We start from the raw sequence: 72,089 nt of genomic DNA on the forward strand, positions 1-72,089 counted from the left end.
CACACACACACACACACACACACACACACACACACACACACACACACACACACACACACACACACACACACACACACACACACACACACACACACACACACACACACACACACACACACACACACACACACACACACACACACACACACACACACACACACACACACACACACACACACACACACACACACACACACACACACACACACACACACACACACACACACACACACACACACACACACACACACACACACACACACACACACACACACACACATACACACACACACACACACACACACACACACACGCACACACACACACACACCCACCAACACACACACACGCGCACACGAGCACACACACTAGCGCACACACACTCACACATTTTTTACACACAAATACTTCCACGTTGTGTGTTCTGTAAAAATGAATGATAAAAGGTGTCCGTGTGTGCAATATTGTTCCCTGAGAATACTACCTGTGTTTTGCCGGAGAGACTGAACCAGTTTTGCCTTGTCACTCGGTCGCGTATTACAAAAGGATAAGACGCTAGTGAAAGACAGTCCAGGACTGTCAACAACACCACCAGGGGGCAACTAACCACGTGTTTTTACAGTGCACCACGTGGACCGTGTAGAATGTACTTCATTGCTGGTAAGAATACTAAGATGTGTTCTCAAGACTGATTCGTCTTGTGATCTGACCAAGATTTGATCTGTCATAAGAGCTGTTGATGATGATTTGATCTGTCATGATATCTGTTGAAGATTTGACGTGTCATGCCAGCTGTTGATGATTATTTTGATCTGTCATGAGAGCTGTTGATAATTTGAAGTATTCCAGCGGCAGGCAGTATGAGAATGCGCATCATCACTGATCAGCCACAGTCATGCAGTGAGGACAGTAGCACTGTCTCCCATACTGACATGTATGCACTAGACTAGCAGAATGACAGAGAAATTCTCTATCATTACACAGCTCACCGGCATTGCTAAACTATTCACTTGCATCTGTGTACAGTAGAGTAGTGCGTGTAGTCGTCTACTGATCTGCTAAACTGTCAATCCTACAACTGACAGTGGAAACATCTTGACAGGACACGCTCATCCTCGCCTACGTCACTATGCAAAGTTCACCACACACAGTAGGTTAATGCTGGCAATACATACTGTCATACTAACGTATGGAATGTCATTCATTGAACAGTGCTTCTAATGTCTTTTGTCTCAGCACTTGCAATGATCTGCTAAAGTGTATGAATATATTCTCAAGACCTGTCTGCCTCAGTACCAAGTATACATATTGCCATGATGTGCACACACTTGAAAGGAATGAGCAGCGTTCCCGGTGCTTCTGCTGCTTTTGAAGTTGTGATTGCTTTTGATTTCTTTCAAGTGTGTGTACTGCTCTGGACCTTGGTGTATTGAACCCTGTCACGAACAACCGCATGCGCAACTCTCTTCGAGTATGCATCTGTACGTGAAAGCTGAGACTACCATTGGTAACGGGTCATTTGCGTGTTGAAGACGATACTGTTCACCCAGTACTTTTCCTGCCACCTCGTTGAGACTGACATTCATACATAGCTGATTGCTACATCACATAGTGCTAGATGATATACCAACTAGTAATATCAGTAATAATAATAATAATCTTTATTTCAGGATTACCCAAAGGCTAACGCCTATCTGGGGAGTTATCCCTAGCTATGCATTGACCTGTGTGTGTGTGTGTGTGTGTGTGTGTGTGTGTGTGTTAAAAAAGAAGAAAAATGAAAAAGACCAAAAAGTAGGGATTCTCTAGCCAGAAAAAGCCACTTCAGAGCTGTGTGGTGTAGACCAGGCTGAATAGTGGCGGTCAATTCTTCAGCCTTGCAAGCTGTTGAATGGTGCAATCCCAGCACAAGCTGCTATGGCTTCTGCTGTAGCATCGATATCATCGCCTCCGTCGATGGGCGTCCAATGGTCCAATGGTCCAATGGGTGTGTGTGTGTGTGTGTGTGTGTGTGTGTGTGTGTGTGTGTGTGTGTGTGTGTGTGTGTGTGTGTGTGTGTGTGTGTGTGTGTGTGTGTGGTGTGTGTGTGTGTGTGTGTGTGTGTGTGTGTGTGTGTGACGCTAAACGGATCCACGTCTGTGCCACTCACGCGCAATACTGCAGACATCTCATGGTGGAAAGATCGGATGTTTGCAAGCATGGGGGAGGGACACCAGCCCCGGAGAGAACCTGCCAGAGGCACTCACGGGGCACGGAGTCGTAGGTCTTCTTCAGGTCAGTGAAGACGAAGAAACCCTTGGCTGTATGCTGCACTATGGCTCCTGTCCTCTTCAACATCTTCTTGTGGGCAGTAGTCACCAAGTGGCAACAAAGGGTCAGAGGTATTCCTGGCGTGGGTTTCGAGTTCAGCTACCACTATGGTGAGGGTCAACTATATCGCAAGGCACGCCGGGCTGACACCGCTGCCACTGCCCTAGAGGCACAGTTCGCGGACGATTCCTCCCTGTTTGCAACATCGCGTGCTGGTGCTGAGATTGCCTTGGACCTGTTCAACTCGACCGCTTCGGAATTCGGCCTCACCATGAGCGCGACCAAAACAAGTTCTTGGTTGCGGGAGCTGGCGTCACGGCTGCGGACCAGGCGCCCATACAGCTTGCCGGTGTGGACATTGAGTGTGTGCCGTAGTTTAAATACCTGGGGTGTATCATCCACTCTGGCGGCCGATCTACGCAGGATATCAGCGCTCGGGTGGCAAGTGCGTCCCGGGCTTGTGGTGCTCTGCAGCAATCTGTTTTCAGGAACAAGAACTTAGATCTTCATATTAAACGCTGTGTGTTTAATGCTTGTGTCCTGTCTCTGCTCTTGTATGGGTCCGAGTGCTGGACGCCGCTGAAGCAGGACCTTCGTCGCATGTCTGTTTTCCACATGCGATGCGTGCGGTCGATATTGGGTATCACACGCCATCGTTGCTGGGATGACCGCATATCAAACAACCAGCTGCTTGAGTGTTGGGGTGACTCTGAAACCATCGTCACCAAGGTTCAGCATCGTCGCCTCGAGTGGCTAGGCCATGTCGCCCGCATGGACGACGTGCGATTGCCCAAACAGTTGCTGTTCGGCACCCTGCCATCTCGTCGCCCGGCACATGGCCCACGTCGCCGTGGAAAGACTCCGCTGTAAAGGACCTCCGCTCACGAGACCTTGAAGCGGACTGGTACAGAGTGGCCTGTGACTCTCGCCCAGACTGGAGGTTGGCTTACACCTCGGATGCTCCGGATCCCCTCGTACCGGCACCGGTGACTTGTTTCACATGTGCCCTGCACTTGGCACGTCAGGGCGACCTTGCTAGGCACAAGTGCACGGCTGAACGGCGGAATCCGGTTTCGGAGCAGAGAGGTGCATGTCAGTGCCCTCGGTGTCATCGTTGGTTCCGGAGCCGCGGAGGCTTGGCTGTGGATCGTTGCTCCGCTTCTACCTCGTGCCCAGTACCGCCCGAACCAGCTGCTGTTGTCACCGGTGACACTACCGCTCGGGGTTGCTGCAATGCTCACTGTGGCACCTGCAATCGTTGTTTCCGCTCAACCCAGGGACGCCACCGCCATCGCTGTTCAACGCACTGCCACCGTCCAACGGCCAGAGAACGGGACAAGTTCCCGCATATGTGTATCTGCCGGTTCCGGCTAGTCTCGCATCTGGAGCGCCATTGGGTGGCGTGCTCTTTCTCTCTCTCTGCTGCCCCTCCGGCGCCCACGTGACCCTAGTGGTAGTGGCTCTACAGGACAGGACAGGACAGGTGTGTGTGTGTGTGTGTTTGTGTGCACTGATTGGTGGTCCACTCACATGGCTTCGCCAGTCGCGTGGTTTAGACAGTTATCTGGCGCAAGTCTTAACCTGTCTCATTCCGATCTTGTTCGCTATCGTTGCTATAAGAGAAAATCTGTGGATGCATATCCAGTGCATTTGCAGATTTGCGTGCTTCTCTTGCGACGGGCGTATATATGGTACATGGTACATGGTGTGTGTGTGTGCGTGTGTGTGTGCGTGTGTGTGCGCGCGCGTGTAGATTGTAGCATAAACTGTAGGGAGAAAGTTATGAGTCTTGCAGCAGAAGTGCAGGGTGTGATTTCCAACCCACTCAGTTTCAGAAAGAAGAACGTTGTTCGTTTCCTCTATCTTTGTACTCATGATCTGTTTGTTGTGGATGTCAAGTGTACATCACATTTAGTGTTCACTACTCTCCAGTGTATATAGTGGAGAGTTGTACTGGGAAGACATCTGTTACATTTCCAGTATCTACAGTACATGTATGATCATTAGTCACGGCAAGAGCAGCAGTGCCACCATCAAGTCATCTCCACTACCCTCCTACCTGCCAACACACACCACATATGCTACAAAGTAGCAGGCATCATCAGGGAGAATGGATTACGAGGCTAGCTTGGACACATAGCACGGATGTATGACAAGCGTATGTCAAAGTCTGGTATGTTTGGACAGCTCTGTGCAATGCATTCTAAGCATGGTCCCCGCAGGCGATGGTGTGATGTGGATGGTGAATGATATGCAATCCCTTAGTCAGTCCCTGTTCTCCGTTGACTGCTGCTATACTGGTGTCCAGGTTGGTTTTGTTTACACACACGTTGCTCATGGTCGTAGTCACACTGGACCTACTCCAGGTCGAGATCGATCAAGGTTTACACTGTACAACACACAAGGTCTGTAGTCAACACGGACATCTCAACCATCACACACCATACTGAAAAGTACGTAAATGATTGATTGATTGATTGATTTTATTTGGATTCGCGAGACCAAACGAGCGGGAGTGCTCAATAACAGGGTAGCGAATGGTTGAGTTGTGCTATGTGACAATGTAGTGTGTGCGTGGAGGGGGGAGCTGCGGAGGCCCAATACAATGTAAGGGGATGGGAGGAGAGAAGGCCAGCGGAGAGTCAAATTCAGAAGAGGGAGGAGAGAATAGCTGAAGTACACGGTTACTGAGCGAATTCAAATAAACCAAACAAACAGCAAAACAAGTACACAGGTCACGAGAATAAAGAGGACTGGAGCACAGAATTGAACTGCTGATGTACACAGCTGACGAGAATAAAGACAGGAGCACAGAAATGAACGGGAGGCAGTCTACGAAGTGGTGGTACCATCGTTGCATGCACCACGGTACATTATCATATTATCGGCGCGGCTTTGCAAAGTACGTGGGTACTGAATACCATGGTGTGACCAATTGTGTAGCCGTCTACAACGTGTAGGGAATGGCAGCTCGGCGGAATGCTGGGATGTTGCCCATGGCTCGCACCGTGTCAAGTATATGGTTCCATAACAGGCAACCGCGAGATGCCGGTCGGCATTGGCCTGCTCGGCTTCTGGCTATTGGTTGTTGCAGGCCCAGACTGCGCTGAAGGCGAGTTGCTCCGCAGTTGCTGACAAACAGTGCCTGCAGAGCAGGACTGGCACGGTTATGAACGCACCGCCATACCAGCACGAGCAGTTTCTGGCGATATACCTCGTCCACGCGATAAACAGAGAGCCTCTCCAAGAGGTCACTGGCCCTGGTAAATCGTGGTCGTCCGAACACCGCCCTTGCTGCGCGATTTTGGGCCACCTGCAAGCGGTTTAGCTGGTTGTGGGTCAAGCCAGAGCCATAGGCGGACGATCCATATATCAAATCCGGCATGATGACAGATAGGAAGTACTTTCTTCGACTAGCCAGAGTGAGGCAACGTCGCGCCCGCCACAGACTACCAATCTTCCTAGCAGTGCGTGAGATGCACCGGTCAACTTGCGGTTGCCAGGCCATTCGTTCATCGATCAAGATGCCGAGGTATTTCGCGCTGGTGGTGTGCGGAAGGACATCATTTCGACAGCGTACAACCACGTCCGGCTGCTGCCCACTGCTGCTGGTAAAAACCAATACATTGCTCTTCTTTGCATTTAGTACAAGACCACGAGCGTCCAACCAACTTGAGAGGGAGGTAACCGCCAAGCTGAGCGCATCAGACACCTCTTGCGCTGTCCGTCTTGCACATGTCAGGGCGATGTCATCCGCAAACTGCAGTGATGATGCCGGCGCAGATTCAGAGGGGACATCTCTAGTGTATATGGAGAACAGCATGGGTCCTAGTACAGAGCCCTGCGGCACACCACAAGTGCACGGTACAGTTCTGCCCAGTCGGGAGCCCATACGAACGCGTTGATGGCGCCCAGACAAATAGTCGCGAAACCATTTCAGGGCTGTGCCGAAATACATCATGTATTGTAGTCCCGTCTCTAACATTCACTGGGTTGATGTACACAGCTTGGATCTGAACAACGGACTGTGATAACATGTAGTTCTGATCAATACTACTATCGCCCAACACTACTTCATTTATTCACCGATTCTTGTTCTCTCATAATCTCTAACCCTTGCTCTTGACCTTGCTCGTTTTCTTCAATTTTGACGTCATCGCTGATGTGTGCTGCTTTTACGTTTTCCACATTATGCTGGAGGAGACAGACTATATTAAAGTCAACAGAGCCTGTTACGTAACATTCTATCTTCACGGCTGAAACAACACCAGCTCTGCCACCTCGTCGCTGAGTCATTGACCGATGTTTTTATGAGAGCTACTCATAAGGCACCGCACGTTTTCCAGCGAGCCCGAGATCTGGTCTTCAGGACGGCACAATGACTTTGCTGAACTGTCTACAGGGAGATTTGATCGACTGGCGTGATGGCTGATGGACGACAGCTTGGATACTCCATAAAGTACAATAGTCTTATAATTATAGTGAATGACATGCATACATGACATTATACATGTATGCATGTCTGTAACCAAAAAAAAACGACTGACCGACACTGCTACGACACTGATGAGTAAAGGGACCCGAAACAACGAATAAATTCCGGGGCAACTAATTTAAGTGTTTTTTTCGGACTGCCACCAGGGCCCTCATACAGTACAATGCAGAAGAGAAAATTGAACAATCTACATTGCAGCTCAACGGATGATGAAGTGAGCTAGCTATAAAGAAATATCAGCAACAATAACCACTGATATTTGTATGTAACTGCTACATCAACTGACAATGGCTACGACAATCATCAGTGTTCACATCAAAACCAATGTTGGTGTGTGTTAGTCCTCAAGAACACAACACACATACACATACAGTACATGAATCAGATTAAAACAATTATCACGTCCTCCATTAATGAATGCTTATCTCATTTTGCGGCTGTCGGCGTACTAGTTTGTGTGTGCACAGTGCGTGCGTGCATTGAGGTCTACTGCGCACCACCAGACTGTGTGTGCACAGTGCGTGCGTGCATTGAGGTCAACTGCACAGCACCAGACTGTGTGTGGTTTCATAGGACTAATAATTGTGAGTATCCAAGTCTGAAGAATAATGTTGAACAGTGTTTGCCTGGATGACGACTACACAATAGCTAATCAGTGGTTAGAGCATGGCTGACTTAGAGACAAGGTACCTGCTTCCATTTATAGTGATGATCATCAATTCTTTTCTTTACACATGTTTCTCTCTTTTTTACCCATCAAACTAATAAACTTCTTTCCACCAATCTTCACCGATCTGAGAACAACCACCGGTGACGTCATCATGCACATACAGCATGAACGTGGACGGTGACAGTAGCAGTGCTCACTATCAACTCTCACAAGGCATACAAGTAAGAGAAATATGAATGTGAGTTACAGGGTGTACGGATTTGAAGCCTTCCACTGACTTGAGCTGAAAAGACCACGGTGACATATACATATACATATACATAGTGTAGATTGAAGGAACGCAGGGACTCTCGATTACTGGTCGAGTGCTCTACTGATAAGCTGTAGGCGATACACAACCTTCAAAGTTCTATCAGACAAATGTTTGACTACCGCACAGATAGATTTTCTGTACCCTACCCAGAGCGAAGTTTCCTGTCCAGAATGACACCCAAATAACATTCTGCAACATACACTGCTGTAATGTACGTGTCAGAAATCCTGACAGAGTTACAGTTGCGTATAGAACAACGAGTTACGTGCATTGACAAACCATAAAGATCCAATGGCATTACACTCACTGTCTTTGCCAGCATCGTTCAACCTCTTCTGGATTTGTACCGGTAGTATAGGGGATTTCCCCTATCCGCACGCTTGACCTAAACTGTATGTCTAGTACAGTCTAGTGTAGAGCAGTGTGTGTCTACAGTTAGCTGGTACCACCTTGTTAGGTCTGATACGCGCAACACAGCTACATGTACATGTAACTGACAATGACGTCATGGTACAAATATCACACTATGAAGTCTGGACAAGAATTATAGCAATATCGACTGGAATTATGAAACATCTCAATGGTCTATATACATGTGTAGTGTATGCAACACAATCATGGTAAGTAGAGAGCTAGGATTGTTGGGTATACAGGTAGTGTATGCAACACAATCATGGCAAGTAGAGAGCTAGGATTGTTGGGTATACAGGTAGTGTATGCAACACAATCATGGCAAGTAGAGAGCTAGGATTGTTGGGTATACAGGTAGTGTATGCAACACAATCATGGCAAGTAGAGAGCTAGGATTGTTGGGTATACAGGTAGTGTATGCAACACAATCATGGCAAGTAGAGAGCTAGGATTGTTGGGTATACAGGTAGTGTATGCAACACAATCATGGCAAGTAGAGAGCTAGGATTTTTTGGGTATACAGGTAGTGTATGCAACACAATCATGGTAAGTAGAGAGCTAGGATTGTTGGGTATACAGGTAGTGTATGCAACACAATCATGGCAAGTAGAGAGCTAGGATTGTTGGGTATACAGGTAGTGTATGCAACACAATCATGGCAAGTAGAGAGCTAGGGTTGTTGGGTATACAGGTAGTGTATGCAACACAATCATGGCAAGTAGAGAGCTAGGATTGTTGGGTATACAGGTAGTGTATGCAACACAATCATGGCAAGTAGAGAGCTAGGATTGTTGGGTATACAGGTAGTGTATGCAACACAATTATGGCAAGTAGAGAGCTAGGATTGTTGGGTATACAGGTAGTGTATGCAACACAATCATGGCAAGTAGAGAGCTAGGATTGTTGGGTATACAGGTAGTGTATGCAACACAATCATGGCAAGTAGAGAGCTAGGATTGTTGGGTATACAGGTAATGTATGCCAATACAGTGTGTGTACAATGTACGTGATAGAGGAAAAAGTCAGTTCATTCAATGTCAGAATCATGCGTCAGTATTGTGACAAATGTCACATGTTCTGACAATATACTGGCAATGAATTGTTGGACAACAACGCAGCGCTACGTGTTGTACACTTGAATGCCCCAGAGACCTCTCTCCTGGCTTCCTGCAGTGCTGTCAGCTGTACATGTGTATTCAGTATGCTGTTGTTGTTGTAGAAGTTTATTAACGTCGCACCACAAACAGGCAATTTCGCCTCCTTTGATACATGTGGACGACAGAAGGAATGAGAGAGAGGGGGGGGGGAAGAAGTATGGAGAGAGGAAGGGTAGAAATAAATAAGCAATCAACCTCAGGGCTACCCCAAAGCAAAAACGGAATATGTTACATGTATTTCAGAATTCTAGAATCTGTTGCTCCTTCAGCATCATATGTACATGTTTATATACAATGTTTGTCGTCAGTACAGCTATGGCGAGTAGCAGTGTAATCTTCCACCTCTTATCCATGTGTTAGCACTTAGCACGTCTGTCACCTAAAACCGAGGAATCGTATTCGCAGTTATTCCCTGTAAAAAATCCTAAAATTAAGGACGATATCTTCGTGATGGGTTTGAATTTTTTAGTCCGGTTTTTAGAGGTGAAGCATAAAAGCCTATAGATTTTGCCTGAGTCCTTATCTCAATTTGAGCAAATATATGCTATAAGCACCCTTTTCGCATCTGACGGCTCAAATAATTCTAGCCATTCATTCAGTCCTTCCCTGATGAAACCTTAATTGTGGAAACAGCGCTGCGTGGAGGAAATTCTATTTATCAGTATCTACCACTTGTAGTCGTGTTGCTGGTGTGATGAGGTCAGCCAGAAAGCGCATGAGGTGCAGGTGGAATTACGTCATTGATAAACATGTAGAATTACGTCATTGATAAACAGGTAGAATTACGTCATTGATAAACAGGCCGCAGGCTGCTGAATTCCTTTTTAGTGTAGCTTTTTATTGCCGGTAGGAACGAAAGGTTAGGCGAAGATGAAGCAAGTTAGTAACAAAGAATGAGGTGAGAAACGTATTACTATTAGACAGCCATCATGTCACCAGGAATACTGCTATTGAACATAGTAATCTGGTTTGGTATGTCAAACACATGCAGTGTGATACTAGAGTATAGTCACGTGATACCTGTGTACTGTATGTAATGTATGATGCGTGTTTTGAACAGGTAGAGCTGAGCAATGACACGGATCATACTGGCTACAGTTCTGTCTGGTGTTGAAGAACTGCGGGTTCAGGGTCCGTGTAGCTTACACCCTTCTTATTTTTACTCGTGCAGAACTGTCTACGCAGTTGAGCCACCGTGTACTATACTCTGTAGACTATCGTACACCTGGTAAAATTCTACTCTATTCAATCTTCGACGGCCGACAGTAGATCTACTGTCAATCTGTAGTGTGTTCCATACGGACCATAACTGAGGGGAGGGGGGGGGGGAGGCTTCTGTACTACTTCGAAGTAAACTATACAGCAAAGTGTTTAACATAATAAATGCGGTGTGTGTTTCTAAGAACTCTCCAACTGTACTGCAACGTTTTCCTTCCACTTGTAATCACTTCCTTGCCCGAACCTTCGACTCTGCTAACCTGCAAGAAAGCACCACTCCCTGCTCAGCTAGGCAGTAGGAAGTGATGATTTCTTGCAGGTTTGCAGAGACGAAGGTTCGATGGATGGACTTCTCGCGTGTGCTTTGGATGGCAGTCGTGAGTCAGTCAAGTGTCAAGTCAAGTCGGCGGAATAGCGCAAGCTCCAGCCAACCCTTTCCTAAAAATCATCGCCGGAGTCGCAACCACTATACCGTACTGTTGTGCCAAGCGCAGGCTTGCGACTAGCTGGTTTAGAGGTGACAGGGTTGTGGTCCTGGACGTCTGCTCTCGCCGTCCAGGAGCGACACTGACTCACGCTGCTATCTGGTGGTCACGAGATGTTTGTGGAGCTGTAAGTTTGTATCCCTGGTGATGTTTGGGCTGGAGAGCACTATGTAAGTGATCCTCTCCAGGCACAATATTCCCCAGCCTGCTTAAGCCAGTGTGGGAGCAAAGCCTTTCCTAACAACCATGTGCCGAAGTCGCACCACTGTTTCGTATTACATTGCCCGAGCGTCCAATATTTAGCGATCATTTAGTGCTCTGTGTTCCACCTTTTCGAAAACCGTCATTTAGTGCTCGTTTTTGTGTGTGCAGTAAGTCCCCAGGACTAGTCGTAACCTAAGCCGTTCAGATCTGTATAATTATACTGTTGAGCCACAGTGTAAAACAGGGATTCCTGCACCTGGTAAAATTCTAGCCTATTCATTCTTCGACGGTCGACAGTACGAGTACTGTCTGCAGTGTAGGGTGTTGTTCCAAAGCTGAGCACCCTGGAATGCAAAGCAACCCTTGCCGTAGTTGATGTGAGCTGGAGGCACGTGCGTTCCATTGTGGATAGCAGCCTGGTTGGACAGCCGCTGGACCAGGCGGCTAGAAGTGCTAGAAGCCCAGGGTTTGCGCCGCGGCCATGGCTGACAGCACCAAACAAGCGAAATTAAATTTTGCCTGAACGGATCCCAACCACGATCCCAACCACGCAGACAGGATAAAAAGAAAGAAAACAAAAGACTGCAGGTTTGGAAGAAAGTTACGTAGTCGTTGGAAGGTGTGGTGCGTGGGCAGTGTCTACTGATGTTGCTCAGTGCAGATCATCTGCTAGTCAGTCCCGGAGTGAGCTGTACTACCGGCGCTGAGAGCCGGACTCACACCACTGCATGTCTACTGATGTTGCTCAGTGCAGATAACCTGCTAGTCAGTCCCGGGATGAGCTGTACTCCCGGTACTGAGAGGCGGGCCCACACCACTGCATGTCTACAGATGTTGCTCAGTGCAGATAACCTGCTAGTCAGTCCCGGGATGAGCTGTACTCCCGGTACTGAGAGCCTGGCTCACACCACTGCATGTCTACAGATGTTGCTCAGTGCAGATCATCTGCTAGTCAGTCCCGGAGTGAGCTGTACTACCGGCGCTGAGAGCCGGACTCACACCACTGCATGTCTACTGATGTTGCTCAGTGCAGATAACCTGCTAGTCAGTCCCGGGATGAGCTGTACTCCCGGTACTGAGAGGCGGGCCCACACCCCTGCATGTCTACAGATGTTGCTCAGTGCAGATCACCTGCTAGTCAGTCCCGGGGTGAGCTGTACTACCGGTGCTGAGAGCCTGGCTCACACCACTGCATGTCTACTGATGTTGCTCAGTGCAGATCACCTGCTACTGTAGTAAGTGACACATACGTTCACGGATGGGAGTCTGTTATTCCTATAGTCTAGCTAGTAATAGAAGAGAGTCTGATGCTCCTGTCATGCAAGCTCACGGACAGGACACTGATTTCTGTATAATAATCCTGTTCTCCAGCTCATGCCAGTCATTAACAGGACGGTGGAGTCCCAGTTCTCTTGCAAGTAATAGTTTAGAAAATAGATAAAATTAATGCAAGCGTGACACGTGACAGTAGTTGCAGGACTGGCAGCACACTTGGCAACAGACAGCGGGTCAAGTGACAGTCAATCATTGTCTTTCAAGCGACCACGCACACACTGTACATGGATAGAGTGTAGGAAAGTTAGTTGCTACTACTACTACTAGTACTACTACCACTACTACTAGTATACTGATTACTGTACTGTGCCTGGCAGTGCAATGCATGTGACGACACTGCTGCCACAGGTACTGATGTTAGCAGCACTGTGACTGGTTGTGCTACTGCTGTTCATGATACTGTTTATACGTGAACCAGTGTGTAAGGTGTAGTCTGAGTTTGAGTTGGCTGTCTAATGTCTGCTGGTCAATCATGACAGGTGCATTCTGTAAAATGACAAGAGAGACGCCTTTGTGACGTCAGAGACTGTCAACATGCATGTCTATGACTCAAGACCGATCAGCTCTGAAAACGGGACACACACACACACACACACACACACACACACACAATGCACTACAGTAGACAGTGCTGTAGAGTGTTGCAGTATAGAACAGGACAGTTACAGTAGCAAGGGAGAAACCGTTGAACCTACTCGCACACACTCATACAGTAGAATAGTAGCTACTGGCTGTAGCATTGCCAGCAGCTGTAGTACTAGTAGTAGTAGTACAGTCACGGGTAGTGGTGTTGTAGTAGCAAGAGCAAGACTGCTGTGTGTTTGTCAGAGTTTGAATGAAATTATCAACTGACCGTCTACAGTATCACACCTAGCAGAATACTGAAGAAGAGTATGATACAATTGGCACACCAGCCATAGCTATAGATTAGACGTGTATGTGTGCTGGTTACTCGCCTGGTTCTAGCACACCTGTTACACTCACCCCCATCACTGCTAGTTTAGAGTAAGTCACCGTCAACTGTAGCTGCGGCTGCTCAAGCAGCTGTGGGCTACCATGAAGAGATCTTGCCCATCACCAAACCAGGGCAGACTTCAGACAACAGAACAGCCAACATGTTGGGTGGATGAGCTGCCAAAGGCTGTCAGAGAGCTACGTGATTCGTTATGTGCAATTTACACCAATGTCCGTACTCTTGTCGAGGACAGCAGCACAGAGGAGGTGAGAAGTTTGGGCATGGATGAGATCTACGCAAACTTGCATGTTGTCTCACTTGAAGAGCTTAGTGCAAGAGTGCAGCAGCTGAATGCTGACAAGCTAGGCAGCAGTGCTGGTATTGAGCAGCTCACACACTCCCTTGCTTCAGCTGCAAAGAAACTGCGCAAAATAAAGCTGGCCAACATCCTCAAAGCAAAGAAGTCCATGAGACTAGCCCCGGGGAGGGAAACGTTCCGCACCATTGCCCTCTCTTGCGCTGGTGGGGGGAAGACGTTGCTGTTTACCAAGAAAGGTCCTTACGACTGGGCACTGGGTCGCATTTGGCAAGAGATGGCTCTGGTGTTCGCCCTTGAACTCCGCTTGCCTTCTGTGCGCCAAGCTACGTGTGCTGCTGAGCTTCTGGCATTGAGGAGTCACGACATCATCTCGGATACTGATCAATCTGAGATCTGTGCGTACGTGAAAGCCCATCCAGAGAGAGTCTGCATCATACTTGATGGTTTGGACGAAACGAAACTAGACGAGTGCAGCCCGTACGTCCAGGATGTCATCGCCGGAAAACGCTTGCCAGGTGTGCGCCTCATCATAACGTCACGCCATTCCACGGAGGCAATGAATCTCATCCACAACCCAGAGGTTGTATTCCACCGACGCGTCGAGCTTTTGGGTTTCGAGCAGAAGGAGTTAGAGAAGTACGTCCACAAGGTCCTCTCAGCTGAGAAAGCGTGCAGTCTCCTGGACAAGCTGAAGAGGAATCCTCAACTGGCTGCAATCATGCGCACTCCACTGTACGCTACCAGCATATGCCAGCTCTATTCCAACCAGCGAGACATACCCGATACGCTAGGCAAGATCTTCAACTCCATGATACTCAACGCTATCCAACCAAAGACGGAGAAAGGCCTGAAGAAGACTGAACCATACGAGAAGTTGAATGATGTCCCTGACAGAATCCAGAACAGCCTCCTTGATCTCGCCAAGTTCGCTTTCCACATGCTCATCCGGCGGAAGGTCGTCTTCACGGAGGCTGATTTCAGCATGTTTTCACTATCATCAGCAGCTCGTTCACTTGGTCTTCTCATTGCCTGTGATAAGCCACTGTCACAGGCCCATCCTCAATGGCGTTTCAGCCATCTGGCACTACAGGAAGCTCTAGCATCTCGCTACTTCGCTAGCTGCAGTCCAAGTGCAGCTGATGTCGCCTGGCTTGTGCAGCGCCTGGGAGCATTCACGGGCAGCCTCAACATGTTTTGGCGCTTACTGGCCACTGAGCTGGACACCGACTCTGTCAATGCGCTGATTGAAGCCATTGTCAATCCGCAGTCCACACCCTCCACTCAGCCACACCACGACAGCAAGGACGTCACAGGAGCAGAAGGGCACAGCGTCACGTATTTTCTCTTCACAACGCACGACCACATCATGGATTGGGCCGACCACGTGTCCTCCTGTCTTTTGTTGGAAGATGCGGAGCGTCTTGCAGAAGAATTGATAGGCGACAGGATCGGCCTGGCATTGTCTGCTCCTGAAGTGGTCCGTCAAGAAATTGACCCGACCGTCGCCAAAATCACCTGCAAGGATTTCGTCCGTTCACTGCTACCCATGTGGACGGATTGCGTGCCCAGTGCCAGTACACAGATGCTGCACGACTGCCTAACCAACGTCGGAGTTGGATCGGCCATTCGATGCTTCACCGTCACTCCCACGTCTAATCTGCCTACAGTTCATCCACACGACGAACCAGCTCAGCCAAACGCAGCCGAGGACAACGTCAGTGCCGCGGAACGAAGACAACGAATCCTCTACGCCTTCCGGATCTTCGCCGAGCACGTCAACACAAAGCACAGCAGCATCGAAGACATCCCCAGCATGCAAGCCATCATCAAGCAGTACGGAGTAGATTTTCACGGCGTTCCTCTCACTCCAACCGATTGCCAGGCCATCAACGCAGTCATGATTCACCACCACCAGCTCATCACCCGCATCAGCCTGTACAACTGTGGTATAGGTGATACCGGGTATGCATGCATGGCTGATGGCATGGCTCTACTACGCAATCTTACGTACATCAACCTGACAGCGAACAACCTAACAGATCGTCACACGGCCCATATCGCAGCGTGTATCGCATCCAACACGTCAACACTGCGACTACTCCACACAGACATGAACCTGTTCAGCAGCAATGCTATGGCCACCGTCCACAGCAACACACACCGCTGTACAGGACTGCTGGGAGTGAACTTTGGAGGTCAAAAGTGCACCGATCCATCAGTCAACCTTGACGTCATCACCACAGTCTGCAGCAGCTGCCCAGATCTCCAGTACGTCAGTCTCGATGACTACGTACTGGATATGGAAGGTCTAACCCAGCTAGCAGCATTGTTAAGAGCACTGAGGCTGAGAGAGCTGTGGCTGCACAAGGTTGGGATGAAGCAGAACTCGGCTACGATCGTCAGTAGAATCATTCAACAGCAACACGAGAGTTTGGAGCTCCTCTCACTCCAGCGCAATGAGCTAACTGGAGATTTCCTGGAAACCATTCGTGGTGAGCTGAGTCAGTGCCGACGCCTAGAGCAGCTGTACCTGGAGGACGACTGCCTCTCGTCGGGAGCTCTGCCGGTGCTTGCGTCTCTGCTGCCCAGTCTGCCCAAGCTCTCCGCGCTCAGAGTTGCGAGGAATGATTTCCGAGATGCTGACGACGAAGCAAAGCTGTTCGCCACCGCTGTCGAGAGCTGCTCATCTCTGAAGGAGCTGGTGATGCCTGAAAGAGCTCTAGTTTCTCCACGGCTGCGCGATGCTCTAAGTGCCATGGCCAGAGATGATCTGAATGTGCAGTATAAGCAGTTTCGCTGGAACGACGAAGTGGAGAATGACGAAGAAGACGACGAGTATGGCGATGAAGGAGAAAGTGAGAGTGAGGAATGAGGAGGTGAGAGGATTGACATGGACGGATTTCTGTCCTTATGCAGAAAGCTTCGTTTTCGTCTATCACTTCTTCCTGGCATACAGTCCGTCTGTGTATGTGATTAGGATTACACGTGTGTATGTGTGCATGCGTGGTAGTATTGCCGTGTGTGCGTACTTGTAAGTGCGTGTATGAATATACTTGAGCTTGTGTGTGTGTATGTGTGTATGTGTGTGTATTTGTATGCATGTGTGTCTGTACGTTTGTGTTACCGATGGACATTCCTTTCTTCATTTTCAGTCAGTTTGAGGGATCACTATGTTGACCTTTGACCTTTAGACTTTGGACCCTGTAAATAGATGTTTTCGCTCCGTGATTTTTTTCGATAATTCTGGACTGTCGCTGATAGAATTATTGTCATTGAATTGTTGGTTTTTGTTGATGTGGTTTTAGTTGATATGTGTGATCATTTCTTTGCATATACATGTACATATACATTGTATGTCTGTTTGTATGTTTGTAGATTGTTTAGTGAATTTTGTTTAAATGTTTCTTGTATAGAGTGAGTAGAAATGAGAGAATAGAAAACACAGATGAAAATGTTTATTGAGAACTAATATTCATAGCATCATCACCTTGCCACTCACATAGTTCTTACTTGTGCATAGTGCAATGTCTTTACTGGTGGCAGGTTTCTTGGCAAATATTTTCATCTGGTAATAGTGTAGTAATGTTTAGATGTTGTTTTGCAATTCACTAGTTTCCTCTCTAGTGGGATCTCATGATGATATTAGAATTATATGACGAGTATTCTTCAAGGACGTGTGTGTATAATACACACATACAAATTATTATAGTTATTGTGTTCGTACATGTATATGCGTGCGTATAATGCACGTGTGCATGCATGTGGATGTGTGTGTGTGTGTGTGTGTGTGTGTGTGTGTGTGTGTGTGTGTGTGTGTGTGTGTGTCGTGTAGACCAGGCTGAATAGTGGCGGTCAATTCTTCAGCCTTGCAAGCTGTTCAATGATGCAATCCCAGCACAAATTGCTATGGCTTCTGCTGTAGCATCGCTATCATTGACTCGGATGATGGGTGTCAGAACGTCAAAATAGGTGTGTGTGTATATGTGTGTGTGTGTGTGTGTGGACAGATACACATACACATGTACACACACCCACACGCGCGCACACACGCATGCGTACACTACACACACATGCTCAACACCGCAAGGATGGAGCAATACCACGTACATGTAGAAAGAGTGTTTAAAAAATACTTAGCTGTGTTGTTATGTACACGAACAAAAAGAACAACTTACTTGAAGCATTCCGTTTGCAATCCAGAAAATTTCTTGTGACCATTATCAGTGGAAAATCGTCACTGAACCTCGATAACAAGAAATGCCACAAGGAGAGTGCATTCCATCCATTTTACAAATTACACAACCACGATGATAGTGGGAGGTATTTGTAAGAAATAATTTTGGGTTTTCATCAGATTTAGTCATAACTGCTCATCATGGTAAACACACACACACCAAACACACATACACACACACACGCACACACCAAACACACATACACACAAACACACGCACCCTCACCTTGACTTTGACCCTGCCCATTGCGTAGCAATGATAGCGCATTGATATTTTTCCAGTCCACGCCAGGATGACTGATGGCGTTTCAGGTCGCCGCTTCGACAGAACATGCGGCCGCAGGCCGAACCGTAGCCAGCAGCAGAGGGTGCCTTGGGTGGTCGACGGGGAAAAGTACGCCACTCCGGACTGTTCTGTGCTGCACCGTACCATCAACATGTTGGTACCCGTGGCTCAACCGACGCAACGTCATCCATAATGACGTCCCTCCACCTCTTGCGTGGACCAAGTGCGGGGCACGGGGCAGGCAGTTCACTGAAGAGAACACACTTTGGCAACCCGGGATTTTCCATCCGTGCCACGTGTCCAAGCCAGCGCAAACACCGTTCCCGCACGATGTGACCAATGTCCTCGGGCACACCAAGGGTGTTCGCAAGGGCACACACACACACACACACACACACACACACACACACACACACACACACACACACACACACACACACACACACACACACACACATGTTCAGCCATGATCACAGGAATGCATATGTATGTGAATATCTGTTAAAGTGAATGATGATTTCTAGAGTAATACATGATACAGTGTGCTAGTAGCTGTGAGAATACGTAACTTAGTTACTAGTCTAGATTAGACTGTGTGACCATGCAGTACTGCAAGAAATTTGAACATCTCTCTGTCTACCTGGTCAGTGTATGTTCTGCAGTGATATGTTACTACACAACCTATGTTCTATATAGCAATACAGGAGACCGGCAACACAGACTGCCTTTGCAACAGAGACTTTTAACGGTTCATGCACTCCTAGATCATCTATGAATGAAACCAACACAAAGACACAAACACGAACGTGCACACATAAACATACAAACATGAACACACGAGCACACAAGACCATACACGAGCACACGCACACACACACACACACACACACACGCACACACAGACAAGCACACACACACACACACACACACACACACACACAAGCACACAAACACGAGCACACACACACGAACACACACACACAAGCGCGCGCGCGCACACACACACACACACACACACACATGATCGCACACACACGAGCACACACACACGCACACACAAGCGCATACATACACGAGCACACACACGCGCGCATCCACGAACACACACACGCATATACACACACGAGCACACACACACACAAACACACACACCCACGAGCACACACACACACACACACACACACGCGAGCACACACACACTAGCGCACACACACTCAGACATTTTTACACACAAAATTACTTCCACGTTGTGTGTTCTGTAAAAATGAATGATAAAAGGATAAGACGCTAGTGAAAGACAGTCCAGGACTGTCAACAACACCACCAGGGGGCAACTAACCACGTGTTTTTACAGTGCACCACGTGGACCGTGTAGAATGTACTTCATTGCTGGTAAGATGTGTTCTCATGACTGATACGTCTTGTGATCTGTCCATGATTGCATCTGTCATAAGAGCTGTTGATGATGACTTGATCTGTCATGAGATCTATTGAAGATTTGACCTGTCATGTCAGCTGTTGATGATTATTTTGATCTGTCATGAGAGCTGTTGATGATTTGAAGTATTCCAGCGGCAGGCAGTATGAGAATACGCATCATCACTGATCAGCTACAGTCATGCAGTGAGGACAGTAGCACTGTCTCCCATACTGACATGTATGCACTAGACCAGCAGAATGACAGAGAAATTCTCTATCCTTACACAGGTCACCGGCATTGCTAAACTATTCACTTGCATCTGTGTACAGTAGGTTAGTGTGTGTAGTCATCTACTGATCTGCTAAACTCTCAATCCTACAACTGACAGTGGAAACATCTTGACAGGACACGCTCATCCTCGCCTACGTCACTATGCATAGTTCACCACACACAGTGGGTTAATGCTGGCAATACATACTGTCATACTAACGTATGAAATGTCATTCATTGAACAGTGCTTCTAATTTTAGTCTCAGCAGCACTTGCAATGATCTGCTACAGTGTATGAATATATTCTCAAGACCTGTCTGCCTCAGTACCAAGTATACATATTGCCATGATGTGCACACACTTGAAAGGAATGAGCAGCGTTTCCGCTGTTTCTGCTGCTTTTGAAGTTGTGATTGCTTTTGATTTCTTTCAAGTGTGTGTACTAAGCTCTGGACATTGGTGTATTGAACCCTGTCATGAACAACCGCATGCGCAACTCTCTTCGAGTATGCATCTGTATGTGAAAGCTGAGACTACCGTTGGTAACGAGTCATTTGCGTGTTGAAGACGATACTGTTCACCCAGTACTTTTCCTGTCACCTCGTTGAGACTGACATTCATACAATCATGATAGTTGGTTGCTACATCAGAAAGCGCTAGCTGATATACCAACTACCTATGTCCGTTATCCCTAGCGATGCATTGACCTGTGTGTGTGTGTGTGTGTGTGTGTATGTGAAAAAAAGACCAAAAAAATACCAAAAAGTAGGGATTCGCTGGCCAGAAAAAGCCACTTCATAGCTGTGTGGTGTAGACCAGGCTGAATAGTGGCGGTCAATTCTTCAGCCTTGCAAGCTGTTGAATGGTGCAATCCCAGCACAAGCTGCTATGGCTTCTGCTGTAGCATCGCTATCATCGCCTCCGGCGATGGGCGTCCAATGGTCCAATGGTCAATGGTGTGTATGTGTGTGTGTGTGTGTGTGTGTGTGTGTGTGTGTGTGTGTGTGTGTGTGTGTGTGTGTGTGTGTGTGTGTGTGTGTGTGTGTGTGTGTGTGTGTGTGTGTGTGTGTGTGTGTGTGTGTGTGTGTGTGTGTGTGTGTGTGTGTGTGTGTGTGTGTGTGTGTGTGTGTGTGTGTGTGTGAAAAAAACCCAAAAAGACCAAAAAGTAGGGATTCAATGGCCAGAAAATAGCCACTTCATAGCTGTGTGGTGTAGACCAGGCTGAATAGTGGCGGTCAATTCTTCAGCCTTGCAAGCTGTTGAATGGTACAATCCCAGCACAAGCTGCTATGGCTTCTGCTGTAGCATCGATATCATCGCCTCCGGCGATGGGCGTCCAATGGTCCAATGGGTGTGTGTGTGTGTGTGTGTGTGTGTGCGTGCGTGTGTGTGTGTGTGTGTGTGTGTGTGTGTGTGTGCACTGATTGGTGGTCCATTCAAATGGCTTCGCCAGTTGTGTGGTTTAGACAGTTATCTGGCGCAAGTCTTAATCTGTCTCATTCAGATCTTGTTCGCTATCGTTGCTATAAGAGAACTGTGGGTGAACATCAGTGTATTTGCAGATTTGCGTGTTTCTCTTGCGCCGGGCGTATATATGGTACATGGTACATGGTACATGGTGTGTGTGTGTGTGTGTGTGTGTGCGCGCGCGTGTGTGTGTGTGTGTGCGCGCGCGCGCGTGTAGATTGTAGCATAAACTGTATGGAGAAAGTTGTGAGTCTTGCAGCAGAAGTGCAGGGTGTGATTTCCAACCCACTCAGTTTCAGAGAGAAGAACGTTGTTTGTTTCCTCTATCTTTGTACTCATGATCTGTTTGTTGTGGATGTCAAGTGTACATCACATTTAGTGTTCACTACTCTCCAGTGTATATAGTGGAGAGTTGTACTGGGAAGACATCTGTTACATTTCCAGTATCTACAGTACATGTATGATCATTAGTCACGGCAAGAGCAGCAGTGCCACCATCAAGTCATCTCCACTACCCTGATACCTGCCAACACACACCACATAGATTGCTACAAAGTAGCAGGCATCATCAGGGAGAATGGATTAGGCTAGTTTGGACACATAGCACGGATGTATGACAAGCGTATGTCAAAGTCTGGTACAGTGAGTATCGTTTATAAAGTGACCGGGTGTAACGATATACCGGCTATAATGATAGAACTCGCCAAAATCAAAATCAAATCAGAAAAAATACAGCGAAAATATCACTATACACACTATTATCGGCTATACCGATATATCGCTTATTGTGATGGGCTTCAGGAAGCAAACCATATCAAATGCACAGGAAAATATCGTATATACTGATCAAGAGTGATGATCACAAAACAATTGTTCTTCAAATTTAGTTCATTTCTTCCAAAACTGATCCAGTGTTGCCTGGATGCATCTGGCAGCAGGCGTGATTGAGGGAAAATTCTTCCCTGTATGCTGTAAGCAGCCACATGTACACGTGGCTGCTTTTCATGCTTTTTCCAGCATGGACGCATCAATTCATGCACAGTCATGTGCCATGTGTCAGTCATACATGCAAATCGGCTATAGTGATGCACCGGATATAGTGATAAATTATCGAAAATCAAAGGGGCACGTTATATCCACTATTTACTGTATGTTTGGACAGCTCCGTGCAATGCGTTCTCAGCATGGTCCCCGCAGGCGATGGTGTGATGTGGATGGTGAATGATATGCAATCCCTTAGTCAGTCCCTGTTCTCCGTTGACTGCTGCTATACTGGTGTACAAGTTGGTTTTGTTAACACACACGTTGCTCATGGTCGTAGTCACACTGGACCTACTCCAGGTCGAGATCGATCAAGGTTTACACTGTACAACACACAAAGTCTGTAGTCAATACGGACATCTCAACCATTAGTGCCATCACACACCATACTGAAAAGTAGGTCAATAGTGTGAACATGTATAGTAGTGCTGATCAGTACTACTCTCGCCCAACACTACTTCATTCATTCACTGCTGATTTCTCTGCTCTTTCGATTTGTTCGCTCCTTCGTGCTCATTTGACTACATGCCGTGTATCTGATGCATGTTGGTGGTGTTGAGGTGTCCGGGACCATTCATAATAATAGGGCTTGAAAGTGCTACGTCACAGCATAGCAACAATTTCAAAAATTCAAAAATTGGATCCATTTGGATCCAGTTTTTGTATGGATCCAAGCACATTTCAAGCCGTCTTACTCACAGCAAGGTGATGTAACCAGTGAAACTGACTGATTTGGCTACTGGGGGCGGGGTTACAACTGGTGGCGAAGTAAAAGTCACCCCTGCATACGACATGAGTGGGTTGCTATGCACCCACATACTGAGGCAATAGCAAAGTCACACCTTAGTGGATCCAAAATAGAAATCTGATGTCAACTTACTTCTCCCTGGCCGTTTTTGACGTCATCACTTTCAAGCCATACAATGACTGTTGGGACATAATTCTTCCAAAACATGACGTCACAGAATTCGTAAAAAAAGACAACAGTTGTCTTTTTTTACGAATTCTGTGACGTCATGTTTTGGAAGAATTATGTCGTAAAGCCAATGAATGGCACTGATTTTTGGAATTGTCGAGTAGAACGAAAAATAATCGAAGGCGATCATGACGGTCAGATTCGACACACACGTGACACAGTTTGGGTCGCGCTCGCGCGTGTGTCGCGCTTCGCATTTGCTGCAGCTCGAGCGCGCCCATGATGAGTCTCGCGCTTGCGACAGGCTAGCCAAAAGTAACACGTTTACTAGTTACTAGTAAACGTGTTACTTTTGGCTAGCCTGTCGCAAGCGCGAGACTCATCATGGGCGCGCTGCAGCAAATGCGAAGCGCGACACACGCGCGAGCGCGACCCAAACTGTGTCACGTGTGTGTCGAATCTGACCGTCATGATACGCGCCTTCGATTATTTATCGTTCTACTCGACAATTCCAAAAATCAGTGCCATTCATTGGCTTTACGCCTTTAGCCTTTAGCTTTGCCCTTGAACTTGAAATCTCGTGCCTTATTCTTTCTTGGGGACTGGTGTTGGATAATGAACGGGCGGAGTGACCGCCGGGATGATGGATGAAGGAGATGATGGCCTAATCTTGGCTGCGCGCATTCTCATTTTCGCGTGGCCTGCCACTAGTGTTTGATTCACAAAGGGTGTCACGGGCATAGCTGGAGGAAGAAAGGTGATGTGAACTTCAGAAGTTCTGCCATCGCAGCACTGTATAGAGGGCCATCAGAGGCTGTGTAGGCTGTATGTAGCATTGTTTGATTTAGCTCAGTGCTGAGCTTGCACCACACCACAGGTAGCATATTGAGTATTATTTACATTATCCATATTACTTGAACCGCTCTGTGAACGTGAGCGGTTCAGAAAAACCTGTACTGGCGCTGCCCCGTCGTAAAAGTAAGAAATTAAAACCGTGGCTCATTGTACCCCCAAATGTGAACTGATCCACGTAAATCGCGAATGACGTGACCCGAACGCAGCAGTAGCACGAGGATGCACTTGTGGTGTGCCGCAGGGCTCTGTACTAGGACCCATGCTGTTCTCCATACACCAGAGGTATCCCCTCGGAATCTGCGCCGGCATCATCACTGCAGTTTGCGGATGACATCGCCCTGACATGTGCAAGACGGACAGCGCAAGAGGTGTCTGATGTGCTCAGCTTGGCGGTTACCTCCCTCTCAAGTCAGCTGGACGCTCGTGGTCTTGTATTAAATGCAAAGAAGAGAAGAATGTATTGGTTTTTACCAGCAGCAGTGGGCAGCAGCCGGACGTGGTTGTACGCTGTCGAAATGATGTCCTTCCGCACACCACCAGCGCGAAATACCTCAGCGTCTTAATCAATGAACAAATGGCCTGGCAACCGGAAGTTGACCGGTGCATCTCACGCACTGCTAGGAAGATCGGTAGTCTGTGGCGGGCGCGACGCTGCCTCACTCTAGCTAGTCGAAGCAAGTACTTCCTATCTGTTATCATGCCGGATTTGATATATGGATCGTCAGCATATGGCTCCGGCTTGACCCACAACCAGCTCAGCCTAGACTGCCTCCCGTTCATTTCTGTGCTCCTGTCTTTATTCTCGTCAGCTGTGTACTTCAGCAGTTCAATTCTGTGCTCCAGTCCTCTTTATTCTCGTGAGCTGTGTACTCGTTTTGCTGTTTGTCTGGTTTATTTGAATTCGCACAGTAAATGTGTACTTCAGTTATTCTCTTCTCCCTCTTCTGAGTTTGACTCTCCGCTGGCCTTCTCTCCTCCCATCCCCTTACATCGTATTGGGCCTCCGCACACACTACATTGTCACATAGCACAACTCAACCATTCGCCACCCTGTTATTGAGCACTCCTGCTCGTTTGGTCTTGCGAATCCAAATAAAATCAATCAATCAATCAGGTTCCTACCTGTGGATGCAGCTGGGGACGCTGGTCCACAGGCCATGGTCGTCGATGAACTCCCATGTTGGATATCCGATGGAAGTAACTATGTGACTAGCAAAGTTACACTGCCACTGATACCATGTACTAGTGATGGTGTTACCCTATGATGTGCTGTGATCCTGTGCCCTCCCAACCTCGTGCTACTGGCGAGTCCGGGTCCCGTCATTCGCGATTTAGGTGGATCAGTTCACATTTGGGGGGACAATAGAGAGGTTAAGATGCACGTTATTTTGGACGTGACGCGAAAGTTCAGCTCGCGTTATTTGCTCGCACGTCGAAAAATCATTGCGAGTGACCTGCTGCCCACGTCGAAATTTGGAGTTTTACGCCAAATTTGACGTGAAATTGCGTGTGACGTCGGAAATAACGTGCATCTTAACGTCTCTAATGGGCCAGTTTTAATTTCTTACTTTTAAGACGGGGCAGCGCCAGTAAAGGTTTTTCAGAAGAGCTCACAGAGCGATTTTTATATGGATAATTTCAGTTCTTTTTCCGTTCCCTCCCCACCCCAACCCCGAAGGTAAACATGATGAACACGCGCGCGATGTACTGTATGTAGGCATGAGAGTACGATAACACACTGATACATACCAGCCCTCCCCACTTCGCTTACCCCGCACACAGATACACAAACACGCGCATGCACACGGCACACATACGCACATGCACACGACACAAACAGGAAATTCTTCATGTAAAATGCCATGCAAAGCAGTGGCCACCGTACTTCAGGAAGTTGTGGAACAAAATAATTCAACTACAACGTGTAGACAAGCTGACGGCCAAAGCACAACATAGCAAACATGACATTTGCCCAAGGATTGCAGTTTGCAGACCACGCCATGGAAGCAGCGAAAATACAGAATTTAATATCATACAAAGTGACAAGCAAAGAAGTGGCCACCATACACCAGAGACTTGCAGAAAGTCACATATCCAACAGATAGAAAAGTGAACAGCAATCTGGTGCAGCCCACACAAGACAAAGCTGACCTGATACTTGTCCCAGGATCGCAAGTGGCAGATCCTTTTCGATGCATAACATGCAGGTGAACGTTACACGCATGGACAAAATCTGACCGTGTCGCCAGCATACAATGTCATCACATGTATACCCCACAAGTTACACACATGCACAGTAGAAGCACAATGAAAGCAATGGAAAAGTACGATGTGGTTGCTGAAGCATCTTCGCACTTCAAATTCAGACTTCAATGTGGTCGTCACGAGATGATATACCTGCAAGAAACAAGTGATGCAGAAAGAAAGCAGAAGGTCGTGAGGTAGGCTATGAGACACCACAAACGGGTTACCTACATGTATGTTCAGGGCTAGTGCACTCGCACGCAGAATTATCATAATCGAGCATTTCCCAAACTGAGAAGTGCAAGGAAATCCACTTGCATGCACAGGAGCAATTTTGCCGCTGGTGTGATGCGCAATTCGAGACAATCTGCGATGCTGCGTGCTCACCTCTGATGCCGATTACTTCCTTGCTTAGACCGGCTCGGTCTGCTCTCCCTTCACTCTCTTCTAAATCCTACTTGGAGCAGTAAGGCTGTGTTACTGCTCCTACTGATAACCCAGTTAGGTTGCGGTCATTGTTGTGAAAGCAATATCATCGTCATTGTGGTAATAACATACGTTTTTGCACAGCGGCTGGCGCTAGAACGTGCAGCAAGCAGCACGCTTGTACTTTGGATTTTGCGATTTTTTCGAGGGCAATGGCTTCCTTTTTGCTTTGGATACCTACGAAGTACGACCAAAAAATCTATGAGAAGTATTTTTGGAGCTGGAGTACGAGTGGGGTTGTCTGATAATTGCTAGGAGAACCCTCCTTTGTGGCTGTAGAGCGCTAAAACGTGCCCTGTTGGCCGAAAAATCCGAATTTTTTCCTCCCGGGGGACACCCCCGTTGTACCACTCCCAACCGCCCTGTGACGCCCCTGTCATTGTAGCTCACCTGCTGTCTTTCTTGGAGATGCAGTAGCAGCTGAGGACTTGCATACAATCTCTGTTTCAACTGCAACTATTTCCACAATGTTGTCAGGTATTGGTGCGGGCGACACACGCAGATTCTACACACGCAGAAGGAAAGAAACACCATGAACATATACCTGTTACTACATGTACATGTACATGTTGCCACTGTCAAATATTCCACAGGCAGATGGTGGGGATGGAGAGGAGAGCAACATCAGCAACAGCAGAAGCAGCAGAAGCAATAGCTGCACTATTAGCAGCAATAGCAGCAGCAGCAGTACCACACAGCAATTCACCACACCATACCTCAGATTGTATTCCCGGTATGAGCATAAAATGTCCAGTGGCCTTGTCCTCGCGAAACCGGCTTTCATACTCGTTCAACAGAATCTACAGCGCACTTTGCACAGGAGAATTCATACTCATTCAACAGAATATACAGCATACATTGCACAGGAAAATGCTTGTACATTGCAGAGGAGAATACAGGCTTTCATACTCGTTCAACAGAATCTACGGTGTACATTTGACAAGAGAATACAAGGCATAACGATTAAGCAAATCTACGCCAATAGTTATGTATGTCCCTGAAGATAGGCTACTGTAAAACCGGAAAATTTAGGTGGAGATTTATTTTCGGTAACTTCGGTTTTACCCGCACATCACACACGACAACTTACCTCCACGGTTGACATGAGCTCCCCAGGATCCCCCAGCTCCTCGGGACACGCCCTCACCATCGTCGTGGAAACGTTCAGCTCGACCAGCAGCCGTCGCAAGCCATCAATCTCATACGAGCTGAGACAGGCCATGTCCGAGAGCAGGCAGGATGGCGGTGATGGAGGTGGCTTGCCGCCTTGAGCTGTTCCCATCTCCTGACGAAGCAGCAGCAGCTGCCGCCGTCGCTGGCGACTGGGCTGCAGTGTCATCCGTTGACAGCAGTGGGATCTCGGCGCATGCGGGCGCAGTAGAGAGCTTCGCTGCGTCCGTATCTGTCAGCGATCAGACAATCAGAATATACAAGCCCATATTTAGGCATAGGATACCTGCCGTGAACAGCATTCAACCGGCAACACCCAACAACAAGAGTGCTGTAATTTCACAAATTGTTGGTGTACTTTTTTTTCGGTACGTTTGGTGCATCTGTTTCATACCTAAAATTTCAATACACCGAACAAACACTAACACACATAATCCAATAGGGAACTGCTTCTCTGCACCTAAAAGTTCTGTTCGCCTAACCTGGCCTTTTGCCCTCATACTGAAAAATAGTGAGCACCTAAAATTTCTGAAATTAGAGTATATAACCCCCGAAGAGTGTGAAACTCCCGCACACCCTGCTGTCACCACAGAATTTCAAGTTGACGTCATTTTTATGATGCAATGTTCCACGCACCAGTGATTATTACGACATGTGTACGGCGAATCAACGCATCACACGTTTTTCTTTGCACTAGTCTGTACAAGGTCTAATGGGGCTTTGTCCACCACAGATTCCCAATACGTCTGATAAATTGTGATAATACGTGTACTGTGCAGCCTCTTCCCTTGTAAGAATAAGATCCTGTGCTTTGACACAAGAGTACATGGGGTTATGTAATCTTGCTTGACAGGATAACTACATATTTATGTTTGGATACTCCGAAGTGCAGTGATCCTGTTTTCTATTATTGTTGATGATGGTACAAACATAAATATTGCATATACACATCTTCCATATTGAGCTTTTATTAGAGAGGTTAAGATTCACGTTATTTCTGACGTGACGCGAAAGTTCAGCTCGCTTTATTTGGCTCGCGCGTCTAAAAACAACGCTAATGACCCGCAGCTCACGTCGAAATCACATCGACAAAGGACATAGCAGCAGAGACAGAATACTTTCTCGTTCTCAGGAAAATAAATTCAACAGCCACGGCCACATGGAGATCATTTCCCCACATTTTGTATTTTTAAGACACAGAAGGAGTCATAGTGGTACAAGGTGAAGTGTACGGAGATGAAGAGAGAGAGATGGAGAGAGAGAGAGAGAGAGAGAGAGAGAGAGAGAGAGAGAGAGAGAGAGAGAGAGAGAGAGAGAGAGAGAGAGAGAGAGAGAGAGAGAGACAGAGACAGAGGCATAGAGAGACAGAGACACATACACACACCGTTCCACGGCAACATCGATGAACGATAGGAGCATAACAAAACAGAAACCTTCATGCACAACTCCAAGCCTTGGAAAGCTCACACAAGGCATTGCCGTGGTAGAGTTGTAGAAGATATCACAGACATGCACACCACAGGTCACGTACCTTATTAGTTTCTTCAATGTCCGCCACGGCAAGCTGACCTCTTATGTTGAAACCGTGTGCAGAAAGTTTCCACCAAACACTAGCGAATCCACAGGAGTGTGAACTGCATGAATCCAGCCTGTCAACGAACAAACACACACACACACACACACACACACAAACATACACTCGCGCGTACACATGCACACACGTACACACACACACACACACATACATGCACACACACACACACACACACACACACACACACACACATTACACCTTCAAGCAGCCGAGCCCGTTGGCAACAGACCCAACACAATCAGGCATAAGTGCACCCTACAACCGAACTAGCTGGCACACACATACACACACTAACACACTCACACACACTCACTCACCAGTAGGAATGACAAAAGTCCAGCCTGGTTTCAATTCGACGTGGGCACACGTCTCGACCACGTCACCCAGGAAGATATCCTGCTGTTTACCGGACAACACCCACTGCTCATAGATCTGAAGATTGATTGGGGTCGGAGGAATCAGCCAGAAAACCTGCAGTGCTCAACAAACACACACGCACACACACACACACACACACACACATGCACACACACACACACACACATACACACACACACACACACACACACACACGGCCGCATTGTAAACAGTGCAGTTAGTCACACCTTTTTACACTGAACCTCAACGGCAAAGAAGGTGTTGTGAAACCTCTGGTTCTCTAAAGTGTCAGGAACGAACGACCACACGGCACGAGGACAACTATTTTATTCTTGACAGTATATTTGACTTCGATGGACTATAACAATAATGAACAGTAATAACAGCAGGTATTTATAGCATGCAAAACAGTGTAGATGTGTATGAAAAACATACACATATAAAACATGACATTACAGCGTGTACTGTAAACTGCACACAGCGCATATAGCGTATGCCATGCAGCAACATCAGCGCTACGGCCGAGTCGCAATACAACATTGCAATGAATACAATGCCATAAGCGAGAAGGCCTTTCCCACTTGAGAACTGGTGGTTTGCAACAGAAGGGTTAGAGCACTGCTGCCCTCAAGTGAAAGCCCCTGGCTCGAGTCCTGGTGGCGCCAGTCAATTTTTTCTTCAGACGTTTTCCCGTTTGTATCTTTCCCTCAACCAATGAAAAGAAGGTGGTGTGACTTACGATCGAGCGTGACTTCTTCCTACGTAATATGTGAATGTACTGTATTGAAACAACTTGGCTCAGACCTGTTGCGACTCATCATCAAGTGCGACTTCTAATCAGTGAAATGCTGTACACTTAAGCCAATGCCAGCTTTCTTCTTCTCATTCCACTTCCTTCTCAGGTTCTGCTACAAGACACATTCGTGATTATAAGGAGCTTGTCAGTCAGAAGGATGGACAGAGAGGTAAATATACATACAAGTACGGATGGATGATGGGTAGAGAAACAGACAGACAGACAGACAGATAAACAGACAGACAGATAAACAGACATACAGACAGACAGACAGATAAACAGACATACAGAGAGACAGACAGATGTATGTCTGTATCTACACCCATCGTCCATCTATATACTGTGTGCATGTGTGTGACACAAAAACAGACAGGCGTGCAGACAAACAGACAGGGAATGCTGACCTTTCCACCCTTGAGAATATGATACCAGACGGATGTGCCACCAAAGTCGATACGGAAATCTGTGTAGCAGCCACCGACGCTCATCAGGCAGTACCTGTGACAGCACGGCATCACGACAAGCAACAGCAGGAGACCAGCAACAACAACAGAAGCTCCATCAGTAAGCCAGCAACAGCAACAGCACAAGTAACAGCAGTAGACCAGCAACAGCAACAGCCACACAATCAGTAAGCCAACAACAACAGTAAACCAGCAACAGCAGCGCCAGCACAACCACCAGCAGTAGGGCAGCCAGCAACATCAACAGCAGCACAATCAGTAAGCCAACAACAGCAGCAGCACCACAAGCACCAGCAATAGGGCAGCTACACCTGTAGTACTATCAACAGCACCAGCAGTCGGCCAGTAACAGCAACACCGGCGGCAGCAGCAGGAGCAGCAGCACCATCAACAAGAACAAACAAAACACATACTTTTGCACTTTGGGATATTTCATGTCGACCAGTCGGTTGGTGGGCTCCTGCTGCAAAGCGCGCAATATTTCCGGCCACACCAAGTCCACCCAATCCAAATGACGTACCTGCGTGCAACAACAACAACAGCAACAGCAGCCGCAGCAAGCAAGCAGTAGGAAGAAGAAAAGACAAATGAGCAATTCGTTCACGGTTGCGATTACATACTATACAGCTTGTGATGGGGCATTGATAAACCAATATAAACACATTGCACAAACCAATCAGGAGTTAAAAATCCATACTTTCTCAAAACGAGCCTAAGCATGATCATGTATGACATGAGCCTCAAACGCCCACCAAACCCCCCAACACGGCATACAGGGGAGACAGTAGTGCAGTGGAGTGCTCAACTACAGTGCACTCATTTCTCACGGCTCCTATCCGGACCTCCAAGTTACGGGCATCTTGGTCTACGGGGAACCCTGTGAGTGAGTTTTAGTGGATATATTACTACTTTTCTACCAATTTGTGGAAATACCAGGAGTGACGTAATATGCCAGATCTACGTGCCTTCCACATCAAGATGTACGTGATTACGAACATTTTCAAATGAAGGGCAGAGCCCCCGGTCCCGGACCGCCCGGATACAACAGATAAGAGTGTACTACATGTAACGTTACATGCATAGGATTGATTGATTGCAGCCTATATCAATCATATCTTCTGAAAATTGTAGTCCAAGTAGCTGTTTGATGATCGGTTAAAACCGTGAAACTCAGAGTTACAGCAGAAACGCTTTTGATCCTCTCAAGTGTATGTAGGATTGCTGACGTACCAGACTGGGTGACTGCACTAGAGGCTCCAACTTAGTCTTGGTGAACTCCAGGCTAATGACGTTGTAGAGTTTGTCGCGTTTCGCATTCGTGTAGTACCTGCACAAGAGAGTACATGGCGTGTGCCAAACACACACACACACACACACACACACACACACACACACACACACACGCACGCGTACACACACACACACACACACACACACACAAACACACAATGTAGCTCCAAGTCTCTTCGAACCTAAGAAAACACTCAAAAGACACCATGACACCAAGACTTGCACTGAAAGGCTTACTTTGTAAAGTTTGCCATGCTCATGGTGGAGCCTTGTTGTGAGGACACATCCATGATGTCAATAGTACACCCACGCCTGCCCATCACCCAAAGACCCGCTAGCGATCTCACTGGCCCATTGCCCGCCATCCTCCTGGCACCTCCACCCATCTGCTGTACACTGCCTCCCCATCGCCTCTTTCCGCGCTTTCATGCTCACACCTGCCTGTTGCCCGCTACCCTCCTGGCACTTATACTGTCGCGCCGTGGCCCGCGCCAGCTGTTCTCCCCATACCTTACACCAGATTTAGCGCTAAATTTGTTTATGCTTGTGGCCCTATGTATTTAGAAGCATACTGACTCACTGTTAGGTAGACCCGAGTATCAGTTGTCTGATGATTGCCTAACGGCATGAAACTCAAGAGTTACAACCAACCTAAACGTCCTCCGCTGAGTCTGCTATGATTTGAAAACTCCGTATGGTGGAACCCAGATGCGCATGCAGTTTACGTAAGACTTTCCGTAGATCGACTACATTTTTTGAACTAACGTAACTACGTTATGCGGAACCTCTCTAATAAAGTACAGTGAGTGCAGGAAAATACTTCGACAACTGTGGACAGTCGGTTATAGGCGATTCACACGACAGCCACTTGCACGTTTTACGGCGAGTGATTTACGAGAAAAAGTGACTGTGTGGATTCACATGGCTGCACTCAAAAGCGGGCAGGTTTGCATTTTTGAATGATTCATCCACCAGTTGCCATGAGTATTTCAACTTTTCATAACACGCGTACAATAATTATCACGGTGAAAAGAGCCGCGTAAAAAATCAAGTCTTGTTTTGCGCTTTTTGGCGTAAATATAGTTTACTGCTTGCCGCAGAGGGGCTGAGGGCTAGACCCACAGGACACTTCTGATCATAACTCACTAGACCTAGTCTTTCTTAAACTTGCATTCAGTTTCGGCGGGGACAATACCCCCGACACACGACCAACACAATCTTTAACTGTCTTTGACGCCATCACAATATCAGATGCAAACACGGCCTAACGGACAAAGTCAAACAAGCCGTGACCTGATGTTGACACAGCCTTGTCAGTATGTAGCTTGCATGTCGAGTCTAAAGTTAAGGAATTCATACCTCAAAAGTTGAAGCGAAATAACCTGAACAACAAACTGTGGTATAATGCGGGAAAATCAATAAATTAGAAAAATGTCACGTTCGGAAATTTTATTGGGTGGTCATCCCGTTTGACTGTGCGAAGTAAAATTAAAACAACCAAATGGTTGGGTTGATCTGCACTGTGCAACCGATTCTCTCACCTTTCTTCCTCCAGCTATGCCTGTGACACCCTTTGTGAATCTGCGAAACACTAGTGGCAGGCCACGCGAAAATGAGAATGCGCGCAGCCTAGATTAGGCCATCATCTCCTTCATCCATCATCCCGGCGGTCACTCCGCCCGTTCAATATCCAACATCAGTCCCCAAGAAATAATAAGGTACGAGATTTCAAGTTCAAGGGCAAAGCTAAAGCCAATGAATGGCACTGATTTTTGGAATTGTCGAGTAGAACGAAAATTAATAAAATAATCGACGGTCAGATTCGACACACACGTGACACAGTTTGTTCGCGCTCGTGTGAAAATAATTTTGCTGCATGCAGCTCTAGAGCTCCAGCGCGCCCATGAATGGCCATGATGAGTCTCGCGCGCGCGACAGGCTAGCCACTTGCTTGCGACAAAAGTTGTTTTTATTAAAATTTTCAGCTTTGCAAGCTGTTGAATGATGCAATCCCAGCACAAGTTAGTTGCTATGGCTTCATCGCTATCATCCACTGGATGATGGGTGTCAGACAGAAGGTCAAAATAGGTGTGTGACTGTGTGTGTGTGTGTGTGTATGTGTGTGTGTGTGTGCGCGTGTGTGTGTGTGTGCGCGTGTGTTTGTGTGTGTGGACAGACACATATGCACGTACATGCACACTAACAGTCACGCACACAGACATGTGTGCACACACGCATGCGCACACACACACATGCTCAACACCGCAAGGATGGAGCAATACCACGTACATGTAGAAGGAGTGTTTAAAAAATACTTAGCTGTGTGGTTATGTACACGAACAAAAAGAACAACTTACTCGAAGCATTTCGTTTGCAATCCAGAACGTTTTTTTATGACCATTATCAGTGGAAAAATCGTCACTGAACCTCGATAACAAGAAATGTCACAAGGAGAGTGCATACCATCCATTTTACAAACTACACAACCACGATGATAGTGGGAGGTATTTGTAACAAATTATTTTGGGTTTTCATCAGCTTTAGTCATAACTGCTCATCATAGTAAACACATACACATACACACACACACACGCACACACACACACGCACACACATACACACACACATACACACACACATACACACACACACATACACACATGCGCACACATACACACACACACAAAACACGCACCTTGACCTTGACCTTGCCCATTGCGTAGCAATGATAGCGCTTTGTTATTTCTCCAGTCCACGACAGAATGACTGATGGCGTTTCAGGTCGCCGCATCGATGGAACATGCGGCCGCAGGCGCAACCGTAGCCAGCGCAGAGGGCGCCTAGGGTGGTCGGCGGGGAATGGTACGCCACTCCGGATGGTGTTGGGCTGCATCTTACCATCCACATGTTGGTACCCGTGGCTCAACCGACGCAAAGTCATCCATATTGACGTCCCTCCACCTCTTGCGTGGACCATGCGCGGTGCGCGGGGCAGACAGTTCACTGAAGAGAACACACTTTGGCAACCGGTGATCTTCCATTCTTGCCACTTGTCCAAGCCAGCGCAAACGCCATTCCCATACAATGTGACCAATGTCCTCAGGCACACCAAGGGTCTTTGCAAGGGTACACACACACACACACACACACACACACACACACACACACACACACACACACACACACACACACACACACACACACACACACACACACACACACACACACACACACACACACACACACACACACACACACACACACACACACAAACATGAACACACCAGCACACAAGACTATACACGAGCCTACACGAGCGCGCACATACACACAAGCGCTCACATACGCAAGCACACACACACAAGAACACACACACACACACACACAAATGCACACACCCACATGCACACTCAAGCACACACACACACCCACGAGCGCACACACACACACGAGCACACACACACACACGCATACACACACGAGCACACACACGCATATACACGCATGTACACACACGAACACACACGCACACACACACACACACACGAGCACACACACACTAGCGCACACACACGAGCACATTTTTTACACACAAATACTTCCATGTTGTGTGTTGTGTAAAAATGAATGATAAAAGGATAAGACGCTAGTGAAAGACAGTCCAGGACTGTCAACAACACCACCAGGGGGCAACTAACCACGTGTTTTTACAGTGGACCACGTGGACCGTGTAGAATGTACTTCATTGCTGGTAAGATGTGTTCTCATGACTGATACGTCTTGTGATCTGTCCATGATTTGATCTGTCATAAGAGCTGTTGATGATGATTTGATCTGTCATGATATCTGTTGAATATTTGACCTGTCATGCCAGCTGTTGATGATTTGATTTGCTGATGATTTGGTATATTCCAATGCCGGGCAGGGTGAGAATGCGCATCATCCCTGATCAGCTACAGTCATGCAGTGAGGACAGTAGCACTGTCTCCCATACTGACATGTATGCACTAGACTAGCAGAATGACAGAGAAATTCTCTATCATTACACAGGTCACCGGCATTGCTAAACTATTCACTTGCATCTGTGTACAGTAGGTTAGTGTGTGTAGTCATCTACTGATCTGCTAAACTCTCAATCCTACAACTCACAGTGGAAAGATCTTGACAGGAGACGCCCATCCTCGCCTACGTCACTATGCAAAGTTCATCGCACACAGTAGGTTTATGCTGGCAATACATACCGTCATACTAACGTATGGAATGTCAGTCTTTAAAAGAGCTTCCATATCTTGTGTGTCTGAGCATTTGCAACACCAATCTTTTGAACTTTGCTGAATCGCTTCCATACTGTTCTGAAAAGTCCTGATCAGCACATTGCACAAAGACACTAACAGGTTTCTTATTTGACCCGACGAGACCACACGACGCTTGCAGACCACAGCATGAACAGTTCACCAGCCACACTCCACGGATGAGTTCTCCGCCATCTTTATGAAACGAAACAAGACTTTGAAGAAGGGCTGAGGCTTCCTGCAGCTTCATCTGTGAAAGGAATTCGTGTGGATACACCCATTCCCATAACGCTGCACATCCGAACCAGTTCCGTTATTTTTACAACGTTTCGGCACTTGGCCATCGTCAGGTAATAACAATGACCTGACGATAGCCAAGTGCCGAAACGTTGTAAAAATAACGAAACTGGTTCGGATGTGCAGCGCTGTGGGAATGGGTGTGTCCACTCGAATTCCTTTCACGAAACAAGACTTGTCAGGAGTAATACTGCTTTCGTGGAGTGTGGCTGGTGAATTGTTCATGCTGTGGTCTGCAAGCGTCGTGTGGTCTCGTCCGGTCAAATTAGAACCTATTACCGTACAATTCGATGGACCTCTGGAAGATGGCAACAAAGAATTAAAGACAATAGCAGGAGTTGCTGATAGTTTTGCTGCTGCTACTCTTTCATATCACTCTACTTATCTTTATCCCCATGGTTGGCTAACACCCACTCTCCCAACATTCTCCTCTGTTTCCACTGAGCCTAGAGATGAAGTAGTAATATTTATACCTCTACTTACTAGTATATAGCTTGCACAAGACACTCCGGTCGGTCGGGTTAGCAGACATTACCGTAATGAGATCACGTGATGAGATAGTGACCCGCTACGAAGCTATGCATAAGCTGTAAACTACTCCAGCGGCAAGTTTTACTGCATCCCATGGAGCGCCTTTGCAAACTCTGGCTATCACTCCACAGTTGCGAATCATACCGTGGTGAACGTTTTCAAGTGAATGATCAAACGTTTCGGTCATCAGAACCATCATAAAGAATGAAAATGAAATGTGAAATTAGAGACTACAAGACTACATGACTATATATAGGGGAAGTTCTCTACTGGTGTGATTTACACAAACAGAGATAACCTACAGCTACAAAATTCACACCTCACCACAGAACATTGGTAGGATGTGCGAGAATTGTCTGCTACTCAAGACAATGTGACAATAGTGGAAATATCACAGAAGTACTGTAACAATAACGTATGCTGATTGTGTCGCTACAAGAGTGTTATCTATTTTTTAGGTTATGTTTGTTTGGTAGTTGTCCCCAGCAGTACAAATCTAGTAGGATTTACGAATACATTTTCAACACCTGTCTGCCTCAGTAACAAGTATGCGCATGTATGTGAAAGCTGAGACTACCATTGGTAACGGGTCATTTGCTTGTTGAAGACGATACTGTTCACCCAGTCCTTTTCCTGTCACCTCGTTGAGACTGACATTCATACATAGCTGATTGCTACATCAGATAGCGCTAGCCGATATACCAACCAGCTATATCCGTTATCCCTAGCCATGGATTGACCTGTGTGTGTAGCATGCAGCATAAACTCTATAGACACAGTTGTGAATCTTGCAGCAGAAGCGCAGGATGTGATGATTACCAAACCACTCAATTTCAGAAAGAAGAACGTTGTTCGTTTCCTCTATCTTTGTACTCATGATCTGTTTGTTGTCGATGTCAAGTGCACATCACATTTAGTGTTCACTACTCTCCAGTGTATATAGTGGAGAGTTGTACTGGGAAGACATCTGTTACATTTCCAGTATCTACAGTACATGTATGATCATTAGTCACGGCAAGAGCAGCAGTGCCACCATCAAGTCATCTCCACTACCCTGCTACCTGCCAACACACACCACATAGATTGCTACAAAGTAGCAGGCATCATCAGGGAGAATGCATTGGGCTAGCTTGGACACATAGCACGGATGAATGACAAGCGGATGTCAAAGTCTGGTATGTTTGGACAGCTCCGTGCAATGCGTTCTCAGCATGGTCCCCGCAGGCGATGGTGTGATGTGGATGGTGAATGATATGCAATCCCTTAGTCAGTCCCTGTTCTCCGTTGACTGCTGCTATACTGGTGTCCAGGTTGGTTTTGTTTACACACACGTTGCTCATGGTCGTAGTCACACTGCACCTACTCCAGGTCGAGATCGATCAAGGTTTACACTGTACAACACACAAGGTCTGTAGTCAATACGGACATCTCAACCATCACACACCATACTGAAAAGTAGGTAAATACATCATGTAGTCCCATCTCTAACATTCACTGGGTTGATGTACACAGCTTGGATCTGGACAACGGACTGTGTTAACATGTACTAGTAGTTATTGATCAATACTACCCTCGAACAACACTACTTAATTCATTCACTGCTGATTTCTCTGCTCTTTCGATTTGTTCGCTCCTCCGTGCTCATTTGACTGCACGTATCTGATGCATGTTGTTGGTGTTGAGGTGTCCGGGACCATTCATAATAATACGCGAATGACTGTTGGGACATTCTTCCAAAACATGACGTCACAGAATTCGTAAAAAAAGATTACTTTTGGCTAGCCTGTCGCAAGCGCGAGACTCATCATGGGCGCGCTCGAGCTGCAGCAAATGCGAGGCGCCACACACGCGCGAGCGCGACCCAAACTGTGTCACGCGCGTGTGTGTCGAATCTGACCGTCACGATCGCCTTCGATTATTTATTTTCGTTCTGCTCGACAATTCCAAAAATCAGTGCCATTCATTGGCTTTAGCTTTGCCCTTGAACTTGAAATCTCGTGCCTTATTCTTTCTTGGGGACTGGTGTTGGATATTGAACGGGCGGAGTGACCGCCAGGATGATTGATGAATTAGATGATGGCCTAATCTTGGCTGCGCGCATTCTCATTTTCGCGTGGCCTGCCACTGGTGTTTTATTCACAAAGGGTGTGACACGCATAGCTGGAGGCCGAAGAAAGGCCAGTGATGTGAAGTTCTGCCATCGCAGCACTGTATAGAGGGCCATTAGAGGCTGTGTAGGCTGTATGTAGCATTGTTTGATTTAGCTCAGTGCTGAGCTTGCACCACACCACAGGTAGCATATTAGTATTATTTACATTATCCATATAACTTGAACCGCTCTGTGAACGTGAGCGGCTCAGAAAAACCTTTACTGGCGCTGCCCCGTCGTAAGAGTAAGAAATTAAAACCGTGGCTCATTGTACCCCCAAATGTGAACTGATCCACCTAAATCGCGAATGACGTGACCCGAACGCAGCAGTAGCACGAGGGTGCACTTGTGGTGTGCCGCAGGGCTCTGTACTAGGACCCATGCTGTTCTCCATACACCAGAGATATCCCCTCGGAATCTGCGCCGGCATCATCACTGCGGATGACATCGCCCTGACATGTGCGAGACGGACAGCGCAAGAGGTGTCTGATGGTGCTTACCTCCCTCTCAAGTCGGCTGGACGCTCGTGGTCTTGTGTTAAATGCAAAGAAGAGCAATGTATTGGTTTTTACCAGCAGCAGTGGGCAGCAGCCGGACGTGGTTGTACGCTGTCGAAATGATGTCCTTCCGCACACCACCGGCGCGAAATACCTCGACGTCTTAATCGATGAACGAATGGCCTGGCAACCGCAAGTTGATCGGTGCATCTCACGCACTGCTAGGAAGATCGGTAGTCTGTGGCGGGCGCGACGCTGCCTCACTCTAGCTAGTCGAAGCAAGTACTTCTTATCTGTCATCATGCCGGATTTGATATATGGATCGTCAGCATATGGCTCCGGCTTGACCCACAACCAGCTAAACCGCTTGCAGGTGGCCCAAAACCGCGCAGCAAGGGCGGTGTTCGGACGACCACGATTTACCAGGGTCAGTGATCACTTGGAGAGGCTCTCTGTGCATCGCATGGACGAGGTATATCGCCAGAAACTGCTCGTGCTGGTATGGCGATGCGTTCATAACCGTGCCAGTCCTGCTCTGCAGGCACTGTTTGTTCGCAACTGCGGAGCAACTCGCCTTCAGGGCAGTCTGGGCCTACAACAACCAATAGCCAGAAGCCGAGCAGGCCAATGCCGACCGGCATCTCACGGTTGCCTGTTATGGAACCATATACAGCTGTACCTGACACGGTGCGAGCCATGGGTAACATCCCAGCATTCCGCCGAGCCATGGGTAACATCCCAGCATTCCGCCGAGCCATGGGCAACATCCCAGCATTCCGCCGAGCCATGGGTAACATCCCAGCATTCCGCCGAGCCGTGGGCAACATCCCAGCATTCCGCCGAACCATGGGTAACATCCCAGCATTCCGCCGAACCATGGGTAACATCCCAGCATTCCGCCGAGCCATGGGCAACATCCCAGCATTCCGCCGAGCCATGGGCAACATCCCAGCATTCCGCCGAGCCATGGGTAACATCCCAGCATTCCGCCGAGCCATGGGTAACATCCCAGCATTCCGCCGAGCCATGGGTAACATCCCAGCATTCCGCCGAGCCGTGGGCAACATCCCAGCATTCCGCCGAGATGCCATTCCCTACACGTAAGTCGTTGTAGACTGCTACACAGTTGGCTATACCATGGTATTCAGTACCCACGAACTTTGCAAAGCCGATAATGTGATAATGTACCGGATAATGTACCGTGGTGCATGCACCGATGGTACCACCACTTCGTAGACTGCCTCCCGTTCATTTCTGTGCTCCTGTCTTTGTTCTCGTCAGCTGTGTACGACTTCAGCAGTTCAATTCTGTGCTCCAGTCCTCTTTATTCTCGTGAGCTGTGTACTCGTTTTGCTGTTTGTCTGGTTTATTTGAATTCGCACAGTAAATGTGTACTTCAGTTATTCTCTCCTCCCTCTTCTGAGTTTGACTCTCCGCTGGCCTTCTCTCCTCCCATCCCCTTACATCGTATTGGGCCTCCACACACACTACATTGTCACAAAGCACAACTCAACCATTCGCTACCCTGTTATTGAGCACTCCTGCTGCTCGTTTGGTCTCACGAATCCAAATAAAATCAATCAATCAATCAGGTTCCTACCTGTGGATGCAGCTGGGGACGCTGGTCCACAGGCCATGGTCGTCGATGAACTCCCATGTTGGATATCCGATGGAAGTAACTATGTGACTAGCAAAGTTACACTGCCACCGATACCATGTACTAGTGATGGTGTTACCCTATGATGTGCTGTGATCCTGTGCCCTCCCGACCTCGTGCTACTGGTGCCTTCGGGTCCCGTCATTCGCGATTTAGGTGGATCAGTTCACATTTGGGGGGACAATAGAGAGGTTAAGATGCACGTTATTTCTGACGTGACGCGAAAGTTCAGCTCGCGTTATTTGCTCGCACGTCGAAAAATCAATGCGAGTGACCTGCTGCTCACGTCGAAATTTGGAGTTTTACGCCAAATTTGACGTGAAATTGCGCGTCAATCCAGAAATAACGTGCATCTTAAAGGGAAACTGAACGCCAAAAATAAGTATGGCTTATCCGAAGGAGAATTGGGCACTGATTCCGATGAGCTATGTCTCGAGCCGATCAGAGAAGAGGAACCATGTCAAATTTCATAAATAACACCTTCCATATTTGGAAAATGGGCTTGATGACGTGCGTACTGCTTAGCTGTCACCATGCTGTGCATGCTCAGCAGTGTAATTGAATGGAAGAAAACAATTACTTTGGTGTTTTGCAGCTCTATTTCGTTCCCTGACGGTACCCAAATCTAGATGTAGGAATCTGTTGAGCAGGAGAGTGACACATGTCTTCCCGAAGGCTGTCCAGCCTGCAGTGCTGATGAAGAAGTAAAGATTTCGTTATTGTCAACAATCTCCAAGCTGTGTGAACGTATTATGTACAACCACTTATACACTTACCTGTCTCCTGTTCTACATCCGTCCCAGTCTGGATTCCGAAAAGGCGACTCTACGTCCTGGCAGCTTCTCAGACTTGTTCAATCGATGTCTTCTGTTCGTGAGAACGGCCATTACAGCATGCTATGTTTCTTTGATCTAAGCAAGGCCTTCGACACCGTATGGACACGCGGGCTCCTATACAAGCTGTCGCGCCATGGAATCCATGGTACTTGCTTCACGTGGCTCAGTACTTACCTGACGGGCAGACAGCAAAGGGTGCGTGTCGGCTCTGCTCTGTCTGCCAAAGGGCATGTACGGTCTGGAGTTCCTCAGGGATCAATCCTGGGGCCTCTCCTCTTCCTTATGTATGTAAACGATCTGGCAGAAATGGATCACACATCACTATATGCTGATGATACAGCACTACTTGTGACAGCACCCACTCTCCCCGAGGCTAGTGCCAAGTTACAGTCTAACATAGATGGCGTTATTCATTGGATGGAAAAATGGAAATTGCAACCCAACTCTTCGAAAACTGCTGTAATGTGTATCCCCCCCAGTTGTTCCTGTGACCTATCTTCATTAGTAACCAGTCCCTTCACCTTTCCAGGCACCACAACCCCGCTCTGCATCGTTGAAAAACACAAGCATCTTGGCGTCATTATTGACCAACACTTAACCTGGAAATCCCAGATCGAAAATTTAGACAGCCGTGTTAGCTCAGTAATGGGATTTCTCTCATCACACATCACCCACCTGCACACCGACTGTCGCCATGTTATCTACACATCTTACATTCTGCCTATTTTTGATTACTGCTGCATAATTTGGGCTGGCATTTCTAAAACACTGATTGCTCGACTCGAAGTTATGCATAGGCGTCTTTTGAAAATATTATTTCGGCTTCCTCGCCTGACTCCAAGCGCAGACTTATACCGCCTTGCTTCTGCTGTGCCGCTCTCGGTCCGCGTGCGTTTTTTGGCATGCCAGACAATTCATAAAATTAAGCTGGGCATTGCTCCTCTTCATGCTCTCTCCTGCCTAAGCTGGTTTGCTCAATCTCAAGACATGCGCACCAGAAACTCTCTCCGCTTCCCTATTGCGCGGTCTGCCTCTATGCAAACATCTCCTCTCTTCCTTGCTTACCGCCATTGGTCTCTCCTCCCACAACATCTAAAATCCTGCCAATGTTACAATACATTCACACAGCTACTGCAGAATGCAACATACTAGTTGATATCCAGCCCTGCCCTAGCTTCTTTTGCTTTTCAGTTCCCCTTTCATTCTTTTTCTTTCCCCCCCTCTAGCTGTATTACCGCCATGGCTGGCTATCGCCCACATCACCATTTCATTGGCTAGTGCCACGTGATTGTGAATAAATAATAATAATAATAATAAAAGAAGACACGAATAACACCCCAAGATCGATTGTAGCGAATTGAAAAACTCATGGTGAATTTGCTTCCACTCCAAGGCAATGTCGAGGTATGAAGGGTGCTTGTACTGCCTTCCAAAGTGAAGCGGAGATGAACATGGCTTTGCATAGCTGTTGTTCTACGCCAACTTACCTACTCTTGCTGGTTCCGTAGTGGTATATTGCAAATTTCGTGGACGAACAATTTGAGTCACTAGTGGCTAGTGAGCAACACTAACAGGTGAGATTTTTCAATTTGACAAAAAATGTTCTTGTTTGAGAACAGACGGTGGCAGTCATTAGACTCAGTAGGTGTCTCTCTGCGGCTTCTTTCCCTTCATCGATAGGGTTGTGCTTGAAGTCGAAATAAATAGAACATGTGGAACAAAAATCTGATCATGTAATTCGAATTTCAATTTCAAAGTATGTGTACATCAAATCACAAAAATTTCAATATGGTGCTGTCCACTGAAAAAGACTGGGGGCTGGCAGCAATGGAAAGGGTAGAAACGAAACCAGTAAAGTAGAGTATTCATAAGGTAGAGGGAGTTGAAAACGGGAGACGAGTAGTGAGCATTTCAGTTCGAAGTAGTGTCAATAGACAGCATTGTGTTGCATATGTTGTGAATATTGTGCGAATCTAATAATTGGCAGAGGGTAGTGATTAAGCAGAGTATTGTTACAATACGAGGTACTTTGTGAGCAGATAGCAATCAATATCACGACATGGTTTAGACAGGAACTCATAAATGTCAAGAAATTGATAATCCAAAATTATAATTCACACTTGCCACGTGATCGTTGCCACGGTTTGAGCCAATCAGAGCGCTCACAGGCAGGGCATGAACCTCTGATCATGCCCAGCCATTCAGGCCCTTGGGCTTGAAAAGTTGAATGGCACCGTAGGAGAACATGAATGATCACGTGATGAGTATACTCGCATGTGGAGAGACTTACCTGATCGAGGTGGAACAACTCAAGAGAGAAAGAAAAAGCCTGATATCCGGTCCATGTATCCATGCGGTGGCATTTCAGGCCCTTGACCAATCAGCACGTCCCGAGAGCGTGTGGAGGTGAAACTGAACACGCCGCCATGAAGGTATAAAAGGAAGAAACCTCTAGGGGTGGTGGTCGGGGACGTGGAGGATTCAGCTTCTGAGTTTCAGGTTGGTACGCTCGAGGGCTTTGTTGATTCAGGCCCGAGAGCGGCCCAAGGCCGAAGGCCGCGGGCCGCTCGAGGGCCTGAATCAACAAAGCCCGAGAGCGTACCAACCTGAAACTTCACCTTGCTTGAGATGAAACTTTACCTTGCTTGAGTTGAAACTTCACCTTGCTTGACATGAAACTTCAGAACGAAACTTCACAACGAAACTTCAGCCGGAGCGCACGGAGGTGGAACTTCAGCTTGTGAGTTTCTGCCATTGTTGTGCAACGAGTGCCATAAAGGACTTGAGAACTTGGGCAGGCAGGCACTCGGTGTTTCTAGTTGATGTATTTCAAGTTCGATTTATGCAGATTAGTGCAGTACAGTGGCTTTGTTTGCGCTGCTAGGTGCGTTCTAGGTGCACTTGCACGTGCACGTTCTGCTGAGGAGAGCGTTCTGGGTTTCACTTGTGCTGTCGTGCGTGGGTGGCAGTGTGAAACACAATCAGACATGGATGTCAGGGCAGGTATCGTTGATTCCGGCCCTCGAGCGGCCCGCGGCCTTCGGCCTTGGGCCGCTCTCGGGCCTGAATCAACGATACTGCCCTGACATCCATGTCTGATTCTATACTTATTATCCCCTGAGTAGTAAAATTATTATGGTGTTCTCCTGTGTTTACATGCAGAGCCTTGACGTTGCTGGACGAGCGACAATATAAATTACATAAACGTGTAGCTCATAATGTGCGATGACTGCCGTATTGCATTGCCAACGCAAACCCATCCTGTGTCAGTGCAGCCATCCAGCAACGTACTCCCCGGACCAGATGCCGCTGCAGCTGAACACCATGCCGATGGAAAGCCAGGAGTTGATGGCGAAGCATTCTGGTCTGCACAGTACAAGGCAAAGAACAATAATATTATGAATTATAACGCATTGTAATCCTTCCCACACATCTTTGTAAAAACAAACAAACAGTGCCATTATCACAACACTTGATCAAGCATCTTGATGGAGGTATTTTCCATTGTGCTGGCCCAGCATCTGCACCAGGAAGACCATGTACACTTACAAGTATCTTGTGTGTGTGTGTGTGTGTGTGTGTTTGTGTATCCGTCTGTGCACACGTGTGTGTGGGGGGGGGGCTGGGGGTAGACGCATATTGTATGGGTAGGAGTGTGTGTGTGGGGGGGGGGGGGGTTCACACACATGTGTATGGATGTGCGCGTTGCATGCGTGTGTCTGTGGGATGGGGTGGGGGTGCACGCACACACATGTGTACATGTGTGCGCGCAAAATAGAATGTGTGTATTGTGTTCGTTGAACACACGGAGTCCTCCTGATTCCATAAACTTTGTGATCATTGTGATTTTATGTGCTTTGAAGTTGAAATTCGCAATACATGTACTGATGCTTGATTAGATTTATGTTCCACATGTTCTATTTATTTTATTTTACTTCAAGCACTTGTACTATCAAGCACAACCCTACCAATGAAGGGAAAGAAGCAGCAGAGACACCTATACTGAGTCAAATGACTGCCACCGTCAGTTCTCAAACAAAAACAATTTTTATCAAATTGAAAAATCTCACCTGTTAGTGGTGCTCACTAGCCACTAGTGACTCGAATTGTTCGTCCACGAAATTTGCAATATACCACTACGGAACCAGCAAGAGTAGGTAAGTTGGCGTAGAGCAACAGCTATGCAAAGCCATGTTCATCTCCGCTGCACTTTGGAAGGCAGTACAAGCACCCTTCATACCTCGACATTGCCTTGGAGTGGAAGCAAATTCACCATGAGTTTTCCAATTCGCTACAATCGATCTTGGGGTGATATTCGTGTCTTCTTCATCACCACTGCAGGCTGGACAGCCTTCGGGAAGACATGTGTCACTCTCCTGCTCAACAGACTCCTACATCTAGATTTGGGTACCGTCAGGGAACGGAATAGAGCTGCAAAACACCAAAGTAATTGTTTTCTTCCATTCAATTACACTGCAGAGCATGCACAGCATGGTGACAGCTAAGCAGTACGCACGTCATCAAGCCCAATTTCCAAATATGGAAGGTGTTATTTATGAAATTTGACACGGTTCCTCTTCTCTGATCGGCTCGAGACATAGCTCATCGGAATCAGTGCCCAATTCTCCTTCGGATAAGCCATACTTATTTTTGGCGTTCAGTTTCCCTTTAAAGGGGCACTCCGGCTTCATTTTCGACGCCGAGTTTTCGATGCCAAGACGAAGGTTGGTGAAAGAGAAGACGCCTCGAACAAGAACGAGTCTCCAGAAGCGATCGAGTCGAGCAGGAAGACGACTTTTGAATAGACCGATCCCCTTATTATACTGGGTTCGAGCACGGGGGCAACCTCACTCGCGATCGAGCTAGTTTTTGAACGTGACCGTGAGCATCTTTGACAGTGTGTTTCAGGTTTGTTTTGGAATGTCTTCTGCTTAGTTCAAGTAGTTTGCGATGGCTTCGAGCGGTGCTGAACCTCCTGCTGGTAGGAGCAGAGTCTCCGAGAGAGACATGGACTGTGATGCAGCTGTAGGATTTTTTCAAGGCGCGGGAGGGAACGATCTCGGGCCACAAACAGGAGTTACTCCAGAGGTGAGTTTTGTTGTTGTGGAAATATTCGAATCGTGAATCGTGTTTTGAGATTTATTTTGTGCCTAGGCTTTAGCAGACCGTATTTCTTTCTCCTTGAGATCGGTGCTGAAGACAATAGTAACCTTTTTCTGGTCTGCCTTTTCCTCTCCAGAGCCATCTTCTATGAAGGTAACCGTGGTGTTGCCAAGTCACCAAGTCGCGATCGCGATCAGCAGCCCTGAAGTGGAAAAATCGATTTTCCAACGATCTGGTTGGACATCAGCCACTAAAGTACTTCTGATTTGCCTGTAGTGACAACAGCAGCCATCCTTGGACACCTTGCAAAGACAGGAAAAGCCACTGGTGGAAGCGACTGCTATGAGGTGACGATAGCAGTGCAGTGGTGATCGCTGTTTTGTCAAGTCGAAGGGCTAGCCAACCCAGAGGAAGCAAAAAAACCGATGAGCAGTGCGTGGTATTTGTTGAGCGTGAAGAGCTAGAGGAGGATAGTGCAAACACATGGACGGAGTGGATGGTGTTTGAAGAACAGTGTGCTGTGTGCCGGCTGGTGGTGATGGTGGTCTTTGTCAGCATGTATTCGTGCTGCTTCTTGTGGTGGAACACTTCTCGCCCAGGAAGGCAGATTGCGTGCTCCCTGGCCCTCAGTCGGCAATGGGGCATTTGTTCCAGGAACATTACCCCAGAGCCAGTGATGAGTCGTACCTTTGAAAAGTTTGAAGCTTGCTGTTAATCGCAAGCGTAGCGCAGTGGATTGCTCCCTCTTCGAAGCACGAGGGCCAAAGCTTGCCGCTGTCTGCAGCAAAGTGTGTGTGCGGTTCTTTCGAACCTATGAATATACCCCCCCCCCCCCCCTCTATCTCTTAGGAAGACTGCATGTTCAGAGTGAACTATTTTCTAGTATATTTAATGTGAGACGGGCTGTTTACGCCCAAGATGAAGATACAGTTTTTTTCCGTTTCTATACCTTCCTAATAAAATACATCGTGACAGAGCTTTCGGTCATACTCCGCTGTACTACATCCTCAACCCGCCACCACCATGCGCTCTTGGCCGAACTAATGCACGAAGCATAAACACACCAGCACAGCAAGGACACTTCCGTTGACAGATATTATTTACGCCTCTAGACAGCTGTTTCGTTTCTTCTAGCTCATTGTTAAAGGAGGATAGTAGCAGGATACTAATGATGAAATAATATAAGATGATACTAGTAGACGGTTTATGGTCCGATATTGATGATTGGAGATCTAAGAAAGCAATGACAGTGATTGCGAAATGGATAATATTATCATGATTATATGCCAGTCTGGTAATGTGTTGTACTAGTGAACAGTATTGAAATCATCACTGCATTCGATGCAAATATTGGTATACCTTTGGTTTCAGTATTGGAAAAAAAACCTGGTTGATTTGGTTGCATCTGCGACTGGCTACTGGGTGTTGTGACCGGCAATGTTACCATGGGAGAAAATAAGAGCGCAAGGATCTGTTGGGTCTTGTTGTGCTGTGCCGGTGCGAGAACCCTAAGTGCATGGCAAAATAGAGCTGCTTCATCCCCATTGCAGAATGTCTTGCGGTACATGGCATTGATGACTGAACATCTCGCCAGCTCACCCAGATGGGAATCATGCCCAAACGGAGGAACAAGACATCTTTCCAGCTCAGCTAGCTATATACCGTGAAACGGATGGTTAACTTGTGCCACGCATGCCAGCTTCTGTTCCATTCGGCCCAGGCTTAGACACATCAATGCCAATAGCAGCTGATCCTCCATTACATGCTCATTGGCGATTTACGGCCACCTCCAACTGTATCCGCCGTCCCTCAGCTTCCGTCTTCGCAGATCTGGCGCGGCGCATTACATTTTCTCAGCTAGGCTCAAAGAAGTCCCACAGAGCGGTCCAAACACCTGAAGGCAAACCAGTCAGAAACTGGAGCGGCTCAGAGTCTTTCTTTATGTTATTGTACGTAAGCTGTTTTTCGGCTTTCTTCACCCCAGTCCTCACATCGTCCAACTGCTCCACGAGACTCTGTACACGAGCTCTACTTGCTGCCAACTCCTGATGCAGATGCTGCACTTCCACTACAGGACCAAACTGCACTAAGCCAGGTTCCTTTCCAACTCAAAGTGCCGTTGCCTCTCAGCAAAATACTGGTTTGCGAGCATGGGGAGCTCGTGATGCAGACGCTGCACTTCCATGACCGAACTGCACTAGGCTCAGCAAATACTGTTTTGCGATCATGGGGAGCAGGGCGTCCAGACTCCACTCTCTTGCGAAAAGCAAACCTGGTACCGTAGGACAGCTGTTTGGTTTCCTGGACTCATCCTGTCCTTGTAGAGCTGGGCAAAACGATTTCGATTTCGGGATCGAAATGATCGCTGCAACTCAAATATTCAGAGTGACCCTAAAACTACGTCCTTCCTCACGGGGAATAGCCTGGATCCGCTTGCTCCAGGCCGCAGTGGCTCCACACGAGGAAAGGAGTGAAATGACTTGTTTGCTTCGTCCTCCTGTTCTGACAGTGAGGAACGCAGCAATGTTCTGAGAAGGCATCCTGAAGTCGTAAAAAGGAAGACGTCTAAACAAAAACAAAACAGCTCAAATCAAAAGTCCTTGTGGCATTTTTTTGTAGACAGGCTTGCACTGCATGTAGATCTCGTGTGCTCTGCACTTCGCATGCGAGAAGTCGCGCACAGCCGAGGTGAGGTTGGTCGCGTGTGTGCAGCAGGATCCCACGCGACTGCGGAGTTGCCCCCTTGCTCGAACCCAGACAATAATAAGGGGATCGGTCTATTTCGCCGAGCGAGCGCTGATGACGTAATGAGGGATTAGCTTGCCAGTGGAAATGCATCTGCGCACATACATTTCACACACTTTTTGGCCAATTTTCAATCGAAGAGGAGGTTGTTTTCTATGTTCTCTCAACGTTGTGAGCGATCCCGTCTTCTATACCCTTCCAGGTACCCTGAGGGTCCTCCAGAGGAGAATTTATCCCCAGCAAAGCGTTGTTGATCCGCTAAATTCGTCCCGAGACATATTCACCCAGTGCAGTGCTGATAAATGTAGAATGTTGAATCTGTGATAATTGCCGACGATGGAGAGAGAGGCTGATAGCCGCTGTCGCAGGGAGAGTGAAGCTGCTGGAAGTAACAACGGGGAGCCCGTTTGTATCACCTGAACAACCAGACTTCAAAGCAGCTTGACCAAATCGGAGGGTGGCTTGTTGCTTATCGTGAATATTACACCGACATGAATTACTACAATTACAAGTATACTGGTGAGTTTTTATCTTGTTTTGTTCGTATGCTAGTACCCTGGCCTGGAGTTCTCGTTAGCAAATTCCTATTCCCTGGCATTTTCTAAACGTTCCGTGTAGTACTGAATACGTGATCAAGTATTCCGATTTGGGTAGATGTGGAATTTGGATATGCATTTTATAAAAAAAAATTATTTTCCAAATAGAGCGTTCCTAGAGAAATGGTTGCCCAAATACAACAAAATTGACTCTGCAGTTCTACAACTTGTACTGAAATCCAGTCAAAGTAAAAATGATTCTTCATGACAGTTGGGGTCAATGAAATCTGATCCAGGCATAACGAATGGTGACGCCTGTCACCCCGGGAACGAATGCCCATTTGGTGGGGGATACCAAAGTACTCGAAAGTGGTGCGCGTTTCAATGTGGCATTTGGAAGTTTTATATGATCTCTGGTCAATGCAACATACGATAGCCATCATGAATTGCAGGCCTCGAACGCAACTCAGACCAGAATTGGCAGTTCCCTAAGTTAGATGCTTTATAATTCCATGGCCCTAGCTCTAGTTATAGAGGTTTCTTTGCACATTATTCTTATAGTCGATAGGTTTTTACTGATGGCCACAAACAACGGCAGTTCAAACTTCACTGATGTGTTTATGAGCTGAGAGATTTCTCTCCACTATTTCTGTTGTGTACACAGGTCTGTCCAATATGCATTGACCGTATTGGGTATGGTATCTGCTCTGAGAAGGGAATCGCTGGAGCCAGAGTCCAACTAGACAGGCTTTCAAGAAACAGAGAGGAGCCATCTTTGCAAGCTGATACCTGACGGTACCGACAGAATTCTCACGAGATACCTTACGGACTACGTCTGGTGTATACTTCATAGTTTTCCTTCGACTGTCTAGAATCCAGTCGACTGAAACAAGTTCAAACAACTCTGGCTTCAAACGAGCCGTCGATTAGACAAACGAAACATTCTCTCATAATACTAGAGCACTCTGACAACTCCCGACCTATTCCTAACGATTGCCACCGCTTATGTAGAATGCTGATTGGAATGTGCTCGTAATCTCAACAATTCAGTGCTGTAATTATTTGAACAATGACATTATGTGTTAGACATTATTCCACTTTTCCTTCCATAAATGTTGTATCCACATATAATCCACGGTGCTGCAAAGTTTCAGAGTTCTCAGGGTATCAAACAAAATTTAAATACAGTGAAATAGTTCATGGACATTATAGTGTAACTTGTAGTTCCCTGGTCCTTTTCTTTGCTATAAATTAATCCTTTGCTCTCTAGCCGCCGGCGAGTCCAACAGTGAAATTGTTAGTTAATATTTATAATGTGGGTATGTAGGAGGGGGGGGGGGGGGGGGGGTTGAACATATTTCTATATAAGGGACCTGCAACTGTAATACCACAGTCTAGTAGCCGGCAAATATGTAGAAAACAGAAATGCATGTTACCATCATTGTACATGGACGGGCGCAGCAGGCCAAATCTATCAGCCAGAACAGGATTTACAATCACCTAGAGATACTTGAGCTATTCCAGTATTCTCTGTGAGCTGTCCTATTCCACAATGGTTCATGCCACCATTATTTTTGGTAGTATCCATGTGCATAATTCCAAGACCATCTCGGATTCTTCAGCAATTTGTGCCACGGCAAAAGACAACGCTTCACTCGGTCACTGGGGCTGTCAAACTTCCCATCACAAAAGAAACTTCAATTTCTCATCTGTTTCAAGTATATGTACTGCCATGACTTGACCATGCTTCATCCACAGCTGGGCGAAGATTGTGGCGTTGAATTCCACAGCGCACCTTCTTACTGCCATGCAGGAGTATGTTGAGAGAAGTGAACATATTTTTACTAAAAAACAACAGCCACTGAAGAGGATAGCAATAGCCTTGGGTGAATTTCCTGCAGGTACACGTTGTTGGTAGGTCTACTGGTCCGTCTCCATATCGTCAAGTTCAGAAATCACCTGTACTACACTACACATCTTGTAGAAGGGATCCTGATCGAATAATTTCTGGTCATAAAATTCACTAAACTGAGGGCGAGACAAATAGTCAGTACTCCCCGATTCCGTCAAGCTGCTTTGAAGTCTGGATGCACATGTGATGCTAACAAGCTCCCCGTCGGGTAATCATGCAGTTTAGGGTCCCAAATTATTTCGCACTTTCCCAGTGTTCAGTGTGCTGTCACACGCGTTTTCAGTGTACTTTCAGATCATGAACTTTATTTTCATGAAAACCGAGGACAGATCAGACTGGGTACTGCTGGTGAACACTGCGGAGCAGGGAGCCGAACGTGTTGTCTTCCGCGCGAACTCTCTGTCTCCACACGAACTCGCAGAGGTACGTCGGGAACAACTCTCGCGAGGTGCCGAAGTTGCGCTTCAGCTGGCGCTTCGCCCGCATCCACATGTTTTCCACGTTGTTGGTGTGGATCGTTCGGTCGTCCGGATCAACAAAGTTGTCGTCGTGGACGACGACATCGTGCTGGTATACGCCACCGTCGATGTTCCTGATCTGCGCGTATGCGGCCCAGCCGTCAGAGATGATGCGTGAGCCAGGCAGAATCCACAGGAAACAAAACTTTGACAAAGGAAACAAAACTTTCACACGAGAAAAGAAGAAGCATAGTGAAAGTACACTGAAAACGCGTGTGACAGTACACTGAACACTGGGAAAGTGCGAAATAATTTGGGACCCTAAACTGCATGATTACCCCCCGTCGTTACTTTCAGCAGCTTCACTTTCCCTGCGACAGCGGCTATCAACCTCTCTCTCCATCGTCGACAATTATCACAGATTTAATATTCTACATTTATCAGCACTGCACTGGTTGAATATGTCTCGAGACGAATTTAGCGGATCAACAACGCTTTGCTGGAGATAAATTCTCCTCTGGAGGACCTTCAGGGTACCTGGAAGGGTATAGAAGACGGGATCGCTCACGACGTTGAGAGAACATAGAAAACAACCTCCTCTTCGATTGAAAATTGGCCAAAAAGTATGTGAAATGTATGTGCGCAGATGCATTTCCACTGGCAAGCTAATCCCTCATTACGTCATCAGCGCTCGTTCGGCGAAATTCAAAAGTCGTCTGCCTGCTCGACTCGATCGCTTCTGGAGACTCGTTCTTGTTCGAGGGGTCTTCTCTTTCACTAACCTTCGTCTTGGCATCGAAAACTCGGCGTCGAAAATGAAGCCGGAGTGCCCCTTTAACCTCTCTAATGGGCCAGTTTTAATTTCTTACTTTTACGACGGGGCAGCGCCAGTAAAGGTTTTTCAGAAGCGCTCACAGAGCGATTTTTATATGGATAATTTCAGTTCTTTTTCCGTTCCCTCCCCACCCCAACCCCGAAGGTAAACATGATGAACACGCGCGCGATGTACTGTATGTAGGCATGAGAGTACGATAACACACTGATACATACCAGCCCTCTCCACCTCGCTTACCCCGCACACAGATACACAAACACGCGGATGCACACGGCACACATACGCACATGCACACGACACAAACAGGAAATTCTTCATGTAAAATGCCATGCAAAGCAGTGGCCACCGTACTTCAGGAAGTCAGTTGTGGAACAAAATAATTCAACTACAACGTGTAGACAAGCTGATGGCCAAAGCACAACATAGCAAACATGACATTTGCCCAAGGATTGCAGTTTGCAGACCACGCCATGGAAGCAGCGAATACAGAATGTAATATCATACAAAGTGACAAGCAAAGAAGTGGCCACCATACACCAGAGACTTGCAGAAAGTCACATATCCAACAGATGGAAAAGTGAACAGCAATCTGGTGCAGCCCACACAAGACAAAGCTGACCTGATACTTGTCCCTGGATCGCAAGTGGCAGATCCTTTTCGATGCATAACATGCAGGTGTACGTTACACGCATGGACAAAATCTGACCGTGTCGCCAGCATACAATGTCATCACATGTATACCCCACAAATTACACACATGCACAGTAGAAGCACAATGAAAGCAATGGAAAAGTACGATGTGGTTGCTGAAGCATCTTCGCACTTCAAATTCAGACTTCAATGTGGTCGTCACGAGATGATATACCTGCAAGATACAAGTGATGCAGAAAGAAAGCAGAAGGTCGTGAGGTAGGCTATGAGACACCACAAACGGGTCACCTACATGTATGTTCAGGGCTAGTGCACTCGCACGCAGAATTATCATAATCGAGCATTTCCCAAACTGCGAAGTGCAAGGAAATCCACTTGCATGCACAGGAGCAATTTTGCCGCTGGTGTGATGCGCAATTCGAGACAATCTGCGATGCTGCGTGCTCACCTCTGATGCCGATTACTTCCTTGCTTGGACCGGCCAGGTCTGCTCTCCCTTCACTCTCTTCTAAATCCTACTTGGAGCAGTAAGGCTGTGTCACTGCTCCTACTGATAACCCAGTTAGGTTGTGGTCATTATTGTGAAAGCAATATCATCGTCATTGTGGTAATAACATACGTTTTTGCACAGCGGCTGGCGCTAGAACGTGCGGCAAGCAGCACGCTTGTACTTCGGATTTTGCGATTTTTTCGAGGGCAATGGCTTCCTTTTTGCTTTGGCTAACTACGAAGTACGACCAACAAATCTATGAGAAGTATTTTTGGAGCTGGAGTACGAGTGGGGTTGTCTGATAAGTGCTAGGAGAACCCTCCTTTGTGGCTGTGGAGCGCTAAAACGTGCCCTGTTGGCCGAAAAATCCGAATTTTTTTCTACCGGGGGACACCCCCGTTGTACCACTCCCAACCGCCCTGTGACGCCCCTGTCATTGTAGCTTACCTGCTGTCTTTCTTGGAGATGCAGTAGCAGCTGAGGACTTGCATACAATCTCTGTTTCAACTGCAACTATTTCCACAATGTTGTCAGGTATTGGTGCGGGCGACACACGCAGATTCTACACACGCAGAAGGAAAGAAACACCATGAACATATACCTGTTACTACATGTACATGTACATGTTGCCACTGTCAAATATTCCACAGGCAGATGGTGGGGATGGAGAGGAGAGCAACATCAGCAACAGCAGAAGCAGCAGCAGCAATAGCTGCACTATTAGCAGCAATAGCAGCAGCAGCAGTACCACACAGCAATCACCACCATACCTCAGATTGTATACCCGGTATGAGCATAAAATGTCCAGTGGCCTTGTCCTCGCGAAACCGGCTTTCATACTCGTTCAACAGAATCTACAGCGCACGTTGCACAGGAGAATTCATACTCATTCAACAGAATATACAGCATACATTGCACAGGAAAATGCTTGTACATTGCAGAGGAGAATACTAGCTTTCATACTCGTTCAACAGAATCTACGGTGTACATTTGACAAGAGAATACAAGGCATAACGATTAAGCAAATCTACGCCAATAGTTATGTATGTCCCATATGTATGTCCCTGAAGATAGGCTACTGTAAAACCGGAAAATTTAGGTGGAGATTTATTTTCGGTAACTTCGGTTTTACCCACACATCACACACGACAACTTACCTCCACGGTCGACATGAGCTCCCCAGGATCCCCCAGCTCCTCGGGACACGCCCTCACCATCGTCGTGGAAACGTTCAGCTCGGCCAGCAGCCGTCGCAAGCCATCAATCTCATACGAGCTGAGACAGGCCATGTCCGAGAGCAGGCAGGATGGCGGTGATGGAGGTGGCTTGCCGCCTTGTGAGCTGTTCCCATCTCCTGACGAAGCAGCAGCAGCAGCAGCTGCCGCCGTCGCTGGCGACTGGGCTGCAGTGTCATCCGTTGACAGCAGTGGGATCTCGGCGCATGCGGGCGCAGGAGAGAGCTTCGCTGCGTCCGTATCTGTCAGCGATCAGACAATCAGAATATACAAGCCCATATTTAGGCATAGGATAGCTGCCGTGAACAGCATTCAACCGGCAACACCCAACAACAATAGTACTGTAATATCACAAATTGTTGGTGTACTTTTTTTTCCGTACGTTTGGTTCGTCTGTTTCATACCTAAAGTTTCAATACACCGAACAAACACTAACACACATAATCCAATAGGGAACTGCTTCTCTACACCTAAAAGTTCTGTTCGCCTAACCTGGCCTTTTGCCCTCATACTGAAAAATAGTGAGCACCTAAAATTTCTGAAATTAGAGTATATAACCCCCGAAGAGTGTGAAACTCCCGCACACCCTGCTGTCACCACAGATTTTCAAGTTGACGTCATTTTTATGATGCAATGTTCCACGCACCAGTGATTATTACGACATGTGTACGGCGAATCAACGCATCACACGTTTTTCTTTGCACTAGTCTGTACAAGGTCTAATGGGGCTTTGTCCACCACAGATTCCGAATACGTCTGATAAATTGTGATAATACGTGTACTGTGCAGCCTCTTCCCTTGTAAGAATAAGATCCTGTGCTTTGACACAAGAGTACATGGGGTTATGTAATCTTGCTTGACAGGATAACTACATATTTATGTTTGGATACTCCGAAGTGCAGTGATCCTGTTTTCTATTATTGTTGATGATGGTACAAACATAAATATTGCATATACACATCTTCCATATTGAGCTTTTATTAGAGAGGTTAAGATTCACGTTATTTCTGACGTGACGCGAAAGTTCAGCTCGCGTTATTTGGCTCGCGCGTCTAAAAACAACGCGAATGACCCGCAGCTCACGTCGACAAAGGACATAGCAGCAGAGGCAGAATACTTTCTCGTTCTCAGGAAAATAAATTCAACAGCCACGGCCACATGGAGATCGATTCCCCACATTTTGTATTTTTAAGACACAGAGGGAATCATAGTGGTACAAAGTGAAGTGTACGGAGATGGAGAGAGAGAGATGGAGAGAGAGAGAGAGAGAGAGAGAGAGAGAGAGAGAGAGAGAGAGAGAGAGAGAGAGAGAGAGAGAGAGAGAGAGAGAGAGAGAGAGAGAGAGAGAGTGATAGAGAGAGAGAGAGTGATAGAGAGAGAGAGAGAGAGAGAGAGAGAGAGAGAGAGAGAGAGAGAGAGAGAGAGAGAGAGAGAGAGAGAGAGAGAGAGAGAGAGAGAGAGAGAGAGAGATGGAGAGAGAGAGAGATGGAGAGAGAGAGATGGAGAGAGAGAGACAGAGAGAGAGAGAGAGAGAGAGAGAGAGAGAGAGAGAGAGAGAGAGAGAGAGAGAGAGAGAGAGAGAGAGAGAGAGAGAGAGAGAGAGAGAGAGAGAGAGAGAGAGAGAGAGAGAGAGAGAGAGAGAGAGAGAGAGAGAGAGAGAGAGAGATGGAGAGAGAGAGAGATGGAGAGAGAGAGATGGAGAGAGAGAGATGGAGAGAGAGAGAGAGAGAGAGAGAGAGAGAGAGAGAGAGAGAGAGAGAGAGAGAGACACACACACACACACACACACACACACACACACACAGAGACAGACAGAGACAGAGGCATAGAGAAACAGAGACACATACACGCACAGTTACACGACAACATCGATGAACGACGTAGGAGCATAACAAAACAGAAACCTTCATGCACAACTCTAAGCCTTGGAAAGCTCACACAAGGCATTGGCGTGGTAGAGCTGTAGAAGATATGACAGACATGCACAGCACAGCTCACGTACCTTAGTAGTTTCTTCAATGTCCGCCACGGCAAGCTGACCGCTTATGTTGAAACTGTGCAGAAAGTTTCCACCAAACACTAGCCAATCCACAGGAGTGTGAACTGCATGAATCCAGCCTGTCAACGAACAAACACACACACACACACACACACACACACACACACACACACACACACACAACCACACACATACACACACACACACACACACACACACACACACACACACATACATGCACACACACACACACACACACGCATTACACCTTCAAGCAGCCGAGCCCGTTGGCAACAGACCCAACACAATCAGGCATAAGTGCACCCACCAACCGAACTAGCTGGCACATACATACACACACTTACACAATCTCACTCACACTCACTCACCAGTAGGAATGACAAAAGTCCAGCCTGGTTTCAATTCGACGCGGGCACACGTCTCGACCATGTCACCCAGGAAGATATCCTGCTGTTTACCCCACAACACCCACTGCTCATAGACCTGAAGATTGATTGGGGTCGGAGGAATCAGCCAGAAAACCTGCAGTGCACAACAAACACACGCACACACGCACACACACACACACACGCACGCACACACAAACACACACACATACACACACACACACACACACACACACACACACACACACACACACACACACACAGACGGCCGCATTGTAAACAGTAGAGTTAGTCACACGTTTTTACACTGAACCTCAACGGCAAAGAAGGTGTTGTGAAACCTCTGGTTCTCTAAAGTGTCAGGAACGAACGACCACACGGCACGAGGACAACTATTTTATTCTTGACAGTATATTTCAGTTCGATGGACTATAACAATAATGAACAGTAATAACAGCAGCAGGTATTTATAGCATGCAAAACAGTGTAGATGTGTATGAAAAACATACACATATAAAACATGACATAACAGCGTATACTGTAAACTGAACACAGCGCATATAGCGTATGCCATGCAGCAACATCAGCGCTACGGCCGAGTCACAATACAACATTGCAATGAATACAATGCCATAAGCGAGAAGGCCTTTCCCACTTGAGAACTGGTGGTTTGCAACAGAAGGGTTAGAGCACCGCTGCCCTCAAGTGAAGGCCCCTGGCTCGAGTCCTGGTGGCGCCAGTCAATTTTTTCTTCAGACGTTTTCCCGTTTGCATCTTTCCATCAACCAATGAACAGGTAAGGAGTCGTCCGTATTTTTCGAAAAATTAAAAAATCCGTCCTCAGGCAAAAAGGGGGTGGGTGGTCAAGAGTGCTGGCGGAATTAATTTTTTTGATTTTTCGTACTTTTTTTTTTTGCTCCAGGCCGGGACTTTCATACACGTGTTGCACTGTGTAGTGTAATGTAGACCATGGAGTCGTAAAATACCGGTATTTACGACTCCCTGCTGTAGACGTAGTGTAGGATCGATTGTCGCAAACACCAGTATCTACTATACATGACTTTTCAGACTTTTCATGTAGTTGTAGGACGTGCATGTCCGTCGGTTGACCTACTACTCACTGTACTTAGCTACTAGTACTTGACATACAATGTAGGTGCAGTCAGAAAACATGGGGTCAGGAGTTATTATTTTCCAGCTGGGCATCGGTAAAATCAAAAACTTAACGGAAAAAAATGGGGGTGGGTGGGTGGGTCAGAGACAATTTTGCACGAGGACGGATTTTTAATTTTTCGAAAATTACGGAAGACCCCTAAAGGAGGTGATGTGACTTACAATCGAGCGTGACTTCTTCCTACGTAATATGTGAATGTACTGTATTGAAACAACTTGGCTCAGACCTGTTGCGACTTATCATCAAGTGCGACTTCTAATCAGTGAAATGCTGTACACTTAAGCCAATGCCAGCTTTCTTCTTCTCATTCCACTTCCTTCTCAGGTTCTGCTACAAGACACATTCGGGATTATAAGGAGCTTGTCAATCAGAATGATGGACAGAGAGGTAAATATACATACAAGTACGGATGGATGATGGGTAGAGAAACAGACAGACAGACAGACAGATAAACAGACATACAGACAGACAGACATACAGACAGATGTATGTCTGTATCTACACCCATCGTCCATCTATATACTGTGTGCATGTGTGTGACACAAAAACAGACAAGCGTGCAGACAAACAGACAGGGAATGCTGACCTTTCCACCCTTGAGAATATGATACCAGACGGATGTGCCACCAAAGTCGATACGGAAATCTGTGTAGCAGCCACCGACGCTCATCAGGCAGTACCTGTGACAGCACGGCATCACCACAAGCAACAGCAGGAGACCAGCAACAACAACAGCAGCTCCATCAGTAAGCCAGCAACAGGAACAGCACAAGTAACAGCAGTAGACCAGCAACAGCAACAGCCACACAATCAGTAAGCCAACAACAACAGTAGACCAGCAACAGCAGCGCCAGCACAACCACCAGCAGTAGGGCAGCCAGCAACAGCAACAGCAGCACAATCAGTAAGCCAACAACAGCAGCAGCACCACAAGCACCAGCAATAGGGCAGCTACACCTGGAGTACTATCAACAGCACCAGCAGTCGGCCAGTAACAGCAACAACGGCGGCAGCAGCAGCAGCAGCAGCACCATCAACAAGAACAAACAAAACACATACTTTTGCACTTTGGGATATTTCATGTCGACCAGTCGGTTGGTGGCCTCCTGCTGCAAAGCGCGCAATATTTCCGGCCACACCAAGTCCACCCAATCCAAATGACGTACCTGCGTGCAACAACAACAACAACAACAACAACAACAACAACAACAACAACAACAACAACAACAACAACAACAACAACAACAACAACAACAACAACAACAACAACAACAACAACAACAACAACAACAACAACAACAACAACAACAACAACAACAACAACAACAACAGCAACAGCAGCCTCAGCAAGCAAGCAGTAGGAAGAAGAAAAGACAAATGAGCAATTCGTACACGGTTACGAATACATACTATACAGCTTGTGATGGGGCATTGATAAACCAATATAAACACATTGCACAAACCAATCAGGAGTTAAAAATCCATACTTTCTCAGAACGAGCCTAAGCATGATCATGTATGACATGAGCCTCAAACGCCCACCAAACCCCCCAACACGGCATACAGGGGAGACAGTAGTGCAGTGGAGTGCTCAACTACAGTGCACTTATTTCTCACGGCTCCTATCCGGACCTCCAAGTTACGGGCATCTTGGTCTACGGGGAACCCTGTGAGTGAGTTTTAGTGGATATATTACTACTTTTCTACCAATTTGTGGAAAAACCAGGAGTGACGTAATATGCCAGATCTACGTGCCTTCCACATCAAGATGTACATGATTACGAACATTTCCAAATGAAGGGCAGAGCCCCCGGTCCCGGACCGCCCGGATACAACAGATAAGAGTGTACTACATGTAACGTTACATGCATAGGATTGATTGATTGCAGCCTATATCAATCATATCTTCTGAAAATTGTAGTCCAACTTGCTGTCTGATGATCGGTTTAAACCGTGAAACTCAGAGTTACAGCAGAAACGCTTTTGATCCTCTCAAGTGTATGTAGGATTGCTGACGTACCAGAATGGGTGACTCAACTAGAGGCTCCAACTTAGTCTTGGTGAACTCCAGGCTAATGACGTTGTAGAGTTTGTCGCGTTTCGCATTCGTGTAGTACCTGCACCAGAGAGTACACGGCGTGTGCCAAACACACGCACACACACACACACACACACACACACACACGCACGCGTACACACACACACACACACGCACGCGTACACACAAACACACATTGTAGCTCCACGTCTCTTGGAACCAAACACACACACACACACACGCGCACGCACGCGTACATACACACACACACACAAACACAATGTAGCTCCATGTATCTTGAAACCTAAGAAAACACCCAAAAGACACCATGCCACCAAGACTTGCACTGAAAGGCTTACTTTGTAAAGTTTGCCATGCTCATAGTGGAGCCTTGTTGTGAGGACACATCCATGATGTCAATAGTACGCCCACGCCTGCCCATCACCCAAAGACCCGCTAGCGATCTCACTGGCCCATTGCCCGCCATCCTCCTGGCACCTCCACCCATCTGCTGTACACTGCCTCCCCATCGCTTCTTTCCGCGCTTTCATGCTCACACCTGCCTGTTGCCCGCCACCCTCCTGGCACTTATACTGTCGCGCCGTGGCCCGCGCCAGCTGTTCTCCCCATACCTTACACCAGATTTTGCGCTAAATTTGTGTATGCTTGTGGCCCTATGTATTTATATGCATACTGACTCACTGTTAGGTAGACCCGAGTATCAGTTGTCTGATGATTGCCTAACGGCATGAAACTCAAGAGTTACAACCAACCTGAACGTCCTCCGCTGAGTCTGCTATGATTTGAAAACTCCGTATGGCGGAACCCAGATGCGCATGCAGTTTACGTAAGACTTTCCGTAGATCGACTACATTTTTTTAACTAACGTAACTACGTTATGCGCAACCTCTCTAATAAAGTACAGTGAGTGCTGGAAAATACTTCGACAACTGTGGACAGTCGGTTATAGGCGATTCACACCACAGCCACTTGCACGTTTTACAGCGAGTGATTTACGAGAAAAAGTGACTGTGTGGATTCACATGGCTGCACTCAACAGCGAGCACGTTTGCATTTTTGAATGATTCACCCACCAGTTGCAATGAGTAATTCAAATTTTCATAACACGTGTACAATAATTATCACGGTGAAAAGAGCCGCGTAAAAATCAAGTCTTGTTTTGCGCTTTTTGCTGTAAATATAGTTTACTGCTTGCCGCAGAGGGGCTGAGGGCTAGACCCACAGGACACTTCTGATCATAACTCACTAGACCTAGTCTTTCTTAAACTTGCATTCAGTTTCAGCGGGGACAATACCCCCGACACACGACCAACACAATCTTTAACTGTCTTTGACGCCATCACAATATCTATGCAAACACGGCCTAACGGACAAAGTCAAACAAGCCGTGACCTGATGTTGACACAGCCTGGTCAGTATGGAGCTTGCATGTCGAGTCTAAAGTTAAGGAATTCATACCTCAAAAGTTGAAGCGAAATAACCTGAACAACAAACTGTGGTATAATGCGGGAAATTCAATAAATTAAAAAAATGTCACGTTCGGAAATTTTATTGGGTGGTCATCCCGTTTGACTGTGCGAAGTAAAATTAAAACAACCAAATGGTTGGGTTGATCTGCACTGTGCAACCGATTCTCTCACCTTTCTTCCTCCAGCTATGCCTGTGACACCCTTTGTGAATCTGCGAAACACTAGTGGCAGGCCACGCGAAAATGAGAATGCGCGCAGCCAAGTTTAGGCCATCATCTCCTTCATCCATCATCCCGGCGGTCACTCCGCCCGTTCAATATCCAACACCAGTCCCCAAGAAAGAATAAGGCACGAGATTTCAAGTTCAAGGGCAAAGCTAAAGCCAATGAATGGCACTGATTTTTGGAATTGTCGAGTAGAACGAAAATAAATAATCGACGGTCAGACTCGACACACACGTGACACAGTTTGTTCGCGCTCGTGTGTCGCGCTTCGCATTTGCTGCATGCAGCTCCGGAGCTCCAGCGCGCCCATGATGAGTCTCGCGCGCGCGACAGGCTAGCCACTTGCGACAAACGTTAGTTGTTTTTATTAAAAATTTCAACTTTGCAAGCTGTTGAATGATGCAATCCCAGCACAAGTTAGTTGCTATGGCTTCATCGCTATCATCCACTGGATGATGGGTGTCAGAAGGTCAAAATAGGTGTGTGTGTGTGTGTGTATGTGTGTGTGTGTGCGCGCGCGTGTGTGTGTATGTGTGTGTGTGAGTGTGTGTGTGTGTGCGTGTGTTTGTGTGTGTGGACAGACACATATGCACGCACATGCCCACTCACAGTCACGCACACAGACAAGTGTGCACACACGCATGCGCACACACACATGCTCAACACCGCAAGGATGGAGCAATACCACGTACATGTAGAAGGAGTGTTTAAAAAATACTTAGCTGTGTTGTTATGTACACGAACAAAAAGAACAACTTACTTGAAGCATTCCGTTTGCAATCCAGAACGTATTCTTGTGACCATTATCAGTGGAAAATCGTCACTGAACCTCGATAACAAGAAATGCCACAAGGAGAGTGCATACCATCCATTTAACAAACTACACAACCACGATGATAGTGGGAGGTATTTGTAACAAATAATTTTGGGTTTTCATCAGATTTAGTTATAACTGCTCATCATGGTAAACACACACACACACATACACACACACACACACACACACACACACGCACACACACACACACACACACACACACACACACACATACACACACATACACACAAACACACGCACCCTCACCTTGACTTTGACCTTGCCCATTGCGTAGCAATGATAGCGCATTGTTATTTTTCCAGTCCACGCAGGATGACTGATGGCGGTTCAGGTCGCCGCTTCGACAAAACATGCGGCCGCAGGCCGAACCGTAGCCAGCAGCAGAGGGTGCCTTGGGTGGTCGACGGGGAAAAGTACGCCACTCCGGACTGTTCTGTGCTGCACCATACCATCAACATGTTGGTACCCGTGGCTCAACCGACGCAACGTCATCCATAATGACGTCCCTCCACCTCTTGCGTGGACCATGTGCGGGACGCGGGGCAGGCAGATCACTGAAGAGAACACACTTTGGCAACCCGGGATCTTCCATCCGTGCCACGTGTCCAAGCCAGCACAAACACCGTTCCCGCACGATGTGACCAATGTCCTCGGGCACACCAAGGGTGTTCGCAAGGGCACACACACACACACACACACACACACACACACACACACACACACACACGCACACACACACACATGTTCAGCCATGATCACAGGAATGCATCTGTATGTGAATATCTGTTAAAGTGAATGATGATTTCTAGAATAATACATGATACAGTGTACTAGTAGCTGTGAGAATACGTAACTTAGTTACTAGTCTAGATTAGACTGTGTGACCATGCAGTACTGCAAGAAATTTGAACATCTCTCTGTCTACCTGGTCAGTGTATGATCTGCAGTGATATGTTACTACACAACCTATGTTCTATATAGCAATACAGGAGACCGGCAACACAGACTGCCTTTGCAACAGAGACTTTTAACGGTTCATGCACTCCTAGATCATCTATGAATGAAACCAACACAAAGACACAAACACGAACGTGCACACATAAACATACAAACATGAACACACGAGCACACAAGACCATACACGAGCACACACACACACACACACACACACACACACACACACACACACACACACACGCACACGCACACACAGACAAGCACACACACACACACAAGCACACAAACACGAGCACACACACACGAGCACACACACACAAGCGCGCGCGCACACACACACACACACACACACACACGCACACGATCGCACACACACGAGCACACACACACACGCACACACACAAGCGCATACATACACGAGCACACACACGCGCGCATCCACGAACACACACACGCATATACACACACGAGCACACACACACACACAAACACACACACACCCACGAGCACACACACACACACACACACACGCGAGCACACACACACTAGCGCACACACACTCACACATTTTTACACACAAAATTACTTCCACGTTGTGTGTTCTGTAAAAATGAATGATAAAAGGATAAGACGCTAGTGAAAGACAGTCCAGGACTATCAACAACACCACCAGGGGGCAACTAACCACGTGTTTTTACAGTGCACCACGTGGACCGTGTAGAATGTACTTCATTGCTGGTAAGATGTGTTCTCATAACTGATACGTCTTGTGATCTGTCCAAGATTTGATCTGTCATAAGAGCTGTTGATGATGACTTGATCTGTCATGAGATCTGTTGAAGATTTGACCTGTCATGCCAGCTGTTGATGATTAATTTTGATCTGTTGATGATTAGGAATATTCCAATGCCGGGCAGTGTGAGAATGCGCATCATCCCTGATCAGCTACAGTCATGCAGTGGGGACATTAGCACTGTCTCCCATACTGACATGTATGCACTAGACTAGCAGAATGACAGAGAAATTCTCTATCATTACACAGGTCACCGGCATTGCTAAACTATTCACTTGCATCTGTGTACAGTAGGTTAGTGTGTGTAGTCATCTACTGATCTGCTAAACTCTCAATCCTACAACTCACAGTGGAAACATCTTGACAGGAGACGCCCATCATCGCCTACGTCACTATGCAAAGTTCATCGCACACAGTAGGTTTATGCTGGCAATACATACCGTCATACTAACGTATGGAATGTCAGTCTTTAAAAAGAGCTTCCATATCTTATGTGTCTGAGCATTTGCAACACCAATCTTTTGAACTTTGCTGAATCGCTTCCTTACTGTTCTGAAAAGTCCTGATCAGCACATTGCACAAAGACACTAACAGGTTTCTTATTTGACCCGACGAGACCACACGACGCTTGCAGACCACAGCATGAACAGTTCACCAGCCACACTCCACGGATGAGTTCCCCGCCATCTTTATGGAACGAAACTCAAGACTTTGAAGAAGGGCTGAGGCTTCCTGCAGCTTCATCTGTGAAAGGAATTCGGGTGGACACACCCATTCCCATAACGCTGCACATCCGAACCAGTTCCGTTATTTTTACAACGTTTCGGCACTTGGCCATCGTCAGGTAATAACAATGACCTGACGATAGCCAAGTGCCGAAACGTTGTAAAAATAACGGAACTGGTTCGGATGTGCAGCGCTATGGGAATGGGTGTGTCCACCCGAATTCCTTTCACGAAACAAGACTTGTCAGGAGTAATACTGCTTTCGTGGAGTGTGGCTGGTGAACTGTTCATGCTGTGGTCTGCAAGCGTCGTGTGGTCTCGTCCGGTCAAATTAGAACCTATTACCGTACTATTCGATGGACCTCTGGAAGATGGCAACAAAGAATTAAAGACAATAGCATGAGTTGCTGATAGTTTTGCTGTTGCTACTCTTTCATATCACTCTACGTATCTTTATCACCATGGTTGGCTAACACCCACTCTCCCAACATTCTCCTCTGGTTCCACTGAGCCCAGAGATGAAGTAGTAATATTTATACCTCTACTTACTAGTATGTGGCTGGCACAAGACACTCCGGTCGGTCGGATTAGCAGACATTACGGTAATGAGATCACGTGATGAGATAGTGACCTGCTACGAAGCTATGCATAAGCTATAAACTACTCCAGCGGCAAGTTTTACTGCATCCCATGGAGCGCCTTTGCAAACTCTGGCTATCACTCCACAGTTGCGAATCATACCGTGGTGAACGTTTTCAAGTGAATGATCAAACGTTTCGGTCATCAGAACCATCATAAAGAATGAAAATGAAATGTGAAATTAGAGACTACAAGACTACATGACTATATATAGGGGAAGTTCTCTACTGGTGTGATTTACACAAACAGAGATAACCTACAGCTACAAAAGTCACACCTCACCACAGAAAATTTGTAGGATGTGCGAGAATTGTCTGCTACTCAAGACAATGTGACAATAGTGGAAATATCACAGAAGTACTGTAACAATAACGTATGCTGATTGTGTCGCTACAAGAGTGTTATCTATTTTTTAGGTTATGTTTGTTTGGTAGTTGTCCCCAGCAGTACAAATCTAGTAGGATTTACGAATACATTTTCAACACCTGTCTGCCTCAGTAACAAGTATGCGTATGTATGTGAAAGCTGAGACTACCATTGGTAACGGGTCATTTGCGTGTTGAAGGCGATACTGTTCACCCAGTACTTTTCCTGCCACCTCGTTGAGACTGACATTCATATAATATAGATGGTTGCTACTTCAGATAGCGCTAGTTTAAATACCCACCAGCTATGTCACTCGTGGATGGGGCAAATAGGATTTCGGGCTTTGGCCTCTGGTTGGCACCGAGATCTGATCTATCCTCCCCATCGTTTAGGAGCCGCACCTGACGCTTGAACATAGGCCGGTGGAGTCCCACCGAAGCGGAAAGATGGTTCTTGCCCGGCCGGGAACGCGAACCGTCCAATTTCTATTGTGTTATCTTTATGTCACTCATCCCTAGCTATGCCTGGTCGTAGGCTATGATTCCGAGACCTCCGGTCGGATGAGCCTCGCTAACCACATCGGCCCATCGCTCCTACTCCCCTTTGTTGTCCAGTGTCACTTCAGTTGTCCTCTTTCCCTGATTATCAGCAGGGCTGTGTTTGCTAGTAAAAAATGCATTGACCTGTCTGTTTGTGTGTGTAGCATGTAGCACAAATTGTATAGATACAGTTGTGAATCTTGAAGCAGAAGCGCAGGGTGTGATGATTTCCAACCCACTCAGTTTCAGAAAGAAGAACGTTGTTCGCTTCCTCCATCTTTGTACTCATGATCTGTTTGTTGTGGATGTCAAGTGTACATCACATTTAGTGTTCACTACTCTCCAGTGTATATAGTGGAGAGTTGTACTGGGAAGACATCTGTTACATTTCCAGTATCTACAGTACATGTATGATCATTAGTCACGGCAAGAGCAGCAGTGCCACCATCAAGTCATCTCCACTACCCTGATACCTGCCAACACACACCACATAGATTGCTACAAAGTAGCAGGCATCATCAGGGAGAATGGATTAGGCTAGTTTGAACACATAGCACAAATGTATGACAAGCGTATGTCAAAGTCTGGTATGTTTGGACAGCTCCTTGAAATGCGTTCTCAGCATGGCCCCCGCAGGCGATGGTGTGATGTGGATGGTGAATGATATGCAATCCCTTAGTCAGTCCCTGTTCTCCGTTGACTGCTGCTATACTGGTGTACAGGTTGGTTTTGTTTACACACACGTTGCTCATGGTCGTAGTCACACTGGACCTACTCCAGGTGGAGATCGATCAAGGTTTACACTGTACAACACACAAGGTCTGTAGTCAATACGGACATCTCAACCATCACACACCATACTGAAAAGTAGGTAAATACATCATGTAGTCCCGTCTCTAACATTCACTGGGTTGATGAACACAGCTTGGATCTGGACAATGGACTGTGATAATATGTAGTTCAGTACTACCCTCGTCAAACACTACTTCATTCATTGACTGATAATTCGTCTCTGACAATCTCTAACCCTCATTCTCGCCGTTGCTCCTTTTATTTATTTTGACGTCATATCGGATGTAGGCTGCTGGTATTGAGGAGACGGAAACTAGAAGTCAACAGAGCCTGTAGCGTTCCATCCTTACCGCTGAACCAGCACCGGTTCCGCCACCTCGTCGCTGAGTCATTGCCCATCGGATGTTTTGATGGGAGCTTCTCAGCAGGCACAGCTCGTTTTCCAGCAAGGCCGAGATCTGGTGCTGACCGGACAATGACTTGGTTACAGTGAGATTTGATCGACTAGCGTGATTTCTGATGGACGACAGCTTGGATACTCGATAGAGTAGAAAAGGCTTATAATTATAGTGAATGACGTGCTACATGCATACATGCATACATGCATACATGCATACATGCATACATGCATACATGCATACATGCATACATGCATACATGCAAACATGCATACATGCATACATGACATGCTACATGTACAAGTATGCATAGCTGAAACCAAAACAAAACAAAACAACTGACAGACACTGGCGTACACTGACGAGTGATGTGACCCGAAACAACGAATAAATCCCGGGTGGCCAGTGTAAGTAAAAAATTTCGGACTGCCCCCGGGGCCCTTATGGAGTACAATGCAGAAAACAAAATGAACCATCTAGCTGAATGGATGGTGTATTGAGCTAGCTATAAAGAAATATTAGTAACAGTAAATACTGATATTTGTATGCAACTGTTACATCAATTGACAATCACAACGACAATCATCAGTGTTCACAACGACAATCATCAGTGTTCACATCAAAACCAACGTTGTTAGGTACGAGAGTCAATTTTGTGGCTGTTGTCGTACTAGTTTGTGTGTGCACAGTGCGTGCGTGCATTGAGGGCTACTGCGCACCACCAGACTGTGTGTGGTTTCATAGGACGGACTGTGGGTGTCCAAGTCTGAAGAATAATGTTGAACAGTGTTTGCCTGGATGACGACTACACCATAGCTAATCAGTGGTTAGAGCATGGCTGACTTAGAGACAAGGCACCTGCTTCTATTTATAGTGATGATCATCAATTCTTTTCTTTACACATTTTTTCTCTCTTTTCTACCCGTCAAACTAATAAACTCCTTTCCACCAATCTTCACCTATCTGAGAACAACCACCTGTGACGTCATCATGTAAATGTACACTGTACATACGCTATGGAAGTTGATGATGGTAGTGACCACTCTCACTCTCACAAGGCATAAGAGAACTATGAATGTGAGTTACAGGGTGTACAGATTTGAAGCCTTCTACGGACTTGAGCTGAAAAGACCTTGGTGACATATACCTGTACATAGTGGAGATTGAACGAACGCAGGGACTCTCGATTACTGGTCGACTGCTCTACTGATAAGCTATAGGCGGTACGCAATATTCAAAGTTCTATCAGACAAATGTTTGAAGACTACCGCACAGATAGATTTAGTGTACCCTGCCCAGAGCGAAGTTTCCTGTCCAGAATGACACCCAAATAACGTTCTGCAACATACACTGCTGTAATGGACGTGTCAGAAATCCTGACAGAGTTCCAGTTGCGTATTGAACAACGTGCATTGACAAACAATAAAGATCCAATGGCATTACACTCACTGCCTTTGCCAGCATCGTTCCACCGTTCTGTACTTGTACAGGTAGTATAGGGGATTTCCCCTATCCGCACACGTGACTTAAACTGTATGTCTAGTACAGTCTAGTGTAGAGCAGTGTGTGTGTACAGTTAGCTGTTACCACCTTGTTAGGTCTGATGCGCGCGCAACAGAGCTACAGTAAATAGTGGATATAACGCGCCCTTTGATTTTCAATTATTTATCACTATATCCGGTGCATCACTATAGCCGATTTGC

At 46.9% G+C, this 72,089-nt stretch overlaps 3 protein-coding genes and 2 long non-coding RNA genes across 6 annotated transcripts in view; 2 read left to right on the forward strand and 3 right to left on the reverse strand.

Annotated features, from left to right (window-relative positions):
• Window positions 1–26,214: 26,214 nt before the first annotated feature.
• LOC135820727 (lysine-specific demethylase 2A-like) lies at window positions 26,215–34,523 on the reverse strand. The gene is made up of 9 exons (XM_065333735.1): window positions 34,325–34,523; window positions 32,724–32,820; window positions 31,907–32,013; window positions 31,434–31,527; window positions 30,173–30,326; window positions 29,793–29,910; window positions 27,808–28,493; window positions 27,482–27,596; window positions 26,215–26,758 (listed from the first exon to the last, which is right to left on the reverse strand). The coding sequence occupies exons 3-6, from the start codon at window positions 31,927–31,929 to the stop codon at window positions 29,834–29,836; spliced, it is 348 nt and encodes a 115-aa protein (XP_065189807.1). The 5' UTR covers window positions 31,930–32,013; window positions 32,724–32,820; window positions 34,325–34,523; the 3' UTR covers window positions 26,215–26,758; window positions 27,482–27,596; window positions 27,808–28,493; window positions 29,793–29,833.
• A 13,414-nt stretch (window positions 34,524–47,937) lies between these two features.
• On the forward strand, window positions 47,938–49,427 carry LOC135820728 (uncharacterized). Its single transcript, XR_010554193.1, has 2 exons — window positions 47,938–48,130; window positions 48,282–49,427. It is a non-coding gene; the product is annotated as an uncharacterized LOC135820728 (long non-coding RNA).
• Window positions 49,428–50,977: 1,550 nt separating this feature from the next.
• LOC135821478 (uncharacterized) lies at window positions 50,978–52,695 on the forward strand. The gene is made up of 2 exons (XR_010554368.1): window positions 50,978–51,409; window positions 52,091–52,695. It is a non-coding gene; the product is annotated as an uncharacterized LOC135821478 (long non-coding RNA).
• Window positions 52,696–54,950: 2,255 nt separating this feature from the next.
• The window catches only part of LOC135820732 (uncharacterized), a 76,802-nt gene continuing 59,663 nt past the window's right edge, over window positions 54,951–72,089 (reverse strand). Inside the window, exons 2-5 of one of the 2 annotated variants that reach the window (XM_065333737.1) lie at window positions 56,930–57,249; window positions 56,543–56,626; window positions 56,220–56,334; window positions 54,951–55,496 (exon numbers count right to left, since the gene is read on the reverse strand). In XM_065333737.1, coding sequence (XP_065189809.1) covers window positions 55,462–55,496; window positions 56,220–56,334; window positions 56,543–56,626; window positions 56,930–57,249 — 554 coding nt within the window. In that variant the 3' untranslated portion in view covers window positions 54,951–55,461. The remainder of the gene's footprint in view (window positions 55,497–56,219; window positions 56,335–56,542; window positions 56,627–56,929; window positions 57,250–72,089) is intronic. The other variant, XM_065333736.1, reaches the window with a different exon arrangement.
• Window positions 59,212–62,289, reverse strand: LOC135820735 (lysine-specific demethylase 2A-like). Its single transcript, XM_065333739.1, has 3 exons — window positions 61,647–62,289; window positions 61,174–61,267; window positions 59,212–59,549 (listed from the first exon to the last, which is right to left on the reverse strand). The coding sequence occupies exons 1-3, from the start codon at window positions 61,667–61,669 to the stop codon at window positions 59,388–59,390; spliced, it is 279 nt and encodes a 92-aa protein (XP_065189811.1). The 5' UTR covers window positions 61,670–62,289; the 3' UTR covers window positions 59,212–59,387.

This window comes from Sycon ciliatum, chromosome 7, assembly GCF_964019385.1.
Source record: "Sycon ciliatum chromosome 7, ocSycCili1.1, whole genome shotgun sequence".
Taxonomy (NCBI): domain Eukaryota; kingdom Metazoa; phylum Porifera; class Calcarea; order Leucosolenida; family Sycettidae; genus Sycon; species Sycon ciliatum.

Bases quoted from the DNA above. Each gene is read 5' to 3' on its own strand.
- LOC135820735 (XM_065333739.1), bottom strand. From the start codon at position 61,669: ATGAAATATCCCAAAGTGCAAAA. The intron at 61,268-61,646 runs GTATGTGTTTTG...GTGCTGTCACAG, and splicing joins AAATATCCCAAAGTGCAAAA to GTACTGCCTGATGAGCGTCG. The intron at 59,550-61,173 runs GTCAGCATTCCC...TGTGCACTGCAG, and splicing joins ATATTCTCAAGGGTGGAAAG to GTTTTCTGGCTGATTCCTCC.
- LOC135820727 (XM_065333735.1), bottom strand. From the start codon at position 31,929: ATGAAATATCCCAAAGTGCAAAA. The intron at 30,327-31,433 runs GTCAGCATTCCC...TGAGCACTGCAG, and splicing joins ATATTCTCAAGGGTGGAAAG to GTTTTCTGGCTGATTCCTCC. The intron at 29,911-30,172 runs GTGAGTGAGTGT...GTTCGTTGACAG, and splicing joins GACTTTTGTCATTCCTACTG to GCTGGATTCATGCAGTTCAC.